This window comes from Lactuca virosa, chromosome 3 (assembly GCF_052849685.1).
Source record: "Lactuca virosa cultivar CGN04683 chromosome 3, Lactuca_virosa_CGN04683_v6, whole genome shotgun sequence".
Taxonomy (NCBI): domain Eukaryota; kingdom Viridiplantae; phylum Streptophyta; class Magnoliopsida; order Asterales; family Asteraceae; genus Lactuca; species Lactuca virosa.
The window spans coordinates 56459708-56531403 of NC_136428.1; the positions used below are offsets into that span (position 1 = coordinate 56459708).

At 40.7% G+C, this 71696-nt stretch overlaps 5 protein-coding genes across 9 annotated transcripts; 3 read left to right on the top strand and 2 right to left on the bottom strand.

Moving 5' to 3' along the window:
• Positions 1–14037: 14037 nt before the first annotated feature.
• Positions 14038–17697, top strand: LOC145165746 (putative methyltransferase PMT20). Of its 4 annotated transcripts, XM_079084580.1 has the most exons (9): positions 14039–14214; positions 14343–14416; positions 15044–15357; positions 15534–15682; positions 15771–15966; positions 16075–16285; positions 16366–17041; positions 17121–17198; positions 17298–17697. In XM_079084580.1, exons 3-9 carry the CDS (start codon positions 15088–15090, stop codon positions 17512–17514), a joined length of 1797 nt encoding a protein of 598 aa, XP_078940706.1. In that variant the 5' UTR covers positions 14039–14214; positions 14343–14416; positions 15044–15087; the 3' UTR covers positions 17515–17697. The 4 variants fall into 4 exon arrangements, with proteins under 4 accessions (XP_078940705.1, XP_078940706.1, XP_078940707.1 ...); XM_079084579.1 differs by lacking the exon at positions 14343–14416 and having other exon boundaries at positions 14038–14214; XM_079084581.1 differs by lacking the exons at positions 14039–14214; positions 14343–14416 and adding an exon at positions 14453–14944.
• A 127-nt stretch (positions 17698–17824) lies between these two features.
• LOC145165747 (receptor-like cytosolic serine/threonine-protein kinase RBK2) lies at positions 17825–20945 on the bottom strand. Of its 2 annotated transcripts, XM_079084585.1 has the most exons (10): positions 20765–20945; positions 20293–20402; positions 19811–20194; positions 19628–19717; positions 19466–19525; positions 19238–19392; positions 19054–19133; positions 18708–18843; positions 18460–18609; positions 17825–18392 (listed from the first exon to the last, which is right to left on the bottom strand). In XM_079084585.1, exons 2-10 carry the CDS (start codon positions 20384–20386, stop codon positions 18216–18218), a joined length of 1326 nt encoding a protein of 441 aa, XP_078940711.1. In that variant the 5' UTR covers positions 20387–20402; positions 20765–20945; the 3' UTR covers positions 17825–18215. The 2 variants fall into 2 exon arrangements, with proteins under 2 accessions (XP_078940711.1, XP_078940710.1); XM_079084584.1 differs by having other exon boundaries at positions 19466–19717; positions 20765–20943.
• A 41709-nt stretch (positions 20946–62654) lies between these two features.
• Positions 62655–66259, top strand: LOC145162330 (uncharacterized). Its single transcript, XM_079081505.1, has 9 exons — positions 62655–62796; positions 62903–63048; positions 64024–64094; positions 64188–64269; positions 64349–64464; positions 64527–65438; positions 65597–65806; positions 65903–65980; positions 66088–66259. Exons 2-9 carry the CDS (start codon positions 63000–63002, stop codon positions 66175–66177), a joined length of 1608 nt encoding a protein of 535 aa, XP_078937631.1. The 5' UTR covers positions 62655–62796; positions 62903–62999; the 3' UTR covers positions 66178–66259.
• A 1342-nt stretch (positions 66260–67601) lies between these two features.
• On the bottom strand, positions 67602–68530 carry LOC145165749 (chaperone protein dnaJ-like protein). The gene is made up of 3 exons (XM_079084587.1): positions 68347–68530; positions 67995–68135; positions 67602–67908 (listed from the first exon to the last, which is right to left on the bottom strand). The coding sequence occupies exons 1-3, from the start codon at positions 68446–68448 to the stop codon at positions 67831–67833; spliced, it is 321 nt and encodes a 106-aa protein (XP_078940713.1). The 5' UTR covers positions 68449–68530; the 3' UTR covers positions 67602–67830.
• A 9-nt stretch (positions 68531–68539) lies between these two features.
• On the top strand, positions 68540–69818 carry LOC145165748 (Nucleotide-diphospho-sugar transferases superfamily protein). Its single transcript, XM_079084586.1, has one exon. It carries the CDS (start codon positions 68643–68645, stop codon positions 69678–69680), a length of 1038 nt encoding a protein of 345 aa, XP_078940712.1. The 5' UTR covers positions 68540–68642; the 3' UTR covers positions 69681–69818.
• Positions 69819–71696: the final 1878 nt, after the last annotated feature.

A 71696-nucleotide genomic window follows, 5' to 3' on the forward strand; every position in this document is an offset into this window, starting at 1 on the left:
ACAGAGTGAGAGGACGATTCAAACTCTAGAGGATATGCTACATGCATGCATATTAGATTTTGGCGGTAGTTGGGATATGTATCTTCCATTAGCGGAATTTTCGTATAACAACAGTTACCACGCTAGCATAGATCGACCTCCCTTAGAGATGCTCTACGGGAGGAAGTAGAGGACCCCAATTTATTGGGGCGAGGTCGGTCAGAGAGTCATGGGGAGTACTGAGGTGGTACTCAAGACCACTGAGAAGATTCAACAGGTCCGAAGCAGGCTCCAGACTGCTTAGAGCCGGCAGAAAATATATGCCGACAAGCGCCGGTCAGACTTGGAGTTTCAGGTGGGCGACATGGTTCTCCTGAAGGTGTCACCATGGAAAGGTGTCATCCGGTTCAGGAAGCGTGGCAAGTTGGGCCCCAGGTACATCGGTTCGTTCAAGGTTTTGGCTCGGGTGGGCCGGGTTGCTTATTGTTTGGATTTTCCAGCAGAGCTTAGTCAGATCCACAACACTTTTCATGTCTCCCAGCTGCGGAAGTGCTTGGTGGATGACTCCGCAGTTGTGCCTTTAGAGGATATTCAGGCGAAGGAGCTGGCGAACAAAAGGGTGGAGCTGGTAAAGGTACAGTGGCTGCACCGCAAGGGGTCCGAGTGGACTTGGGAGCCCGAAGAGTGGATGAGGGAGCACTATCCGGAATTGTTCAGGGCAGCGGACTTCGAGGACGAATTTTGATTCAAGTGGGGGAGAATTGTAACACACGCGACTTGAGGTAATGATAATTATTCAATTTCCTTTTAATTAATTGTTGGACTATGAGATTAATGTTGGATTATTGAGTTGGGCCTTTAGTCAGTGGGCTGTTATATAATTGGGTTGTCTGAAGACGTACGTTGGGAGTAAGCTTGGCGTACGCGGGGCATAGTGGAAGCATTGGATGCGGGAGGTTGATACGCGTACGCCAATGAAACGACGTAAAATTTAAAAACAATTTTTCGTTTTTCAACATAATAAAAACATATATAATATTCCCAGAATCCCATGATCCAATGTCATCATAATAAAACATATCCCATAATCTCAAAACATAATCCTCTGCCAGTGTGTACAAATCATGCCGACGCCTTCACGCGATCCTCGCTAGTACCTGAAACACATATCACATAACACTGTAATGCTTAGTGAGTTCCCCAATATACCACATACAACACATAAGCCACTCGAGGCTATAACTCGGTATGACCCTCTGGTCAAAGTGTCTCAGCGGGACCCTCCAGTCCCGTAGCTCGTTGGACCCTCCAGTCCGGTCTAGCTCGTTGGACACTCCGGTCCGGTCTAAATCGTTGGACCCTCCGGTCCGGTCTATACAACACATAGCATACATATATCACAATGCATATAAACTTAACATACACATAACACATAAGACCCTCCGGCCTGCACATAGATACCACTCTAGGTAATGTATAGTGAGAGGACTCACCTCGGGAAATCTCGGAAAGTCTCGAACTCGAATATCTGCCCTAGCCTCCGCTTAATCACATAAAGTAATTATCTCTAATTAATACGGCTCTCAAAGGCTAGAATAATCCCTCCCTATATTCTCTCAGAAGGGGAAAATACCATTTTACCCCTCCAATGGTCCAATGTCCAAATGTTGACCAAACCCTAAAAGTCAACCCCAGTCAACGGTCCAACTTTGACCAGACTCGTCGAGTGCACTCGGGTGACTCGGCGAGTCCATACGTGTCCTCTGAATCCTCTAAGGCCTCACTCGACTCGTCGAGTCAACCTTTCTCTCAATGATTACCACTGATCACGAATCGTGGTGCAACACGATCCGACTCGTCGAGTCCGCTCATGGACTCGGCGAGTTTCTTCCATGAAAATGCTCAAACGACCTCCTGGGGTCAGATCTGCTTCTCTAATCTATAGATCTGGCCTTCCAACCCTCAAAAGTCACGTAAAGGTCCAACCTTTATACTCATGCAACACTCATAAGGCTCTTTTTGGTGAAATAGCTCCTAAAATGGCAACCTAGGTTCAAAATTTCATTGGAAATGCATAAAGCTGGATGCTTGGGACTTCTTGGACCCAAAAGGGTCCAGATCTCTAACACAACTCGAAGAAGGGGGTTTGAGGCATCCAAGACCCCCAAAAAGGAATGATTCAAGCCCTAACCCCAAATAATGAAACCCATACAATAGAGATAAAGAGGGGTCCGATTTGGTACCTCAAGGTGAACTCCTTGCTTGGCTAACTCAGAATAGCAATCTCCTTTGATCCTTCTTGCTGGAATTCCTCTCCTTTCTTGCAAAATCACACCAAAAGCTCAAATGGCCTTCTCTCTCTCACTCTACACACTCAAGATCGATGGGGGTTCTCTCTCTGGGATGGTAGCCGCAAATGAAGGCCATAAGTGCCTTTAAATAGGGCTCATGCCCGAAGATTTAGGGTTTCCACTTACAGCGCCTACTCGGCGAGTCTACTCTTGGACTCGTCGAGTAGTTTCATTAAACTCACGTAGCTACCCCGCTTCTACTCGACGAGTTATAGCACCAACTCGTCGAGTAGATCAATGATCCTCAAAAATAAATAATTCAAAATAACATACCTGGAATCCGGATGTTACAATTCTCCCCCACTAGAATCAGACTTCGCCCTCGAAGTCTCGCTCTGCAAACAACTCTGGATGCTGCTCCCGCATCTCCGACTCCGGCTCCCAAGTCAGCTCGGACCCTCTCTGATATTGCCACTAGACCTGAACCAGGGGCACCTCCTTGTTTCTCAGGACCTTGACCTCCCGATCCAAGATCGCGATCAGCCTCTCAATGTAGTTCAGGCTCGCATCCACCTGAATATCCTCTAGAGGCACTACTGTCGTCTCATCGACTAAACACTTCCTCAACTGGGATACGTGGAAGGTATCATGGATCTGGCTCAACTCCTCGGGTAGCTCCAGACGGTATGCTACCTTACCCACCCTCGCGATCACCCTGAATGGACCAATGTATCGGGGCCCCAACTTGCCCCTCTTCCTGAACCGGATCACTCCTTTCCAAGGAGATACCTTCAGGAGTACGAAATCTCCGACCTGGAACTCGAGCTCGGATCGCCGCCTATCCGCATAACTCTTCTGACGGCTCTGGGCTGTCGGTAACCTCTGTCTGACCTGCTGTATCTGCTCAGTCGTCTTAAGCACTATCTCAGTGCTACCCATCACTCGCTGCCCTACCTCTCCCCAACAGATAGGAGTCCGCACCTCCTCCCATATAAAAGCTCAAAGGGAGGCATACCGATACTCGAATGGTGGCTGTTGTTGTAAGACAACTCAACCAAAGGTAGGTAGGTGTCCCAACAATCGAGATCGGCACTCCATGCCGTGACACCACCTCTCTCACATACATCTCCGCTAGCCTCTCCGTAGAAGAGCTCTCACTGATAGCAAGAAAGTGAGCGCTCTTCGTCAGCCGGTCCACAATCACCCAAATTGCATCAACACCCCTCGCGGTCCGCGGCAATTTGGTGATAAAATCCATAGAAATTTGTTCCCACTTCCACTGGGGAACCTCTAACGGCTGCAACTTGCCATGCGGACGCTGGTGCTCGGCCTTAACCCGACGACATGTCAAGCACCTCTCTACTACCCATGCAACATCCCTCTTCATACAGGGCCACCAATAATCTCTCTTCAGGTCCAAATACATCTTCGTGGCCCCGGGATGGATCGAGAATCTCGATCTATACGCCAACTCCATCAAGGTGCTACGTGCCCCGCCTGTATACGGCACCCAAATCCGACCACGAAAGGTCAAGAACCCTCGGCTATCCATCACAAAATCGGACACCTGTCCAATCACCCGCTCCCTTTTACGGTTCTCCGATCTCACAGCCTCTGCCTGGGCCTCTCGAATAGTATCCAACACCAGAGTCATCACCGTCATCCTCATACATATGTCTCGAATCGGGGCACTCTCCGCCCTACGGCTCAGAGCGTCGGCTACTACGTTAGCCTTGCCCGGGTGGTACATGATTTCACAATCATAATCCTTTACCACATCCAACCATCTCCTCTGACGCATGTTCAGGTTGGGATGATCCATCAGATACTTCAAACTCTTGTGGTCTGTGTATATGGTACACCGAACCCCATATAAATAACGGCGCCATATCTTGAGGGCGAACACCACCGCCCCCAACTCCAAATCGTGGGGGGGATAACTCGTCTCATGAGGCTTCAGCTGCCTCGATGCGTATGCTATCACGTGCCCTCTCTGCATAAGCACTGCACCCAACCCCGATATAGACGCATCACAATACACCACGAAATCCTCCATTCCCTCCGGAAGATCTAACACCGGGGCTTCGCATAACCTTTGGCGAAGAGTCTCAAACGAAGTCTGCTGTTCTGGACCCCAAGCAAAAGCAGCACCCTTCCGGGTCAATCTGGTGAGGGGAACGACAATCTTGGAGAAATCCCGAATAAATCTTCGATAGTAGCCGGCCAACCCCAGAAAACTCCTGATCTCGGTGGGGGATCTCGACACCTCCCAACTCATGACTGCCTCAATCTTGGCCGGATCGACCAATATCCCATTCTAATTAACGAGATGTCCCAAGAACTGGACCTCACGTAACCAGAAATCACACTTGGAGAATTTGGCATATAGCCTCTCCGATCTCAATACTCCGAGGATCTCCCTCAGGTGCTCCTCATGCTGCTCTCTGGTCCTGGAATACACTAGAATGTCGTCGATGAACACAATCACCGATCGATCCAACATCGGCATGCATACTCAGTTCATGAGGTCCATGAACGTCGCTGGTGTATTGGTGAGCCCAAAAGGCATCACCACGAACTCGTAATGCCCATAACGAGTCCTAAATGCTGTCTTCTGGATATCCTCATCACGCACCCTCATCTGGTGATATCCAGACCTCAAGTCTATCTTGGAAAACCAAGACGCACCCTGCAACTGATCGAACAGATCGTCGATCCTCGGTAATGGATAACGGTTCTTGACCGTTAATTTGTTCAATTCGCGGTAATCAATGCACATCTGGTGTGAACCATCCTTTTTCTTGACAAAAAGGATTGGCGCTCCCCACGGCGAGCTACTCGGTCGAATAAACCTCTTTCCCAGCAGCTCCTGAAGCTGCGAGGATAACCCCTGCATCTCTGGCGGCGCAAGGCGATAAGGCGCCTTGGCGATAGGCGCTGCCCCCGGAACCAAATCGATGCGGAACTCCACCTGCCTCTCGGGAGGCACACCCGGCAACTCCTTGGGAAAAACATCCGGGAACTCACGCACTATCGGAACATCATCAACCGAACTCGGCCTCTCTACGGCCGCTCGTGTATCCATCACATAGGCTACAAACCCTCTACAGCCCTGCTGTAGGCTCTGTCGCACTCTAGCAGCCGAACAAAATGCTGACCCAATTCGGGTACCCTCGCCATACACTGTCAGCACTCCCCCACTAGGGTCTCGTATCGTCACCATCTGACACTCGCAGTCGATAACAGCTTCCAAATCACCTCAACCAGTCCATGCCCACAATGACACAGACATCACCCATCGCAATCGGTACTAGGTCAATCGGGAACTCAACACCGAAGATCTCGAGTACACACCCTCGAATCACATCAGTAGCATACACCGCTCGCTCGTCGGCTATAGAAACTCGTAGAGGTCGACTCAACGCCTCTCGCTGGACACTGATGTGCTGACTAAATGCTAAAGACACGAAAGATCGACTCGCACCCGAGTCAAATAACACCAACGCAGGTACAGAACTCACAAGAAAAGTACCTATGCATACCACAATATAAGCACAAAATCTCAAACTCAAAATAAGTAAGTAAAAGAATACATATCAGCCACGACATCGGGCGCTGCGCGGACCTCCTCCGCTGTCAACTGGAAGGCTCTCCCGCGAGCCTTCGGTGCCTCGGCCTTCACTGGCCGGACCTCGGTAGCTCTAGCAGCAGGTGCAGATCCCTGTGCTGATCCCTGTAGTAGCTGCGGGCACTCGGCCTTCCGATGGCCTGTTTGGTTGCAATGAAAGCAAACCGAAAATCCCTTGGGGCAATCCCTCGTGAAATGCCCCTCCTTCCCACACTTATAACACACCCCAACTCTGCACACTCCCTCATGGCTCTTGCCGCACTTCCCACAAGTGCGGCCCTTCGGACCTCCAGATCTCGAATCAGCGGGCTTCGCCCGCTTGGCTGTCGGCTGCGACTGTGCCGGTCGCCTGTCCCTCCTCTGAGACTCGGCCTCCTCCCTGGCCTGAGTCTCCAGCTCGATCTCCCTCTTCCGAGCATTTGCCTGGAGCTCGGCAAATTTCTGGTACGTCGAGTTCGCCACGAACTCACGAATGTCTCTCCTCAATATGCTCAGATATCGGCTCATACGTGCCTGCTCAGTCGACACGTGCTCAGGGCAAAACAACCCCCTCTCCTGAAACATCCTCGTAATCACTGTCACCGACTCAGTTCCCTGCTTGAGGTACAAGAACTCCTATGCCAATCGTTCCCTCTCCACCGGGGGAACATACTCATCTCGGAACATGGTGGTGAACCTCTCCCAGGTCACCGCTGTAATCTCTGCAGGAGTGAAGTCTGCCGTAACAAACTTCCACCAGTCCTTCGCTCCCAAGCAAAGCTGGTTCAGCGCGAACCATACCCTCAAATGCTCCAGACAAGAACAGGTGTAGAAGCATCTCTCAATGTCAGAGATCCACCTCATCGCGGCTATCGGATCCTGAGTCCCATCAAACTCTGATGGCTTTGTGTTGCTAAACTCTCGGTACAGCAACGAGTCACCCCCCTGTGGCCTGGCAGCGGCGACGGCTGCGGTGGCTGCAGCAACAACAGCCTCGGTAAGAGAAGCATACCGCTCGTCAAACGTCTCAATCAAAGTGGTCTTGATAGACCCAAACATCTCAGGAATCTCCGCCCGTATGGTTGCGGCCACCTCCTCGTGAATCAACCTACGGATCTCCTCATCACTGGTACCACTGCCTCCTGGGTGGTGGTGCGTTCCAACCATGATGTCTCTGAAATACAACACAAAAGAAATCAGAGATTCGCTCGAGTATACTCGCATTCGATACTCAACCCCACTTGTTCTTTAGCACCCTAAGGATTCTTACTTGGACTGCTCACTGATCCGGTGCTTCCAGTAGTACGGGCCCTATACTACCTTCCACAATGCATCGTTATTCACCCCAAGTCCTCCTCCTAGGATCCCAGATCACAAGTACTCTATATCTCACTAACTCAGGCTACTCTCCGGTAGACCACTCATAAGCTCCTCGCTGCTACCTACTCACTCTCGAAGTATCTCATAGTAGCAGTAACTCCTAGGCTAAGGCATCACAAATCAGGCCCACTCTAGTCCTAACCATGAATACCTAGCCTACTCTAGCATGCATAACATATCACATAATATCTCATAACACATAATGTAAGGGTATTTTGGGAAATCACCTTTCGGGCGCTGGCTGATTGTACACACTGCTCCGTTCTGCTTTTCTCAAAAATCTTTTACTCTTTTAGAAAAATTGTTTCTTTTATGAAAAATTCTCTCAAATCCTCAGTTTGAGTTCAGATACGCCCGGAGGTGCATCCGAATCTCTCAAACCAAGGCTCTGATACCAACTTGAAACGACGTAAAATTTAAAAACAATTTTTCGTTTTTCAACATAATAAAAACATATATAATATTCCCAGAATCCCATGATCCAATGTCATCATAATAAAACATATCCCATAATCTCAAAACATAATCCTCTGCCAGTGTGTACAAATCATGCCGGCGCCTTCCCGCGATCCTCACTGGTACCTGAAACACATATCACATAACACGGTAATGCTTAGTGAGTTCCCCAATATACCACATACAACACATAAGCCACTCGAGGCTATAACTCGGTATGACCCTCTGGTTAAAGTGTCTCAGCGGGACCCTCCAGTCCTGTAGCTCGTTGGACCCTCCAGTCCGGTCTAGCTTGTTGGACCCTCCGGTCCGGTCTAAATCGTTGGACCCTCCGGTCCGGTCTATACAACACATAGCATACATATATCACAATGCACATAAACTTAACATACACATAACACATAAGACCCTCTGGCATGTACATAGATACCACTCTAGGTAATGTATAATGAGAGGACTCACCTCGGGAAATCTCGGAAAGTCTCGAACTCAAATATCTGCCCCAGCCTCCGCCTAATCACATAAAGTAATTATCTCTAATTAATACGGCTTTCAAAGGCTAGAATAATCCTCCCTATATTCTCTCAGAAGGGGAAAATACCATTTTACCCCTCCAATGGTCCAATGTCCAAATGTTGACCAACCCTAAAAGTCAACCCCAGTCAACGGTCCAACTTTGACCAGACTCGTCGAGTGCACTCGGGTGACTCGGCGAGTCCATACGTGTCCTCTGAATCCTCTAAGGCCCCACTCGACTCGTCGAGTCAACCTTTCTCTTAATGGTTACCACTGATCACGAATCGTGGTGCAACACGATCCGACTCGTTGAGTCCGCTCATGGACTCGGCGAGTTTCTTCCATGAAAATGCTCAAACGACCTCCTGGGGTCAGATCTGCTTCTCTAATCTATAGATCTGGCCTTCCAACCCTCAAAATTCACGTAAAGGTCCAACCTTTATACTCATGCAACACTCATAAGGCTCTTTTTGGTGAAATAGCTCCTAAAATGGCAACCTAGGTTCAAAACTCCATTGGAAATGCATAAAGCTGGATGCTTGGGACTTCCTGGACCCAAAAGGGTCCAGATCTCTAACACAACTCGAAGAAGGGGGTTTGAGGCATCCAAGACCCCCAAAAAGGAATGATTCAATCCCTAACCCCAAATAATGAAACCCATACAATAGAGAGAAAGAGGGGTCCGATTTGGTACCTCAAGGTGAACTCCTTGCTTGGCTAACTCAGAATAGCAATCTCCTTTGATCCTTCTTGCTGGAGCTCCTCTCCTTTCTTGCAAAATCACACCAAAAGCTTAAATGGCCTTCTCTCTCTCACTCTACACACTCAAGATCGATGGGGGTTCTCTCTCTGGGATGGTAGCCGCAAATGAAGGCCATAAGTGCCTTTAAATAGGGCTCATGCCCGAAGATTTAGGGTTTCCACTTACAGCGCCTACTCGGCGAGTCTACTCTTGGACTCGTCGAGTAGTTTCATTAAACTCACGTGGCTACCCCGCTTCTACTCGACGAGTTATAGCACAAACTCGTCGAGTAGATCAATGATCCTCAAAAATAAATAATTCAAAATAACATACCTGGAATCCGGATGTTACAGTCAACGTACCAAGGGGTACGCCAGCGTACGCAAGCAGACTCAAAACCCTAATTTTTAGGGTTTAGGCCATATAAATACCTCATTATGTCCCAAACCCTAACCTCCTTACCAGCCACCGTGACTCAGAAACCCTAGAAACCTAACCTTCTTTATCTTTGTGTGATTTTGATCTTGTGAAGTCCATTTTAGTGGCTTGGAGCTTGGAAGGAGAAAGAAGAAGTTGGGGAAGAAGAACTTGTGTAGCTTGAGCTTAAGGATCTGAGACATCATCATCATTTAGCACTCATTTGAGGTAAAAAGCTCAAAACTTGCCTCATGAATGCTTAGATCTCTTGTAATGGAGTTTTGGACATTTTTGGTCCCCACGAATGGAACTTTATGATTCCAAATCCGTTTTTAGGCTTAGGGTTGCCACCCTTAGTGCTATTTGAGTCCCAAAGACAGAAAAATTACCAACATGAAGGTCTTAATGTGGCAATGCATGAGTATTAGTCATTTCTATGGAAGTAGGTTGCCATATTTCAAGTTTGGGGTCCATTTGGGGGTTTGCAAGCCACCAAGTAATCGACTTTATTGGTTAAGACACCTTATTGGACTCAGATTTGTGTTTAGAGCTTAAGGTCTTAAGGGATTAAGCCTGTTTGGAGATTATGGCTTAATAGGGTTGTACGATGGGCGTACAAGCCAGTACACACAGCGTACAAGCCATGCAGCCCGTACGCTTAGCGTACAGAGGAGTATGCCCCGCGTACTCACTGGATTTGGGTTTTTCATCATTTGGGCCTCGGGTTGGGCCATTTCATGGACTTTGCTAGTTTGGGCCATAGTGGGCCATCGAAAATCAGATTGTTGGGCCAAAGTTATGTTTGGGCTTAAGGGAAGACCCATTTGAGGAGTTGGGCCCAATTTAGAAAATTGGGCCATTGGTGGGCCATTAATGGGCTTGGAAGGACTATCTAAAATTGGGCCTGTCATGATATAGATTTGGGCCTAAGTCATGGACCAGATTCGATCAGGGGTAAATTGGTCATTTTACCCTAAGAAGGATTATTGGATTTTGACTAAGTGTTATTTTGCACTGATAGCCCGGGGAGTCGTTAGAGCAGCCGCTAGAGATTTCGTACCGTGAGATTCGACATTCAGATTTTCGAGGTGAGTTTTCCTTCTGTATGAACGAGTCGAAGGCACCAATGCCGGCCCGTATAGTTATGTTAGTATGTTCCGTACTAAGGTCTGATGTCGAGCAGTACCCGACGTAGGTTGATATGTTTCTGGATTTCTATCCGATGTCGGGCGGTGCCCAAGGAATGTTTGTATGCTTGATGTCTTTATGATTCTTGCATGTGTCTGTGTTATATGTTTCCGGATTACGGTCCGATGTCGGGCAACGCCCGATGAATGTTTGTATGCTTCCGGATTTCGGTCCGATGTCGGGCGAGGCCCGATGAATGTTTATATGTTTATGTTATGTGATTATTTATGTGTATTTGTTGATATGTTTATATGTATACCGAGCTTTTCTCGATGCCGGGCGGGGCCCGATGCCGGATTTCGGTCCGATGTCGGGCGGGGCCCGATGAAGGGGGGGGGGGGCTAGATATGTTTATATGTGATTATGTGCTTATGTGTATGGTATGTGGTAATTTGGTGAGACTCACTAAGCTTCGTGCTTACAGTTTTCAGTTTTGGTTTCAGGTACTTCCGGTAGCAAAGGGAAGAGCTCGGGATGACTGCATTGCACAGACCATGATGTTTTAGCCTAGGATGTTTACTCTGATATATTTGACAGATATTTTGATATGAGATACTATTACTTATGTTTTGATGGGATGAGTTTGATAACTATGGTTTTATTTATTAATTAAAAATGAAATTTTTGGTCATGATTTTTGGGATGTTACACATACATGTTGTGCATCGCCTTTATTAATCCAAACGTGACTTCTCATTAATGATGTTGTACACAACATTCTTTGCCAATGATAATCTGACAACGCCAAGGGCATGTCGGTCCAGCAAGTTCCATTCTGCCAGATCCTTCTTATCAGGTTTCTGTTTAGATAACGATAAATGTAATTTCTTATGATATAAGTAATCCTCAATCTGCATATTCCAGAATCCAAAATCATGGCCTTCAAATTTATTGATCTTCACCTTCATGTCTTCAGTCATAGCTCTGATACCAGTTGTTAGGTAAAAAAACAACAATAAACGAAAACATATATGAGAAATACGTGAAATCATAAACGAAATCAAAGCACACATAACACAGGGATTTAAGTGGTTCACACTATCTTACGATAGGCTACATCCACTATAGAACTAGAGAGAGAGAGAGAGAGAAATATTTTATTCCACACACATTTTTTCTAATACAATGTTACAAATACGGTCGTTCATAAGTATATAAACGACAAAATTTGACCTAAACATCTAAAGGACCAAACCCGACTAAAAAACAAAAATAAGCCCTAGAAAAATTGGGCCACCAAAAATTTCAGTCTTTAAAATTCCAGATCAGATGATAAGTCTTCATATCTAACATAAAACACCACATCCTGGATGTGGTTTAGGTGCAGTGGTTCGCCGCTCGAGGTAATATATATTACCAATTTACAACTCTATAAATACCTACCTATTTTAAGTTTTTAATCATCAAACTTACATCATTTTTTTCTCTTTTTTCGATCATTTTTACAACAAAAAAGGAATCCCAACTACCCCACACCAAATTCCGGTCGAAGAAAATCTCGTGTTTCTAGTTCAACCACACCAATTAGAAACATTTTCACTTTCAATCTGTCAATTCCGGTTTATCGTCCCCAACTTGATGCGCCTATTCAATCTCCTTTACAACTTTAATGTCAAAATGTTCAACAATGCTATCTCATGCAATGGCCAAATATTAATTACCCCTAATATGATCAACAACTTCGTAACTTTTTCCCGATCAACTTTCACCAACCTAACTCCAACTTGCGCCACAAAGCCAAACCCCATCCTACGACCTTCCAACCCAAAACCTCGTTGAATGATGACGTAGTTCGGGAAACTCAACACCCTCACCCGAAGACATCTTGGCGGACCAACCCTCTTCAGATGGTTTTGAGGATGAATGAAGAGATCATGAAAAATATTTCCACTAGATTTGATGTTGTAGTTTGTTTTATGCTTTTTTTTTTTTAATTTGTGGTTTTGTTTTATTTCAGTTACATATTTTTCTCTTTTGAAGTAATGAATAATTATGAATTTTATTAGTTTTGTGTTTACTAACTATTTTTTTTTATTTAATTTAAGTTATTAATTAACATTTAGTTTGTAAATTAGAATAATTTTATTGTGGAAAAGAATGAGATGAAGTAAAAAGATGGTCATTTTCTGGGCTTTGAAGAGTCATTTTCTGGATTTTAAAGAGTGAAAACAAAATGATATGATGTTAAGGGTGAAGGTGACCATACCCTCCACCCTAAGTGGTTATAAAGAAAAAAAAAAATGTTTTGTTTTAAGAAACTCAACAAAAGAAAATCTTGATGAAAATGGAAACATGAACACAGTTGGTACGAGTATTTCAACATTTTTCCTTGAATTTTATGTTTTAGTTATTTGGTGGGTCTTGTAATCCAATAAATATAAATTGAAATCGATTTCTTTTATTTTAGATAGATACAAAATAGCCGTATTGGGAAAGAGATTTCAACAAAATATATAAGATTTTTTATGAATTCTTTTTTCCACAAATTACTGTTAATTTCGCAATAAGCCAGTAAGCCTGTTGTGAAATTAATAATTGCTACAACTTTTTGTTAGGTTCCCACCAAAAGTATTTTAGAAAGTAAAAACTTCGTTATGCTCCCACCAAAAGAATATTAAAAAACTAAGTTTTTGTTTTTTATTATACTGCGGAATTTTTTCTTTTCTATGCCATGAAATTGCTCTGTATTAATGCAAAAGCGTTCATATTATGGCGAAAATAATATTCTTTATAAATTGATTTTGATTTTTTTCATGGGGATTTAAAAAAAAAATCATTTTCACAACAACAAAAACAAATGGTGCAAAAATAAAGTGTTAGGTCGAAAAATATTTTCTAGGTTGAAAAATATTTTCTAAAAAGAAGTTTGATGTAAAAATGAGAAAAAGTCTGCCTTAAACATAAGACCAGTTTCATAGCCTCTAAGTGATTTTGCATGGCCATTGTGATATTGTTGGTAATGTTATGAAAATTGAAAAACTTTATGCTATTTTGTGAAAAGTTTTATAAAAAATGGCTATATTTGTTTTGTTTTTTTTAATACTTATTTTCCTATTTGGCACTTATCAACTAAATCTTAGAAGTTTAATAGTAATCGGTTGATTGACCTTTATATCTTTCAAATAAGGAGTTTAAGCTTATCTCAAATATCTAATATTCAAATTTATAAATTTAAAATCATGAGATTAAGCTTATCTCAAATATCAAATATTCAAATTTATAAATTTTAAATTAGGAGATTAAGCTTATCTCAAAGATCAAATATTCAAATTTATGAATTTAATAAACATTTTAGTTTAAAAGCGAAACCACTTTAGATTTTACATATATGTATTTACCATTTTACCACCCAAACAAAAGTGAGAACATACATACAAATACAAAAGACAGGAGTCAGAAAGCGTACAAACAGTGTATGTAGTTCATCACATATATAATATATCTATGTATATCTATGCATGTGGGGTTACATGTATGTGTGTGTGTGAGGTTATAGATATCCCCTCGACTCACCCTTTCATCTCTTCACACACAGAGAGAGACAGTCTCTCTATCTCTCTCTAAGCTCTTCGTTTTGGGTTTCTTTTACAGGATCCGTGTCTTCGTGTGGGTTTCATAAATCTCGGAATAAATTACAGGTAATACGTCAGATTTCATCAACTCCTATGTTCTTCAGTCCTTCGTTATTTGAATGATTGAATCTTTCTTCAGAAACATGAATCTTTTTTGCACCCAAATGGGTTTTCTGTGTGATTTCGTGTTGCAGATCTGATTTGGGGAGATTGGTTCTGGCCATTCTCGTCTTTAATTGCCTCGATTCTTGTGACCTTTCTGAAAATAGTATGAATCGTTCTTTATGAAAAGAAAGAAAAATTCGGAGTGGGTTTTCTTTGGAATTATTCGCCAATTCATCTTTACTCATCAAGTGTTCACAACAACAAAAAAAGCTATTGATTGGGTGTTTGTTATAGTGATAAAAGAATCTTTGTTAACTTTTCGTTGGTTTACTGTAAAAAAAAGTAAAAGAAAAAAAAGAAAACACACGTAGTATTCATTCTCTCTTTCTCTCAGTCAGTAGGCATAATCATAGGCCCCCCAAAACAAAAATCATGAAATTGGACCAAAATTTCGGATGACTTTTTTTAATTAAAGTGAATCCGACATGGAAAGGGGCCAATTAGCGTTGTCGGCAACAACGTATGGAATCCACCGGATCTTGACAAACTTTCTTGTTTTTCCACATCTTGTGCCATCAGATCTGCACTTACTTCCACCTCTGTTTTTTACTCTTTCTTTGACTTTGATTTCTGTTCTTTACCTTCTATTAGTATTTAGTACACGAATCATCTAGATCTGTTTCTGAACCGGGTTTGTCTCAAAACTCTTTTTTGAGTAATTCGTTCCAGTTAAGTTCATTTTTTTTTCTATTACTTGTTTAGTACGATTTACAACTTGATTATTGTACAGATTTTAGGTATAAATTTGTGGTGAAAAAAGAAAAAGAAAAAGAAATGAAGTATAAAGATGATAAACCAGGAAGACAACCTGAAAAAAGTTCAAGAGTGGTATCTATAGCAATATCATTTGTGGTTCTATGTGGGCTTTCATTTTATCTTGGTGGGATCTTTTGTTCCGAAAAGAACAAAATTTCTAGTGTGCAAATTGGTAAAGAAGTCGAATCCATTGATCAAACTGTTTCTAGTCCGATTCAAGTGAAATCAGTTTCATTCCCCGAATGCAGTCCTGAATTACAGGATTATACCCCCTGCACCGATCCTAAGGTAAATGACATTTTTCAATCCTTTTTTTTTTTTTTTTTTTAAGTTTTCTTTGGTATATAAAGACAGTTAAAGACTATGTCTAGCTGATGTGATATTTATCTGATTGCTTTTCTTTGGTATATAAAGACCGTGTTTAGCCTAGAGACACTGATATGATTGTTTTGTTTGATTAACAGAGATGGATGAAATACGGGCGGCACAGGCTGACGTTCATGGAACGTCATTGTCCGCCAGTATTTGATAGGAAAGAATGCTTGATTCCACCACCAGACGGCTACAAGGAGCCGATCAGATGGCCAAAGAGCAAAGACGAATGTTGGTATAGGTAAATTTTGTAACTTTCTTTTATTTACTTTTTTGTCAAATTATGACAAAAATATCGGTTTTTTTAAAAAAAATTTTAAATGTTTTAGGAATGTCCCGTATGACTGGATCAACAAACAGAAGTCGAACCAGCATTGGTTAAGGAAAGAAGGGGAGAAATTCTACTTTCCGGGTGGTGGTACTATGTTTCCCAATGGTGTTAGTGCTTACGTTGATTTGATGCAAGATCTTATTCCGGGGATGAAAGATGGAACTGTCCGTACAGCCATTGATACCGGATGTGGGGTTAGTTTGTTTTTCAATTTGGAAATATGGATTCAAGGATTCTAACCATGGTTAAGTTTTTGTGTTTGTATTTTGTAAAGCTTAAATTTTGAAATAAATGGTTTCCAGGTGGCTAGCTGGGGAGGCGACTTGCTTGATCGTGGCATTTTAACGGTGTCTCTTGCCCCCAGAGATAACCATGAAGCTCAAGTTCAGTTCGCGTTAGAGCGTGGGATTCCGGCAATTCTTGGAATTATATCAACACAACGTCTCCCATTCCCATCAAATTCATTCGACATGGCTCATTGCTCAAGATGCCTCATCCCATGGGCAGAATTCGGTATTGTTCATCCTTTTAGCATAATTTAAATCTGAATCTTTACCCTGGCTGATAATCTGATGTAAACGGTTGATTTTCAGGTGGGATTTACCTTCTTGAAGTACACAGGATCTTGCGTCCGGGAGGATTTTGGGTGCTATCGGGCCCACCCATAAACTACAAGCGTCGATGGAGAGGTTGGAACACGACGATTGAAGATCAAAAGTCCGATTACGACAAGTTGGAAGAACTTCTGACTTCGATGTGCTTTAAATTGTACAACAAAAAAGACGATATTGCTGTTTGGCAGAAAACCACCAATAACGATTGCTACAAACAGCTCGATGCTCCCGATAACTATCCACCAAAATGCGACGACGGGACTGAACCCGATTCCGCCTGGTACACTCCGTTGAGGCCGTGTGTGGTGGTGCCGAACCCTAATTTGAAGAAATTGGGGTTGGGATCGATCTCAAATTGGCCGGAACGATTGCACGAGGCTCCGGATCGGATCGGTGATGTTCGTGGTAGCAGTGCTGGAGACTTCAATCGTGATGATAAAAAATGGAAAAATAGAGTGAAGCATTACAAATCGTTGCTTCCGGTTCTTGGAACTGATAAAATACGGAACGTGATGGACATGAACACGCGATATGGAGGTTTTGCCGCCAGTTTGATTGATGATCCGCTTTGGGTCATGAACGTGGTGTCGTCTTATGCTCCCAATACACTTCCGGTGGTTTACGATCGGGGACTCATCGGAACTTTCCATGACTGGTAAGAACACGCAATAATAATCATATACATGTTTTGATTATCATAATTTTTTCTTACCAAGTGAATTGATTTCCGTTAGGTGTGAGGCATTCTCGACGTATCCTCGAACATACGATCTTCTTCATGTAGACAGCCTATTTACATCTGAAAGCCATAGGTAAAACCCTAAAACCTTAAACCTTGGAGTCGAACAAACATGGTGGTTGAGTTTTGGGAATCTACTAAAATTGATGAGTGATTAATTGAATAATTGCAGGTGTGAGATGAAATACGTGTTGTTGGAAATGGATCGGGTCTTGAGGCCAAACGGGTACGCCATAATTAGGGAATCAAGCTATTTTGTAGAAGCAGTTGCGAAGATAGCAAAGGGGCTGAGATGGAGTTGTCGTGTAGAAGCCACCGAAGATGGTAATGAAAAAGAAAAAGTTTTGATATGTCAGAAGAAACTCTGGTACTCGCAGCAGAACTCATAGCAACAATATCAGAAAAATGTGTCATTTTTTGTTTCAATATTATATATATAAAATTTAAGTGTTCAAGAAAAGGAAAGATTAGTTAACTCAATTAAAATCATGTTACTATATTAGGATAGATGTCTCATGTCTGTTGTAGAAGAAATATATTTTGATTTTTAATTATATACTTTTTCCGTTTTATTTTCTTGGTTTTTTTTTTTTAAAAAATTTTTTAAACCTGTTTATCGTGACTATTGTAAGACCAAATTCTTATCTTATTATATGTAACATGATTTGTGATTCTTCCCTATTTGTATTGCAAATAGTGTTTAAAAAAATTGAAATCGAATATATAACAATGAAAATAAAAGATTTATACTACATGATTTTTAAATATGGAACAATTACATTAAGAGCACCAATAATCAAAATGTACATAATTTGGTGATTCTCTTGTCATTTCTATAGCAAATTCTCTTGTCATTTTGTAAACAGATGAGCAAATTGGTAATCAGTTGAAATAAAATGCAACTTTATGTTACCTTGAGTGAGGTGCGGATTTAAAATCCGCGAGCCAATGCGTGATTGGTTTATGTTGGAGGCTTTGTGCATATATTCTAATTCTATTCCATAAAGGAAGAAATAGAAAAAAAACACAACTCAAGTCAACAACATCTGGATGCATGGATTAAGTAAATATAATCCAAAAAAGACAAATTCTAAAGCTCCAATGCGATTTGGTTTTGTTGATTTAAATCATCTGGTTGTAATAAGTCTTCTGGATCATAATCTTCAGCATATAGCTCCACGGATGACCCCCTTCTGAAGGCAGTCCTCTTTAAAAACCTTCTTTTGCTATTAAGTATGCCTTCATCGCCATTTAGCATCCTATAAACCTGCATCATATTTTGGTTTTAACTTTATAATTTAAATTTTTTTTTTTTACAAAAGGAGGGAAATTACCTGGCTCATTTTAGGACGTTCGGTTGGGATATGATTAATGCATAGGGAAGAAATTGACACAATGCAATTTAACTGGTCCAAGTCACAAGCACCAGAAAGTTGTGGGTCAAGAAGTTCTTGAAAGTTTTTTGAAGCGATTAATGGTTTAGCCTGCAAGTAATTTATTTAATTAAAACTAGTAAATTGTTGTTTTGGTTTTAATAAATGATATTAGTAATTAGTAAGTGAATGAGAAACATGGAACATACCCACATAACGAGACTATGTTGTGACTCATCGACAGCAGGGCGTCCGGTGATAATCTCTAACAAAAGTACACCAAAAGCATACACGTCGGTTTTCTCATCAATTAAACCATTCATGAAAATCTCGGGAGCAAGGTACCTGTAATATGGAAAAGGACGCATAAGTAAATATTACTGTTTAGGTTGGATGGAATGGAATGGACAAGGTAAGATGATGGAACGAGTGATTGCATTCCATGATCATGTTTGTTGGTAGCGGAATCAACCATGCCATTCCAACCCTGATTCCATCATACCAAACACTACCTATAAAATGAAAAAAACCCATGTCATTCCTTTGTTCACATACCCGAATGTCCCTTCAAGTTGTGATACAGTGAGGTGCATCCATTGATCCGGTAGCCATTTTGCCAACCCAAAATCAGAAATCTACAATTCCATTAAAATAAGCAATCATTAAAATTTTTTTAAATCTTCATAAGAACACAACTAACAAAAAGCAAAGTCTAAACCTGCCTACTTTATTTAATTACCTTAGGTTCAAAATCCTCTGAAAGCAAAACATTAGCTGCCTTAATATCCCTATGAATAATCCTCCGTTGACAACCCTCATGAAGATACGAAAGACCTGAAGCAGCGCCTATGGCAATATTAAATCTCACTCCCCATTCCAGTTGATTATTATGACCTGAAATAAACAAACAATATCAGTATTAGTAACAGTTAAAATAAATAAATAAAGTCTTTAATAATTAACTAACCACTAAGAAGAGATGCTAAGCTTCCATGATGTGACAAAGGAAGAACAAGATGCATGCCCCCTTCAATCCCATAGCCAATAATATGAGCAATATTTGGATGATTGACATGAACAAGAATTCCCAATTCAGATAAAAAATCTGACGTCATTTCTTCAGGTGTACCTCTGGTTAGTCTTTTCACTGCTATAAGTTGCCCATCTTCTAAATGACCCTTGTAAACTTCTGAATACCCTCCCTCTCCAATTAAGTATTCTTCACAACATCGTAGAAAGTGATTAATAAATAAACTAAATAATAATAAGATTAAAAGGAAGAAAAGAAAAGGCTTTAATGGAAGCTACAAACCACGGCTAAAATTGTTGGTTGCAGATTCCAGATCTTCAAGTGAGAAATTTTTCCATGATGCTTCAAAACAATGCAATTCAGCATCCATGTTAATTTGAGGTAGGTCTGGTATGCATTCACTCAATTTCCTGCTTTTTTTCCTTGTTAGTCTCTTAATGGAATGCAGGCTAGGATGGAATGAGGTTGACCCTTTTTTAATTTTTTTCAAGAATCCATGCCATTGATTGTCGGAATCGGAATCTAAATGGATGGCTTTGGAAGATGATGAAAAGAAAGAGTTGGAATTGGAATCCGGTAATGTAGTGCTGGCTTTGGCTGAAGGTGGGTCAGATTCGTTTCCATCATCATCATGATGGTCTTCATCTTTATATAAAGACTCTAGTTCTATAAATACAATTACATATAATTACTAGTCAAAAAATTATGTTATAAATACAGAACATTGTACAGAAGAAGGGCTTTTTCTTTTTCGTTTTGTTTACCTTCAGCAAAAGTGGGAAACGCAGAATCAGAGAAGATAATTCTCTTATTCCCAACTGCAAAGATAACCTTTTTCTTTGTTTCATTTTCAGCCATCTTTTTGTCACAATTTCTGAAGATTAAGATAGGCCAAAAAGAATATATTAGAATATCAACGTGAAATTGGAAAATGGAGAATATGTGAAAGCAGAAAGCTAACATGCCTTAACCTTTACTGTTCCCTTCGACATATAATTTCATAAGCCCCGAAAACATTCAAACCTAATCATATACTATATTGCCCAATTGTAATGGCCACACACAAATTACATTATAATATGCTTTGTAATTGCAAAAAGCTATTAAACTGAAATGAATTATCGCTACTGCAATCAAACCCTAGAATTTCTTTGCCGATGTCAATAGTGACGGAGGTTATGCACAATTCATCATGACATAATAAATTAGCGATTGGAATAATGATAACGGAGATACCTTAAGGTATGTGAAGGTTCTGAACCAATGAATTCTTGCGCCACAGAGATTCAGAGAGAAAGAATCATAATCCTCTCTCTGATGATAACGAACGAGCGACATAGAAAGAGAAAGAGAGAGAGAGAGAAGAAGAGTAGCGAGGAAAGAGCGGTTAGCATGGTTTTTGTATTGTCTACGTTTTTCCTTCTTTTATATTTTCCCCGATTTTCATGCAACAAAACGGGATTCCTCTGCTGGGAGTTTTTAACTAAGGGGTGGTGTTTATAAAAAATAGAGTAAATTACACCAATGGTCCTTTGTACATAGGCCAAAAAGCATCTTCAGTCTTTATTTTCAAAATTTAATTCGGATCGTCCCTTATTTGTTTAAAACTTGTAAGTTTCATCCCTGATATGTGGTTTTGTTGCGATTTTAGTCCATTCCAGATTTGAAATGACCATAATGCCCTTTATGTATTTTTTTTCAATTAACTTAATGTTATTATTATTATTTTTAATTTTTTAAGAAAAAAAGAAATATGGTCCCACCCACCCCACCCTCAACCCTGTCTCCTTCACTTCACTGCAATGAAACTGAACCTCTTCCTCACATTTCGTCAGCGATTTCAGAAACCTGCATCTCCGACCGGATGCAATTTTTTGAAAATCATTTGCGCAAATCCAAACACAAATCTCCAAATCCGATGCCAAAAATACTTAGAATCTGAAGATAGAACAAAATCGATTTTGAAATTCGTTTCAGAAATCGTTTGAACAAAATCCACGGAAATCGTTTGGACAAAACCCCCCAACAGTCTCCATCAAAAAACCCACCTGTAAAGGATTGGTAGCATAAGGAATAAGGATTGCAAGGAAGGAAGGAAGAATCAGGGAAAATCAGGAAGGAAGAATCAAAGGGTTACCGAGAAAAAGATTCCCTTAAGGCTCTAAAAGGGACAAAAAAATGGCTTCATGTGCCGTTTTTCTGATTTAGGGAAAGAGGTTAAGGTCTGATTTTGGTTTCGCCGGCATCGAGAGTGGCTGAGAACGAGGAAGACGAAGGGAGAGGAAGTTGGGGAATGGAAGAAACTCCTTAAACATTGCCTTTTGTTGAACTTCTAAAGCTCTGGTAAGACTCCGACATGACGTACCTCAGATTCGCCGGATTTCGAACGAAGATAGAGTAGGAGCTAGAGTTTCGAACGGAGATTGAGGCGGAATAGTATATTTGTTCTTCCTTTTTCTCCTGGCGATAGCGGCTCTGGCGATGTGGATCTTCTTTCTTCTCCGGTGATGGCGACTCCAACGATTAGGCCTGACAATTCTCGACACGACCCGCGACATGACACAAAATAAACGGGTTTGGGTTGAGTTTTCAACCCGTCAACCTGCCAACCCGTCAACCGTTTATTAAACAGGTCATATATGAGTTTCTCAAAAAATATACGGGTTGACCCGCAAACCTGTTTAGAATTTTAATAAAAAAATTATATATTTTTTAAATGTATTAAGTATTATACACTATACAGTTTATACTTTATACTAGGATAGGATACCCTGATGTCATTGACCATTTGACCAGTGGGTGACCATTTGTTGATTTGCATTGCAACACGTTTGGCGTTTTCCCTAAATAATCTTAGTATCTCACAAACAAAATCGAATAAACCCTCTCTCGGTCTCCCCTATGTGATGAACGACAGAACGAACTCACGAAGAACGGCGGCATGAACGATTGAATCATTATCGAACGACGTCGACACCTACGATTGATTTATCTATGTTTGTATTAATGTTTTAGTTTGAACATGTTTCCATGAATGTTTTTAATTTTTATTTGGATGTTGAAGACTTAAGTTTCTAAAATTCGGATATGTTTGCATCAAGAATTTATTCATGTTTAATTATCAATTTTATTTGTGGAATCTGACCCACGAACACACGAACCCAAATCTGACCCACGAACCCGCCAACCCGTGAACCTGTATAAATAAGTGGGTTGACGAGTCATATATAGGTTTATGTTCCAAACCTGCCAACCCATGACTTGCCAACCCGTGACGTGTATAGTTAAATGGGTCGTGTTTGGTTGGTATATTTTGACCCGCCAACCCGCGACCTGCCAACACGAACACGACATGATTGCCAGGCCTACCGACGATGTCGGTCTTCTTTCAGCAACTCCAAAGAAAAAAAGGAGAAAGAAGAAGATGAATGGGTAGAAGCAAGGTTCTAAAAAGCTCGTCATGGCTTCGCCATGGCGCGCCACGGCTCCAAGGTTTGCACTAAACGCCGTCTTAACTCATATATATATATATATATATATATATATATATATATATATATATATATATATATATATATATATAAATGAATAATAGTTGAAAATACATATAAAAATATTAATTATATAGAAGATTGTCGCCTTAAGTCACGCCTTACAAACGCCGTGACTCGCCAAGGCTCGGATTGTGCATCACTTATCTCCTCCCTAATTGTGCTTTCGTTGTTGATCACGGTCTCCTCGTTGATCGTCACTGTTGCCTAACTGGTGACCGGTCATTGTTGTATTGTCTTGCCAATGAACAGTGTTTTCCTCGTCATTTGTTACAGGTCCAAGAAACCCCATTCCCTAAGCATTTTCCCTCATAAGCAAAGTATCTTAAATGTCATCATAGCCATATCTTCATATGACTTAATCAATAATATGAGCTTAATTTTCTCTCCGAGATTTCATCAACATATAAGATATAATGTAGGAAGCTAGGTGAGGGGCTATTCCCGGTTGGCATCGGGAGGTCGTCTTTGGGGGGTGAAACTTCTTGGGGGAGCTGTTAGTAGAGATGCTAGTTTCATTAGCAGCTTAGCCATAAAGAGAGCTGAAAACACTCTGAATTTGATGCGTCTTCTTCCACAATTGTCTCACCCCCAAAGTGAGATCCTCCTGCTTCGGTCTTGTATGGGTATTGCTAAAATTTTCTTTGGGTTGAGGACGTGCCAACCCGTTCACATAGAGGAGGCGACATTATTCTTTGATAATGGGTTGCGCGGGGCGATTGAGAATATTGTGGTTTGTGGTGGCCCTTTCTTTTGCGACATACAGTGGCGAATTGCTTCCTTACCCATTAGGTTTGGTGGTTTGGGTTTATACTCGGCAGTAGAGGCTACCTTATATGCTTTTGTTGCCTCAATGGCCCAATCTTGGGTATTGTAAGACCACATCTTACGGGATAGCGACATATATGGTATGGATTATGATTATGATTGTGTCTTGGCTTCTCTTCGTAACAAGCTTCCGGATATTGACCTTAGCAGTTTTACTACTAAAGACACCCCCCCTAAATCCCAGAATACACTGGCGAGTGTTCTTTTTTGTAAAATTGTCCAAGATATGGAAATGCATTTCGACATGATGGCTCGACATAAAACGGTTTTCCAGTGCTTACGTGCACCACATGCTCAAGATTTTCTTCTAGCTATCCCTATAGATGGGGTTGGCCAACATATGTCTCCTATAGAGTATCGTACTATCCTCAAATATCGACTCATGATTCCAATATTCCCAGCTGACGAGATATGTCCGGTGTGTCGCAAGGCATGTTTGGACTCTTTTGGATAGTATGTAGTTCACTGTAAAGAACTCCTAGGGTTCAAATACAGGCATGATATGGTTAGGGATGTTTTGTTTGACATATTTAAGCGTTCTGTGGTTTCCGCCAAGAAAGACACACCTGTGAATTTCTTGACTGACCCGACAGAATGTCAACCCTTAGACCGACTGACATTTTGATTTTTGGATGGGTTTGAGGGAAACACGGTGTGGACCTTATAGGTGTTTCTCCTCTCGTGGGCTTCAGGGCTGGGGGTTTCACGGCGGGACAGACTGTTTTAAAGCTGCCAGAGGCAAAGTCACCAAACATGAAAAATCGTGCATGGAAAATCAACACGTGTTCATACCATTTGCATTTGATACGTTTGGTTTCCTCGTGTCGGATGCGGTGGAGCTTCTTAATAGAGTACAACGGATCATGCATAGCAATGTTATATCCCCTAGATCGATGGATATAGTGTTCAAAATAATTAGTTTTACCATACAAAAAGGCTTAGTGGCGCAGCTTGTTGCCCGTTTGCCATTTCACTCGTTGTACGATGATAATTAAATATATTCTAAAACCTTTTCGTTTTATGTATATTATGAAACTGTGACAACCCGAAATTTTTTTGCTTTGAAAGCTCAGTCAGTCAACTCAACTCAGTGTCAGACTCAATCCTGCTATCATTTAACACAATTTAGAGTCTGTTTGAGTGTTCTGAGCCTAGTACACTCAAGTAGTGAGTGTTAGGAAATACCTGTTAGCTTCACTGTACAACACTAAAGCCCTAAACTCCAACATGTGGAGTTTACGGCCGTAAAAATGGAGTTTACGGCCGTAAACTCAACCGTGGCCGGAAACTCCCCTATAAGACTCCATCCCTTCATTTTTCTTTCATTATTTCATTTCCAACTGAAGAACACTTCCAAATCCTCTCAAGTATCATCGAGTTCATCATCTTAGATCATCAAAAACGTAAGTGCTCTTTCCTTGATTTGTTGTTACACTTCATCTCCTAGTTACACTCTTTGATTTCATCCATGAAAACATTCATTTCAACTAAATCTTCAAATCTTCAAGTTTCACCAAGAACACCAAGAACACACACTAGTGTTCTTGACCAAAATCGACCCTTTCAAGCCTCTATATCGTAAGTACTCTTCCCTATACTTGTTATCTAGTTAAGACTCATGCTTAGAGCCTTGAAAACATCAAGAATGCAAGACCAAAAGGAGTTTACGGCCAAGCCATCTCCCATGGCCGTAAACCCTTATAAAGGTGCCATTTTGGCCATAAACTCTTCCTAAGGCTTGGATTTGAGGCTAGAACACTCCCTTGTGCTTTGTAAGACCTTGAATCATCACCAAACTCATCATTTAGAGAGTTTACGGCCCAAGAGTAAACACCCTTGGCCGTAAACTCCAATTATGGTCAAGTTTTGGACCTTAAACACTTCTAGACCCTTGCTAAACCTTAGAACACTTGAACCCTTGAGACTCCTTACCTTTAAGACCCTAAATGTGACCATTTAGAGAGTTTACGTCCAGGAGTAAACTCCCTTGGCCGTAAACACCTCAACACTCACCATTGAGTTGGTCTTTCTCATCCTTGTGTAGAGCAAAAGTCCCTCAAGATTCCCTAGCCTTCAAACATCCACTTATGCATGTTTGACCATGAGTTTACGGCCGTAAACTCCCTTGGCCGTAAACACCAAACCATGGCCTTAAATACCCTTTAGATGAATCGCATGTGATTCCAACACTTGGTAAAAGTGTTTCCTAGTCCCGGAAGGTGTTTCCTTTCATATAGTTGCTTATGAACACTATATTCATGCCAATATATGTCATTTAGGACTTGTTGTGTCTCGGGACTTCATTCGTGGAACTTCTCATCCTTACACGCGTATTCGTCGAATCACCCACATCAGGTGAGTTCATACCCCGTAATGAATCTTTTAATTGTTTTAAATGCTTTTAAGGGGGGGGGGAATACAAGTTGAACACAATGATAATTGTGTAAATGTTTGTTATAAACATCTTTCAAAAGAATGCTTATGTCTATTATAAGTGATCAAAACATTTCAAAAACTCTTTTAAAGTTATGTTGCTTTATAGTTTAGCCGAACTCCATTTTTAAAGTACAAGGGAATACAAAGGAACTATTACAGTTAACTCCGTGAGTATCAAGGGAATAAGAGTTTTCTTAAAGAATCTTTTCATCGAATATAAAGGAACTATTACAGTTAACTCCGTGAGTATCAAGGGAATACACCAAGGTTATATACAACAAGGATCTAACAACCAATGGGATGTGTGTCATCCGCCTCATTCCCTGTTCCATGTTTGGTTGTGGGCTTAGGGCAGATACACACAATCGATTGTTTGTTTACTCTGGTTTTTATATAACTTGTATCCATTTAATACTCATAGAAAGGACTGTAGAATCATTTTTACTTATCTTTCATCAAAGCAGGAAATATAGGATTTCCTGGAGGAACATGCGAACTTTTCTAAACACAACTTACAACTTGCTACAACTTTCTACAAACTTTCTTACTTATTACATCACTAAAATCTTATGAACTCACCAGCTTAAATGCTTATCAACTCTTTCAAAATAACTTATATTTTCAGGAGACTAGTAGACAGGTACTCGCGCTGGGAATTCAGAAGATGGAGCATAATAACTTCAAGTCTTGTTTTGTTATTTGCATATGTATTCTATGTTTTGTGAACACACACATTGTAAACACTTTCTTTCTAATGAAATGGCTGTTCATTACTTTGATTACTATGATACATGTCTTGTGATATTAAACATGACGTCCTCCACCCCAGAACGTTTCCGCCGTTCCGGTTTTGGGATGTGACAGAAACCATGTAATCAAGAAAAAAACTAAAGGATTCATTACTGAAATAACAAATTATGTTGCTATTTTTTGTAGGCTGCCCTATAAATCTGTCATTAATGTCCAACTTCCCCAGATCGGAAAACATGATGAAAGATATAGGGTAAGAATGAAAACAAATGATTCAAGGAAGTTGCTAATTGTATCTTGCATGAAGATATTTCTTAGGTGTCGGAGGTTTGATTCATATTTGTAGTTCATGCATTGTTGTTAATGGGCATGACATTTCTGGAGTTGATCCTCGACCCTAGTAACTAAAACACAAAAAACAACACAAAACTTTTGTATCTCTCCAAATGTAGGTCTCGGCATTAGTAGAGAAGAAGAAGTCACCAGTAGAAAGCACAAAATTGTGAAGTGGGAGGTGGCCGGTGATGATGGGCTAATGGGCGGTAGAATGAGATGGGAGAAGAAGGACCTGGTCGATTAATTGTCATTTATTTTTTTATTTTTTATTAAAAAATGAGGCCCGCAATTGTATTACTAGATTTTAGTAATTAAATTCTAAACCATTATTATATGGTAAATAAGTTTTACGGCTACTATACTTTGGTAAAAAAAAACTTTGCCGGTGCAATAAAATATATTTTTGAAATAGGAACCAACTTACTGAATTTGGGCATCTTTACTACTACTATACTTTTGTAAAAAAAACTCTTGTTATGCAATAAAATATACTTCTAAAATAGCAACCAATTTATTGAATTTGGGCATTTTTTGGCAACACTAGTTGGAATCTGGTAGATTGTAGTTCGGAAAATGAAAATTTTGAAATGTCTAAAAGTACATAAAATGACAACTTTTATCAAAAGATAAATATAATAATATATTTAAAAAAGATAAATTTGTTATAATATATAGGGCTTTTTTTTAATCTCTAGTTAAAGTAGCTTTTGAATTATAAGTTTTTTGTTTAAAGTAAAGCTAAATGTTTTTATTGTTGAACGGCATTTTTTTATCTCAATATCTTCCTTAAAAACTAAAAGTAGAATCTTCAAAAAGTTATGTGTCAAACACACCTTTATTATATATTGTTAGATATGGCTACATTTGACATGATAATTGAAAATTTTGATGTTAGTTGAAACTGAAAATATAACATGATAATTGAAAAGTTTGATGTTAGTTGAAACTGAAAATATAGATATTGTCCGATAAAAAGTAACGTTTGATAAAATTTGTTCCAAAAAAATAATATATATATATATATATATATATATATATATATATATATATATATATAAAATTCATTTTTATAAACATAAATGAAATTTCTTGTAAACTTATATTAAATTTGAAAGAAACTTTTTATGGCCTTACCACAATGTTATAAACCAACAAAAAATTATAATCATAAAAATATCATGATATCTATATAAAAGAGAATAAGAGATCAAGTTATATTAAAAAAAAATTAAGTAAAACTTACTAAATGCCTTTGGACTTGGTATTTGTTTTTTTTTAATATTTGTGTACTCCCATTATCAAAGTTGGAACATGAGGTGATGCTCTAATCAAAGTGATACGTGGTTCCTTTTAAAGTAAGTGTTAAATTGAGTATATTTTTTAAAAATAGTTTATAAATTACTTTTTAACTTAAAAAAAAATGCTAGTCGTCAAACAAACCATATGCCACGAAACATATCTAATCATTTTATATTAAAAAATCTTGTTACTCCGATCATTTAATTAAAATACAATTACATTTTTGTCGATTATATTGGTAATAAATGTCGATGATTTTAATGTTACTAGTCATTTAGTGTAATTTGAATTAAGATGTGTGCCAATGAGAATTTAAATATGTATTAAACTATTAATACAAGTTAGATGGTGTATAGTATACATTTGTAACTAGTTACAAAGGGTTCGTGCCCTTGCACCTCTAAAGGGGCAAAACCCTTAGCGGTCGAGAGACAACACCCTTAAACCTCTACAACATTTCATGCATCAGAAAAAAAAAAAACCATGATCATATTAAAAGAAGAAGGGAGAAATAAACATGTTTTAGGTTTGGTCGTTGGTAGCACACGATGATTACCTCAATTGTGACATCCCTTATTTTCTTATGCTTCAACAAATGGGGTATTAATTGGAATACCCTTTACTTGGTTGATGAATTCGTATCCTCTTGCTCTAATGGATGTGCCCTTCCTCGAGAAGGATAAGGTAACAGATACAGTTTGACAAAAGAATTATTTTTGGAATTGTACCTCTAATGACCTAGATCTTAAACCCTAACACCAAATGAGACCAAAATAACCTAAAATACTAATGCATGGTTGAGTTGAGTGTAAGAACTCAACTTTATAGACCAAAAGGTCGAGAAACCAATACCCATTCGAACCAAGGTCTTGGAGTAGCTCAAGACTCCAAGAATTGTAACAGCCCAAAAAACTTAGGTAAAATTTTTCATTTGATACTTAGAAATCACATTCATATTTGTTATCCAAAATTTCAATACATAACATATTGTTCAAAAGACCAGAGTATCCAAAACAACTAGTGCGGAATACTGGAGAGTGCACGTTGCGCCATCAAGCCAAACTCTTGCTCTTAGAACCAGAAGCACCTGAAACACCCAACAAAACTGTAAGCACACGCTTAGTGAGTTTCCCAAAATACACAAATCACATAATCATATAATGTCATGCACATATACGCATAAAACTGCCATGAACTCCCTCCATAGTCTTCAACCGGGATGCCATGGGCTACCCCCATGGTCTTATACCCAAGTGTCATGGGCTCCCCCTCATGGTCTTACCAGGTGCCATGGGCTCCCCCATGGTCTTCATGTAAATCAATACACACCAAATTACAGACCATTGCATAATCATTTATAGAGATTTCACATCAAGTTGTAACATCCCAAATTTCAAGCCCAAAAATTTCATTTTTAATTAAGTAATTCACAACATAGTTTACCAAAACATTTCCCATGCCATGTCATTTGTAAAAAGAAACTTAACAATGTGTCTAAAAATCATATCGTCAAAAGTAAAATAAATCAGAGTACATTCCCAAAAAACTCAATGCGGAAACCATGTGTGTGTGATGCGCTGCTACACCGCCGACTCCTTCCCCTTAGATGAAGAGATACCTGAAACCAAAACTAAAACTGTAAGCACAAAGCTTAGTGAGTTCCCCCATCATACCACATACCATACAATCACATAACATACATACTGTCGGGCAATTCTGGGGCGCCCGTCCTACCCATGTCAAGCCATTCTGGGGTGCTGACCTACCAATGTCAAGCCATTCTGGGGTGCTGACCTACCCATGTCAAGCCATTATGGGGTGCTGACCTACCCATGTCAGGCTATTCTGGGGTGCCGACTTACCCTGCGGTCTCAACCGAACACGAGGACTATTTCACCCCCTACTGTTAACACATAACATCATATCTCACTCATGCTGTCAGACATATCTGGGGTGTCCGACCTACCCGTTGGTCCTAACGACCGATTCGGGGACTAGTCCCCTCCTACTGATACTACCTCACATAACACAGCAAACTAGCTTAGTCACATATCAAGAAAACTAGCATACTCGCATATCAAACAATAGCAGACCAGCCAATTATCACAAAGACAATCGTCTCAGCTAAACCTTGGTGCCTTAGACCCACTTCTACTGGAAGGTAACTCACCTCGATGTCGCGTAGTGTCGGAACTGTCCTCGGCGTGAAGGTCGGCTCTCCTCGACTCCTCAATCCCTACACGACAACCCTCAAGTCATCAAACAGAACATACAACCCTAACCAGGGTCAACTCAAGTCCAGTCAAAGTCAATATTGTACAAAGTCAACACCCAGTTGACTTGACTCGCCGAGTTGGTCTACCAACTCATCGAGTCCATACTTCACTAACCCGATCCAACCCCGACTCTACTCGTCGAGTTTAGCAAGAACTCGACGGGGTCTCCTTCATTCAAACCATCGGGACCATCTTCATCCGACTCGTCGAGTTCCTCCTTGAACTCGGCGAGCTCATCTCCCTCATAAGAATGTGTCCATTCAATGACTCGCCGAGTTGTATGAACAACTCGTCGAGTCCATCTTCAAAGATTGGGAGATTGCCTTGGACTCGCCGAGTCTGTTCATCCACTCGTCGAGTCCCATGATTCCCAGATCCCTTTTTATGACTAAACATCTACGGGACTCTTCCTTCCTAACAACTATTCCATCCGCAGAAAGGATTTGGTGGTCATTACACCGCGACTCGCCGAGTCCCAAGAGCAACTCGTCGAGCCCATCCATGACCATAACTATACAGTCGATTTAAATGGGTCTTAACTCATCAAAACCATAGATCTGGTCCCCTAATGTCCATTTTACACGTAAAGTTTCCAACTTGGTGCACATGCAAGGGGTCTTTGGCTCAAAAGGCCATTAAAAGTGATCCACAAGATGCATGGGGCTCTCATGGCCATAAAGTTGGCACCTTTATGCCATGAGACCCTTCCAATGACTCAAATCTGAAGTCAAGACCTCATATAACACTCCACAAATCCGAATATGGCTTGGAAAGCCCTAAATGTGCCCAAAACCCAAGTCCAAAGATGAATAAACACATAGAAGACCAAGACAGGGGCATTTTACCTTGATTGAGCTGAAAATGGAACTAGATCCCTGAATCTCTAAGCCCCAACTCGAACTCTCAAGCTTCTCTCTTCTTTTCCAAGCTACACAAACCACCAAATATACCAAAATGGCCTTAGAACACACAAAAATGGCTAGGGTTTCGTTACACAGGTTTCTGGGAGTGATAAGGGCGATGGAGGCTGAGATAAAGTGTTTAAATAGGGTGCAAACCCTCAAATTTAGGGTTTCACTCAAACAACACCTACTCGTCGAGTCAGTCTCCGACTCGTCGAGTAGGTCACTTAAACTTCCTGCGGATCCTGCCTCTACTCGACGAGTTGGGCCACCAACTCGTCGAGTCCCAGAGAAAATACACACAATCCTTGAATAAAATACATACCAGGAATCAAGTGTTACAAATCTCCCCCACTTATTTTAGACTTCGTCCTCGAAGTCTGCCACTGAATCCGGAAAAAGCTCGGGGTAATGCTCCCTCATCTCGTCCTCCGGCTCCCATGTCCACTCTGATCCCTTGCGGTGCTGCCACTGCACCTTTACCAACTCCACTCTCTTGTTCCTCAGATCCCTTGACTTCTTGTCAAGGATTGCCACTGGCCGCTCGATGTAATTCAGGCTGTCATCAACCTGAATATTGTAACACCCAAAAATTTCGAACCAATTTAAACTTTTTAAAACATGTCAAGTTCATCAAAGCATTACAACTTGTTCAAAATATTATTTATCAGAGTATTCCCAGAAACATAAATATAATATGAGGAGCTGTACGATCATGCCTTCGCCTTGCCGCGATCCCCTGATGTACCTGAAACAATAAACTGAAACTGTAAGCCCGAAAGCTTAGTGAGTTACCCCCAAAATACCAACGCCATACATATATAACCATATCATATCATATAAACATAATAACAAACAATACATCATGCGTAATGAGCCATCAGTCTGACTGGACCGAATCCCGGTCCTCAGTCTATCTGGACCGCTCTCCGAGCCCTCGACATGTCTGGACCGCCCTCCTCGGGGCCTTCAGCCTATCCGGACCGCTCGCTGGGCCTTCGGCCTGACTAGATTTGCCCGGCCCGGGCCTGCAGTCTACCCGGTCCGCCCAGGGTGTCTTGGCCTACTGCACACAGCAGGACCTGCCTCAACCCTTTCCCCAAACCAACAAACATATGCACATCTATATAAACAGGTAAACATGCAGATCTAACATATCACTAATCATAGCAACCATTCTATAACCAGGATACCGATCTAACCGATCTCTAGCATAGCAACCATCCTAAACCAGGATGAAACCTAACATAGCAACCGTCCTTAACCAGGATGAATTCTAGCATAGCAATGGCCATAGCAACCATCCTAACCCAGGATGTAAATCATAAAGGGCCAGCCTTGGTGCCGTAGACCCTGTTGATATAGTGAGGACGACTCACCTCGCAACAGACGTCTGAAACTACAAAGCTCAACTCCCGGATCACCAACACGAACTTCACCACCTATAGTTACCATAAAACCCTTTCTCATAAATCTCCAAATTACCAGAATACCCTTAGAAGTCAACTGGTCATCCCTTGGTCCAAGTCAAAGTCCACAGTCAAAGTCAACAATCCATGTTGACTTGACTCGTCGAGTGTAGTTCACCGACTCGTCGAGTCCTTCCTGAACTCGAGAAGTCGTGAAATCCTTGATTGGCTCGTCGAGTTCCCCTTTAAATCGCCGAGTTCATATAATGGAGTCAGGCTGAGATGCCAGGCGACCCAAGGCAAGGATGCTAAACCTTGTACGATTGGGCGCAACAACATGCAATCTTTTGTGTCTAGACCGGGTGATCAGTTCGGGTTGAAGTGTAATGACGCATGATGCTTTGCTGCGTCATTAGTTGTAGTGGTGATTGGTGCCTCGCTGTCTTGGCTGTCTGTCGAGGGCTATGCGGCGGTGCTACTTAGTGTTGTATAATATAGCTGTTGTCAAGCGGTGCGTAGTGAGGATACCATCGAGAGCAGGTTAATAGGCTGTTGGGAACTGAGCATCAAGCTGCTAGCGATGGATGAACAACATGACCACTGAGAGCTGGGTAATGAGACTACTGAGGGTTGAAACACGAGGCTGCTCTTTCAATCCAAAATATTAACGTCCCCTCAGAAGCGCACTATCATGCATAGCATCAGCTCCTCATGCACCTCAACTCTGCCTCTTCAGAATAAAAATCACTTTTGCATAAGGCCGAGAAGCCAGACGACTCAAGGCAAGGATGTTGAACCCTGCATGATTGGGCGCAACGGCTGGCAATCTATGTATTTGGCCCAGGTGATCAATCTGGGCTAGAGTGTGATGGTACCTGTTGCTCTGCAACATTATTAGTTGTGGTGATGATTAGTACCCCGTCTTCTAATGATTTTGTCGAGAGCCATGCAGCGGGGCTACTTATCGAGAGCTACGTTGTAAGGAAACTGAGAGCTGGACAGTGGAGCTGATGTCAAGAGGTGTGTAGTGAGAATGTTGTCGAGAGTTGAGAAATAAGGCCACTGAGGGCTGGGAAGCGAGCTGCTAGTGATGGGTGAGCAGCATGACTACTGAGAGCTGGGCGCAAGACTCCCGAGCGTTGAACTACGAGGCTGCTCCTTCAATCCAGAATACCAACGTCACCTTGGGGATGCACTATCATGAAGTATTAGCTCTTCGTATACTTTAACTCTGCCCTTTTGGAATGAAAATCACTTCTGCATAGTGTTATACCAACCCTTCTCTCCCCCCCCCCTTTTTCAAAGGAGGCGAAGGAAGGGAAAAATGGATGCATAGTTGTTGGAAGCTGGGCAACATAGCTGCTGGGAAGTGGGAAGGGCTAAGTGACACAAGTGCTGACAAAAGTAGGGTAGCGCGGCTGGCGCGATTGCTGGGAGTCAGACAACGTAACTGGTGATGACTGGGATTTGCGGCTACTAAGCTGGGTCACATGGCTGCTGAGGGCCGAGCTGTGCTACTGTTGAGATCCAAGTAGTGCAACTGCCAGGAGCTGAGCAGTGAGACTACGAGGGCCGGTCAATGTGAATGGTGAGAGCTGAGTAGCGAGACTGACTGAAGTTGGTCGACACGACTGCTAATATCCATGCAGCGCGGTTACCGAGGGCTAGGAAAAGAGACTACCAAAGGCTAATCATCATGGTTGTTGGGATCCCAGAAGCGCAACCGCCTAGAAGTAAGCTTTACGACTGCTCTTTCATCCATAACACTAATGTCTTCCTGGGAATGCATGACCATATACCATGTCCGCTTGTTATGTAGTTCAACTCCCTGCTTGGAATAACACTTCTGTAGTGTCGTGCTATCCCCTCTACTCCCCCTTTTTGAAAATGTGATGAGTGAGAACGAACGAATATATGACATTGGCTTGTGTATGCACGTTCGAGCCTCATTCGTTTGTACATGCCATTGTAAACAATAATAGTAAGTTATCTAATTCCATAATGCGTGGTAATGGCAATTAAAACATGTAAGCATGTAGTTTTAGGAGTTGTTTACAACATGTGACTTTGTAAGCTTGTAAGGAAAACTTCTTGTTTATGTGAAATAAAATGTTTGTGTGGCCTGCGATTAGTAGTTACAAACCAACAACGACAAAATGGTTTGATTAAATCAAAAACTGTTTGCCAATTCAGTTATGAAAACATGGCATCTTTGCATGTGAAAATAAAATGTTGTAGCAAAAAGTTTTTCTACTATGCATAGTAGATTAATATTTTTTTATAAATACCTTAAGTCTCTGAAGGTAAATGCATGTCATGATTGTCATAACAAAGCTTTAGTAAATATTTTAGTTTTTACTAAATGGAGATAATATATAAATGATATTAATTTACTTGAGAAAGGAGAGAAAGTAGACCTTGAGCCTTTCTATCGCGATCGCATTCTAAAATGCTTCATGGACTAGTAGTTGTAGCATACTACTCTTCTCCCTCCCCCCCCTTTTTTTTTGAAGATGTCGCGAGAGGTAAGGTTGCAACGCATTCTGTTGAGCGGAGCTTGCGATGCGCGAGTATTAAATTGCTAATTCTTGTCTTGTAAAATTGACCCATGTTTTGTTGATGTGGCCCAATATAACAAAATGCTAATTTGATGGAAGCCCAAAAATAGGTTTGTTGGAGCTACTTGGTAGGAGTCCAAGATTAACTATGAGAAGCCCAATTTTAGTGAGGAAAACCAAATCGCATTTTGCTTTTGTTGGGGCCCACATACAACCAGCCCAATTCCATTTCTATATTTATTTATTTATTATTAATTCTTTTGAAATGTTGAGTGGTTTGGACCCAAGGTGCACAGAAATCGGTCCTGAATCGGTCCTAGATCGGTCCTAAGTCGGTCTTTTTTTTTTGGATCGGTCTTTTTTTGGACCGATCCTTTTTAGACCGGTCCCAATCGGTTCTTGGTCGGTCCTTTTTCGGTCCCGTCCTTTTTTGGATTGGTCTTTTTTCGGATTGGTTTCACTCTAAACTAGTCCGATACGGGTCTTTTTTCGGTTCGGTTTCAAATTTTTTCGGGTCCGACTTCAATTTTTCCAAAATATTTCGCTACATTTCATAACATTTTAAATCATCATCCATCAAGTACATATATAATAATTTTAACATTTCATAACTTCATAAATACACATATAACTTCAACATATCATTAATATATAAAACTTAAAAATTGGATTCAAGCTTTTGTAGTGTAAATCCGGAGACATTTTGAGAAGGAGAGAATTTGAGGTGAGAAAAATGGTTGGATATGATGAATATTTATAGGGTATTTAGAAGTATAAAATATCAGCAAAAAAGAAGATTATAGCCGTTTGACAATTCTAGTGGTTGCATTATATTTATTGCCCAAAACAAATCAGCAAAAAACAATTTTGCATTTCTATTTTCTAGCCAGTAGCTAATTTTCATTACTTATTAGTTGGTTGAATAAAAATAAATACTAAAAGCAAAGTTTGAATTTGTCCCGCATCGGTGTATCAAATAAGAATGGGAAAGTGAAAACATTATAAAATGGGAAAGAAGGCCGCTGCTCCAAATCACAAAAGAAAAGTAAAACAAATGAGAGTTAGGTGCCTATGCTTAATTGGGCTACCAAAATCATTTGTTTATGAATCGGTTCATTTTTGGACCAATCTAGGAACTGTGTTGGACTGCCACATATGCAGTCTTTAAGGACCGAGTCAAAGTTTCAGCTAGACTGCTAAAGGACTGATTGGTCCAGGACAGGTTAAGGACATGTTAGGTTCATGTGCATTTTTCCTGGATTGATTTGAACCGGTTCTTTTGCCCACCTCTAGACTTTGGACTACAAGCGCAACTTGTGAAATTGGATTCTGCTGGCGGAACTGTAGTACACAAGCTCTTGGTTTTTTATTTTGGATATTTATCATTGTTGAATTAGCCCAGATCGGAATCGGTAGCCCATTTGTAAATATCAGCCCAAGTGCTCATTCATTTTTTTAAGCGAATTAATCGCACGAGAATGGCTCATTATTTTTTGTATTAGATGTTCAAAGCTTATCATACGTGGGCCTGTCATTCTTTCCTTAATATTGAAAAAAGGAAAATCTCTAACTGTTCGTGCTTAGCGATTCGCGTGCTTCTCTTTTTTTTTTTTTTCTCTTTTTCCTCTTGGAAGTTTTTGTCTTCTGCTTCCTTACAGGCTTACACTTGTGATTTGTTGAGAGAGAACCCCTCAAAAGAAAAACGATGGCGATTAAGTTCTTAGATTTCACAGTAACTTTTTTTTTTTTTGAAAGAGATCCAATAAAATGAGTGGGAGTCCGTTTTGTAGGCCCAAGTCCTTTCCATTTCTCCATTTTTGTTGAACTTATTAGGCTAAAACCAAGGAGAGATACCACATGGGCCCACCCCCTCTTCATCTTTGAAGCAACAACGCCGTTTCAATTTCAGGGATTTGCCACAGCAAGAAGCACCGGCGATTGGCTTTTGGGGGTGGCTAAGTGGCTTCTTTGTTTTATTCCTCACCAGGGAGTGCCGACTATAGAAGGGAAGCGGAGCTGCGAGTTCGTCTGTGAAGAGTGCTCGAAAACTGTATGGATTGACGAGTGACTGACGGTGCACCATGGTGACGAAGCAACAGGTGACGATCGGCGACCGGTGCTCTAAGACACGGTTGACTGGTGGTGCTTCCATTGGTGGTGTCGATTCAACAAGACAAAAGTTGCAATTTGTTGTTCCCACAAAGCTTATCTTCATGTAATCGTCGACAATCGGAGGTACAGAGCTCGACTGTGGGTATCGTGGTGCTGACTGCGACCGACGTTGGGGGTTGTTATCGTTTAGACTCAGCAGGTGGATCAGTGGCGATGATTGTGACGTTGAGGCTGCTGCCAATTGGTATCGCCGACAGACTGCTCGGATGAGGAAGCAGGGTGGCGGCAGGCAGTCGGGATCGACCTGTGACGGTAGCTGTTGGCACAGGGGGTCGGGGTTGCTGCTTTGGTTTCTTTTACCGGCGGTGGCTTTAGGAAGCGAAACTAGCACATCATGGTTGGTAATTTTCCAACTGGTGGTGCTCAGTAGGCTATCTGATGTTTGTGCTTGTGACCGGCGGCGAGGTCGGTAGTAGCTCAGGCCGACAGCGAGGGTTCAAGAAAACAAAGGCTACAATTCGTTGTCAGTGCTGTTGTCGGATGGCCGGAGATGATCGACGGTAGTGATCAGGTTCTACTCATTGGATCCGGAAGTAATCAGTGGTGCTCGGAGGATTATTGCAGGCGGAAACACGAAGAAAACAGGTGTGGATTCGTGGTGTTTCAAAGGAGGTAACCATGAGGGGCCCTCCCTTTGATTATTTTTTTTTTTTTTTTGCCAACCTTCTTGACCGTGTGGGGCCCACACACTTTTTAGAATTAGAAGAGTATCAGCAAATGGTAGGGCAGGATGTAGATTTGACTTTGTTTATGTCGAGAATTGGACCAGGCGGGTCCCACTGCAATTGCTTTTGTGCTTTGGTCCGTGGTGTGCACTGGATACACCAATTACTCTCTTTTTTTCTTCTTTTGTCGATTGTAGATTAGAATTCACAACTCATTAATATTTTGTATAGTCTAATATTTTGTATAGTCTGCTATAAATGTGAACTGTAAAAATATCTCCTCTTCTTTTTTGTTGTACGATCTCTTACTTTTGTATAAATCTCTTTTTACAGAGCTGCTCTTTTAGTAGAACTCCTCTCCACTCTTTTTTTCTTTAAAACCATTAACTAAAATGGTAAATCCATGGATAAAAGTGACTTTTACCAATATTTTGAAATGTATAAGCATTACAGCAAAATTTAAACAAACTCGTATCTGTAAATCATTACTGAAACAAACTTTTCATAATATATGAGCTGACATGGATGGTAAACAATCATAAGAATTTTTTTTTCAAGATTGAGCAAAACCATCAAAATATGGGCACAACTCTTAAAAGCCTCTTTTTTTTTTTTTTTTTTTTAAAAGGTTACTGAGGAACATATTAAGATATGAACAAAGACCTTTAAAATTTTTTTGTGGAGATGTACAACCAACACAGCTGTGCTTACAAACAGCTGTTTCAAGAATGGAAGGTATAAACAGAAAATCTCTAGATAAAAACGATCTACTTGTAATATGGGCTAGAGATGTTTAAAAAATTCATAAAAAATTTCTTTTCTTCTCAGACTTGCTGAGAAACCTCAAGATATAAACAAAAACGAAATCTGATGAGGCTCACTCCTCATAAAACTTTCTTTTCTTTTCAGTTTGCTCAACAAACCATCAAAACATAAGGAAAGGAACATATCTGAAAAGATTTTCGTTTTCCTTCTCTAAATTTTTGGAGATAAACACCAAAAATATGAACAAAAGGAAAAAACTCAGATTTTTTTTTTGAAATGTACAAACATCCCAACTGTGCTTACAAACAGCTGATGCATGTATTGAAATTATCACATAAAATCTTAACCAGAAAACCATTTTTGGAAAATTAATGCACTAAAATGAGGTAGAAACTCATAAAATTTTATTTTCTTCTGAAATTGTTCAACAAACCCCCAAAATGAAAACAAAAACGGATTTAAGAAGGTTTTTGCAAGTTTGGGGAGTATTTGAGTGAAGAAAATCATATAGATCCATAGATCTGAACTAAAAACGAAATGGATCTACAGATTCAAAAATTTGTGAAGCAAACTTGGACAGATCTTGGAAAAACCAAGAAGATCTGATAAATTTTCGTTCTCTTTTCAACTTGTTCAACAAGAACATGAACAAGGAACAAATCTGAAAATTTTTTCGTTTTCTTTCTCTAAATTTTTGAAAAGAAACACCAGGCAAACAACTTCAAAGAAGTCTTGCAAAGAAAATTATAGACTGAAGGTGATTTCTTTGCAACATAAACTGAAAACAAAGTAAATATCTACCAAAAAGTTCTTCAACTCTCAAGTTGGTTCCATAAAACACCAAAATATGAACAAAAATGGAGGAAATCTCGCAAAAATCCTCCTTTATCCCCGAAAATATAAGTGAAAACGGGTCTTAACTGGTGTTTTTTGAACTTGAGAGATGATTAAGTGAACAAAAACATACAGATCTAGAGATCTGAGCTAAAAACGTTGATAGATCTAAAATGTCTTTGCAAACTTCATAACTTTTCAGATGAGTTAAAAACTCAACAGATCTTGGGATCTAAGTTTCAAGACGAAAACAGATCTACAGATCTGAGCTTGAGAACGAAAATAGATCTAGAGTTGATCTGAAAATGAAGTAAATCTTGAGATCTAAACGATGGTTAGCCAGATCTGAAAAGATCTTCCCAAGAACCGAACAGATCTGATCAAATGAGGGGTGAGAATGGACAGATCTGAGAAAACTTGATGTGGAACTCAACAGATCTGAACAGATCTAGAAAGAACAAGGTGATGGCTGCTTGTTCAAGTCCGGGATGGCGCCAAATGATGCGACATAAACCTCCGGCGGCTCTTCTGGTCTTCTGCTGCGGCGGAGATCTGCTAGTCACAATCAGAGAGACGCGTTAGAGCCGACCTAGGGACTGTGCCCCGGGAGCGGGCTCCGACGGTCAAGTTAAATCAGCTAGAAGATCTGAGATGGTCCTCCATAGCTGGAGAGAACCATCTTGGTGCTAGTGGTGGTGTATGGTGGCTGACGGCGGCGGGTGGCGGCTGAGCTACCCGGCCGGAGTATAGGGCGGCGGCTGAGCCAAGGGGAAGGTCCCCCTCCATGGAGGAGATACTATTCATTATATAGGGGGCAATTAGGTCAAGGGAAATTAGGTCAGGCCTTGGGCCAGCCCAATTTAGGCCCAGCTAGCAAGGAGCTGGGCAAGGCCGCCCGGAGGCGCCGGGAGGGGGTGGCGGGCGCGCCCCAGGAAGGGATGGCAAGGGAGTGTCAGGCGAGGGAGCGCCAGGCTAGGCCGGCAGGAGAGTCCCCAGCAGGGCTGGCAAGGGAGAGCCAGGCCAGGCCGGCGGGAGAGTCCCCAGCAAGGCTGGCAAAGGAGCGCCAGGCGGGGCTGGCGCGCCGGAGCTGTCTAGGCCATGCTAGTGGACCATATATCATCAACTGGGAACCAACTCCCGACGAAACCCTAGGGGTTGTGACTTCCTTGCTATGCGTATGGGTCCTGTGCTTTCAGTAGTACGGGCCCATACTACCTTCCAAGCCTACCCATATTTGTCCCAAGTATCATCACAACGCCCTAACAATACACATAATCATAGCGAACACTCAAGCCTCACTCCTAAAGGAAGGCTAATTGCCTCGTAGTCAGCGGACTCATCCCAAACAACCTATCCATTCATGAAACTTCCACCAACCCTGAAGCGCTAGTGTATGCTAGCCACACATAACGTTGGACCCTATAGACTTTCGAATATCCAATCCTACCCTAAGCTCCCAATCAAACAAGAACAGAACATAAGGCCAAATCAAACATTCTCAGGCTATAAGATCTTAATTATGTATAACCGTGATGCATACACTAAGCAACTCCAGTAATGATGTCAATTTCATATAAGGGAAACCCTAGGCTAGCAGGCATCATGTAATCAGGCAATTTTATCATGTAATTCCTTAAGATCCCTAGCCTAGTACTAGCATGATGTTCTAACATATCACATAATCAAATAACTGTATGGTATTTTGGGGTCTACTTACTGGCTCCGGCTGATCGTACACCCTGCATCCTCCTTTACTTATTTTGAAAACCATTTAAAACCATTTTGAAAATCTTTCCTTGATTTGAGACTGGATTCACACGAATGTTCCTCCAATTCACTCAAACCAAGGCTCTGATACCAACTTGTAACACCCAAAAATTTCGAACCAATTTAAACTTTTTAAAACATGTCAAGTTCATCAAAACATTACAACTTGTTCAAAATATTATTTATCAGAGTATTCCTAGAAACATAAATATAATATGAGGAGTTGTACGATCATGCCTTCGCCTTGCCGCGATCCCCTGATGTACCTGAAACAATAAACTGAAACTGTAAGCCCGAAAGCTTAGTGAGTTACCCCCAAAATACCAACGCCATACAGATATAACCATATCATATCATATAAACATAATAGCAAACAATACAACATGCGTAATGAGCCATAAGTCTGACTGGACCGAATCCCGGTCCTTAGTCTATCTGGACCGCTCTCCGAGCCCTCGACACGTCTGGACCGCCCTCCTCGGGGCCTTCAGCCTATCCAGACCGCTCGCTGGGCCTTCGGCTTGACTAGATTTGCCCGGCCCGGGCCTGCAGTCTACCCGGTCCGCCCAGGGTGTCTTGGCCTACTGCACACAGCAGGACCTGCCTCAACCCTTTCCCCAAAACCAACAAACATATGCACATCTATATAAACAAGTAAACATGCAGATCTAACAGATCACTAATCATAGCAACCATTCTATAACCAGGATACCGATCTAACCGATCTCTAGCATAGCAACCATCCTAAACCAGGATGAAACCTAACATAGCAACCATCCTTAACCAGGATGAATTCTAGCATAGCAATGGTCATAGCAACCATCCTAACCCAGGATGTAAATCATAAAGGGCCGGCCTTGGTGCCGTAGACCCTGTTGATATAGTGAGGATGACTCACCTCGCAACTGACGTCTGAAACTAGAAAGCTCAACTCCTGGATCACCAACACGAACTCCACCACCTATAGTTACCATAAAACCCTTTTTCATAAATCTCCAAATTACCATAATACCCTTAGAAGTCAACTGGTCAGCCCTTGGTCCAAGTCAAAGTCCACAGTCAAAGTCAACAATCCATGTTGACTTGACTCGTCGAGTGTAGTTCACCGACTCGTCGAGTCCTTCCTGAACTCGAGAAGTCGTGAAATCCTTGATTGGCTCGTCGAGTTCCCCTTTAACTCGCCGAGTTCATATGCGTCCAAGAAATGGGGAAACCCTAGCCGACTCGCCGAGTCTTCGAACGACTCGCCAACTTCAAGGCAATCTTCAACGGACTCGTCGAGTTGTTCATCCAACTCGTCAAGTTCATGGCCATCTTCAACGGGCTCGCCGAGTTGTTCATCCAACTCGTCGAGTCCTTACAGACCTTCATCCATGCAGACGCTTTTTAAGCCATGGCAAGGTTCCAGATTACAGATCCAAGCTTCTAAGGCATGTTTATTACGTAAAGTTGCAAACTTTACGCACATGCAAGGCTCTAAAGGCCCTAAATGACCAATCTAAGCTTCAAATGGAGCTTTACACATTGGGAGAGTCTCATTCTTGCACAAGTTGGAAACTTTATGGATTAAGAAGCCCTAGGGAGCTCAGTTCTGAAGTTACAACTCCAGATCTTAGCTTGCACACAAGAATAGCTTCCATTCATACCATGAAAACCCTAGAATTTGTCCAAAGAGGGGATCTAGAATGAAATGAGGTCAGGGTAACGATTTATACCTTCCAGAAGATGCCCAATAAGGTAGATTTCAGATCCCATAAGCTCCTTGCTTCTGAATACTTGCTCTCCAAGCTCCCTTCTCCACAAAATCCTCTTCCAAGCTCAAAAATACACAAATGGAACACACACACTCGATTAGGGTTTGAGAGGGACAAGAAGCAGTAAAGGGGAGGCTGGGGGAGGCCAATGATCCTTTAAATAGGGTGCAAAATCCCGAGATTTAGGGTTTCATCTGCCAGCTCCTACTCGTCGAGTCCCTTCTTAGACTCGGCGAGCAGGTCATTAAAATACGTGGACCAACCCGCTGCTGCTCGACGAGTAGGGCAATCAACTCGTCGAGTAGCCCTTGAAATCAAGAAACTCACACATTAAATCAATACCTGAGAATCGGGGCGTTACAAATATCCTCTAAAGGCACCACTGCCGAATCGTCCACCAGACACTTCCGCAGCTGGGAGACGTGAAAAGTGCTATGGATCTGACTGAGTTCGGCTGGCAGATCCAGCCTATATGCGACCTTGCCCACCCGGGCTACAACCCTGAAGGGTCCAATGTACCTGGGGCCCAGCTTGCCCCGCTTCCTGAATCGAATGACGCCCTTCCAAGGCGACACCTTCAAGAGCACCATATCCCCGACCTGGAACTCCAGGTCCGATCGACGCTTGTCGGCATAACTTTTCTGCCGACTCTGAGCAGTCTGAAGCCTGCTCCGAACCTGTTGGATCCTCTCCGTAGTCTTGAGTACCACTTCGGTACTTCCCATGACTCTCTGTCCGACCTCTCCCCAGCATATCGGGGTCCTGCACTTCCTCCCATACAACATCTCAAAAGGAGGATTGTCGATGCTCGCGTGATAACTGTTATTATAAGAGAACTTCGCCAACGGAAGGTAAGTATCCCAACTACCTCCGAAATCTAAAACACATGCCCGCAGCATATCCTCTAGCGTCTGGATGGTCCGCTCGCTAAGGCCATCCGTCTGCGGGTGAAAGGCGGTGCTAAAATGCAGACGAGTACCCATCTCGTCATGAAACTTCTTCCAAAACCTGGAAGTGAACCGCACATCCCTGTCGGAAATCACTGAAACTGGCACCCCGTGCCGCGCCACTACCTCTCTGATGTAGATGTCGGCCAACTTTTCAGCCGAAATACTCTCCTGAATCGGAATAAAATGGGCGCTCTTGGTCAACCGATCAACGATGACCCAAATCGAATTCACTCCACGTGCGGTCCTGGGAAGCTTCGTAATGAAGTCCATCGTAATATCCTCCCACTTCCACAGCGGGATATCTAACGGCTGGACCTTGCCATGAGGTCTCTGGTGCTCAGCCTTGACCTTCCTGCATGTCAGACACCTCTCCACAACCCAGGCTATGTCCCTCTTCATACAGGGCCACCAATAATCGAGACGAAGATCCATGTACATCTTCGTCGCCCCGGGATGGATAGAGAACCTGGATTTGTGTGCCTCTGCCATCAATACCTGACGCACACCCCCATGATAAGGGACCCACACCCTACGGTGAAGAGTCAACAATCCCCGACTACCATAGTCGAAGGAGGAAACCTAACCCACAATTCGCTCACTCTTTCGATGTTCCTCCTTCATGGCCTCCTGCTGGGCCTCCCGAATCTGCTCCAACAGCGGAGTCACAACTATCATCCTCAGACAGATGTCCCTGATCGGCGCTGCCTTGCGGCTAAGCGCATCGGCCACGACATTGGCCTTCCCCGGGTGGGAGAGGATCTCACAATCATTATCCTTCACCACATCAAGCCACCGACGCTGCCTCATATCCAGATTTGGATGGTCCAAGATATACCTCAGGCTCTTGTGGTCCTTGTAAATGGTACAACGAACCCCATAGAGGTAATGACGCCAAATCTTGAGGGCGAAAACAACAGTCCCCAGCTCCACATCGTGCGTCGGATAATTCGCCTCGTGAGGCTTCAGCTGCCTCGAAGCGTATGCAATAACTTGCCCCCTCTGCATCAATACCGCGCCCAAACCTGAGATGGACGCGTCGCAGTATACAACAAGATCCTCCATGCCCTCCGGTAGGGCTAAGATTGGCGCCTCGCACAATCTCTGTCTCAATGTCTCAAACGCAGCCTGCTGCTCAGGCCCCCAGCGAAAGACCACGACTTTCCTCGTCAGCCTGGTTAGGGGCACGACTATCTTGGAGAAGTCCTGAATGAATCTCCGATAGTAGCCTGCCAATCCCAGGAAGCTCCGAATCTCGGATGGAGACCTCGGGACCTCCCACCTCATCACGACCTCAACCTTGGCCGGATCCACCGATATCCCGTCTTGGTTGACAAGGTCCCCAAGAAACTGCACCTCGCGCAACCAGAACTCACACTTGGAGAACTTAGCATACAAGCTCTCCCTCCTCAAAGTTAAGGATGAGCAAAAGGACAAACCGGACAGAACCGGCCCGAACCGGACCCTACCCGGGAACCGGCTTCGGCCAAAATCAAGAACCGAACCGAACCGGCCCGACGGTTCTACCGGTTCCCGGTTCCTACCGGTTCTTGTCGTGTCTTCAAATGTTGGAACCGGTCCTCAAAAAATAGCATCATACGGTTCCGGTTTTTGCCGGTTCTACCGGTTCCGGTTATATCGGTTCCGGTTCCTACCGGTTCCCGGTTCCAAAAATCCACAAAAATAACGTCCCGGTCCCGGCCCGACCGGTTCCATCGGGTTCCGGTTCCGGTACCGGTTCCGGCCGGTTCCCCGGTCCATATGCTCATCCCTACTCAAAGTATCCAAAACCTCTCGCAAGTGCTCCTCATGCTGCTCTCGCGTCTTGGAATAAACCAAGATATCATCGATGAAAACTATCACGGACCGATCCAACATCGGTCTGCACACGCGGTTCATGAGGTCCATGAATGCGGCAGGAGCATTGGTGAGCCCGAAAGGCATCACCACGAACTCATAGTGACCATAACGCGTCCGAAACACAGTCTTCTGCACATCCTCCTCTCTGACCCTCATCTGATGATACCTTGAACGCAAATCAATCTTGGAGAACCAAGATGCTCCCTGTAGCTGGTCAAAGAGGTCATCAATCATCGGGAGTGGGTAACGGCTCTTCACCGTTACCTTATTCAGCTCCCTATAGTCTATACACATCCGATGCGACCCGTCCTTCTTTTTCACGAACAGAATCGGGGCTCCCCAGGGTGAACTGCTTGGTCTAATGAATCCCTTGTCTTACAGCTCCTGCAACTGTGTAGACAACTCCTGCATCTCAGGAGGAGCCAACCGATATGGTGCCTTGGCTATCGGAGTCGCACCAGGGACTAGGTCGATCCTGAACTCTACCTGCCGCACCGGAGGTATCCCAGGAAATTCCTCGGGGAATACATCCACAAACTCTCGTACCACGGGCACATCGCCCACCGTTGCCTTACCCGTCTCCCGGGTATCCATAACATAGGCGACAAATCCTGCGCAACCCTGTTGAAGGTAGAGCCTAGCTCTCGCTGCTGAACATAAAGCTGGTCCTCGTTGTGGCCTCTCGCCCTGAATCACCAGCTCTCCCCCATTTGGGGTCCTGATCCGCACCAACTGTTGCACACAATCAATCACTGCCCCATTGGGGCTTAGCCAATCCATACCAATAATAACCTTGTTCCCCCGCAAAGGTATGGGAACCAGATCTACCAGATAACTGTTGGGTTTTGAGCATTCTAACACTCCTATGGTGTACATGCAACCCTATAAACCTTGGATCTATGTTTTCTCTATTATACATGCAAATATTAACTATTCCAAGGTTTCATCCTAACTAGCATATTATGAAGCACCTATACTACAAAGTTCTAGTTAGATGACATACCTTTTGATGTAGCTTGGTGTCTTCAAGCTTTAAGAGCTTAGCCCCAATAGTGTGGAAGCCTCAAATGGAATCACAAATCACCAAAACACCTTGGAAGAACTTGAGAGAATATTTATGCACACTAAAATCGGCCCACTCTTATTTTCACACACTTGTGCCAATTTTGTGAGCCAAGGACCCCTTTATATATTATGGAGGATTAGGGTTACATCCATGTAAACCCTAATACCCATGACCTTTCATTTACATAGGATCCATGGGTTAAAAGCTCCATGGACCATCCATGAAAGCTTAGCCCAACCTAAATGAACTTGGCCCATTCCATATATATAAGAGTCCATATTTAATTAGTTCTTTTTGATCACTTAATTAATTCTAAATTAATTCTTGACCAATACTAATTAAATAATATGATTCCATATTAATATATTAGAACTTATAATATATTAATATAAATCATAAATATACTATTCTCAAAAGACTATCCATATAAATTGTGCCGGTGAAGTGCAACCCAAATGGACCATGCCGGGTCGGGTCAAGTACATACCAAATATAGTTATGGACTTAGACATTAATCCAACACTCTCCCACTTGGATAAGTCTAAAACTATTATTGAGTATGACTTCAAAACCTAACTGGCAATCGTAGCTCTTAAAGCCGCTGTCGAACTCTGACCTTGTCATTGACTTATCCATTAGATAAGGGATCATATATTCCTCCATTCTACATATCATATGGACTGAGAAATGGATTATAATCATTCTCTCTGTCCATTTGTTGTTTCCCGATTTTCGATTTATGATGACTGACTGATTGAACAAATCAAATCAGTCCTGCCTTGGCCAAGCACTCACATGTGTCATCGCTAAATCATCGAGGGGCCCACAGATATCGCTTTTATCCCAAAGGTAAAAGGAATGGATAAACTTCGACTCATATGGCTTGTTCTACTACTTGTTGAATCATACACAAAGGCACGTTTTATAACATCGAGTTACCAAATGTGTTTTCGTGCAATCAATGTATAACCAACTCATAGTAACAACTCATATCTCTAGGTTTGAAGAATATAAGATATTATCGTCTCATGATCACTCGTGATAAAATCCATGAAGTGATTCAAATGAGCGCGGGTTGAATCCAATACTCAGAACTTATGAGCACTCATGAGTGTTGTAGCACCACTTTGTCCACCAACTTGGACCTCTACAAACCAACCCATGACAGTCTTGATTCATATCTACTTCCAACATATGACCGACTGTGGATGGTTTGAATAACTTAATCATTCAGGAAGAGCGACTTAGTTATTCTGGAAGTCAAAACATGCAAAGTGAAACACAAGAATAAATGAATCAAATATGGTATCAAACCCTATGAATATAAATAAACACTTTTATTTATCACCATACTGATTACTCATTATTCATTGTTTCGGTTTTATCAACTTTATACTTGAATTAAAAACACTAGTTGTCCCATGCTCCAAGCATGTACACTATGTTTTTCTTAAACAATAGCTTTGCCATACACCAAGTATGCACTCTATGTTTGTCTATGATCCTTACTTTGTGAAATAAACCAATTGAACATAATTTCAATGATTCTAATTTCACACTCCCAAATCCTTATCGAAAAATGTGAGAATTTCAAATTCCTATCATTTATCGAAATCTGTTTAGATTTTAAACTTATATGCACTGACCCTCCTGTAATGAATATGTACAAAGTCACAAAGACTTGTCAACAGTCATTATAAGGTATTCCAATGGAGATCAACTCCATGGAAACTAAGTCTCATATTCAAAGTACATTGCTTTGGACATGCTTCTTGCATTAAGTTTTCTAATCTTACACAGATAACTTCCACCTATGGAGACAACTCCATATTCTCATTTTGACTATCACTTCTGAATAAGAGATGCCTCTTTTCAGAATATGTCAATATGGTCCTTCCAAAATTAGCATTATACTTCCAACTGTCCCTGAGCAACCAATCTTTGGTAAACCTCAGATTGTCCTCGACAATTGCTTAATCATTTTAGTCATATCCAATTCTAGACCTTTTCCCTTCTTAATGCCTCTGGGCATTTGGAAAAATTTAGAAATGACAAATATTATAGCACATGCAATCGATCCTGTACCCAAAGCAAATGGTACACGATTCATGATGTCTCACATAAAGACATGATTCTAGACCAGTGTTTTGCTACAATATTTTTATTTGCCATGTTTTCAAAATTTGACTATGAAGAGGGATGCCGTAATCATAATCGAATTTTAAGAACGCAATATATAGAATTTCCTTAAGTTGAACCAATCCAACATGAAATTCATATATATATTCTTGACTAAAGATGATTAAGGTCTCAATCTAAGCCTTTAGAACTGAAATGAAGTATATCCTCTCCCTTAATTATAGCAAAACAACTTTTTCAATCCCTGCAGCCTCACGAATTGAAACTTTTGTTTTCTATAATTAACATTGCTAACTTGCAACACTAACAATAATTATCATGCTCCCACTAACATGATGATTATTAGCATAACACTTATGCTCCTACTAGCTTTGACATGTACTCAGAAATCAGTTGGACTTCTAGAAATCAATACTTTATTGACTTTCTTACCAAAGTTCAGATTTCTGATACGAGATGCTTTGATAAAACTTTATCAAAATCATACACCTTTCCTTAGATAGCATGCATGTGTGTCTAAACAATTTCAGAACTATGAAAAGGGATGTCGTAATCATAGTCTCAATTGTTTAGACCTTTTTCCATCTGCTTCAAATCTACTTGGTGGAAGTGTTTCCTCACCATCATTTTCATGAATCGGAGAGAAACCTTATGACCCTTAGATTTTATAGTGTATGTGTTCTTATCCATGTGAATCGTCAAAACCATAGTCACAAGACAAGGATAATAACAAATCCAAACTCATATGGACTGAACTTATGCAATCTTAACTTCTTGCCACCTGGTAGTATAGGGTCTGCCATTGCTTCCAAGTTGTTATGCAACCAATTGAGAACTTTCAGAACTCCTATGCAAAGCCAACTTTAACTGGAATGGGCACAGAATATGTCAACACGATAGGTTATAAACCTGAAGTCGTGTGCTAGTGAAGAACCTCAGGTTTTATTCTTGATTAGTTCTTGAAATTCTTTTTAGGATCTTTAAGACTCCCACTGTCCTCTTGACATATAAGACTATCTTGCCAAATATTCAAGAGATAGTGCGGATTCTTTATCAAGACAAACACTTCACACAATTGGCCTTAGTTGGTCTTTGTTTTATCCAAAACATCACAACTTACCAATTTCAAATGTACAAGAGTAGGACACTTTTACTCTTACATTTGACAAGTGTTTTAAACCTTTCTTTGAGATATGTCACTCAAGTTACAATCTTGGAGTATGACTCTAAGAATTGTTTTGGAACGAAGTATGACTCATCTTCCTGATCTAACCATTTCAACAATTCATGACTCCTCTTCTTAGTCATAAGAATGCACTAAGATGACCTTTAGAGGACTAATTGTGATATGATTTCTAAATCATTAAGATGATCACAAACATGAAACTAAAGTACTCTCCCATCTTTTCAGATTTGAGAAACTTTTATCTTTCTGCCTAATTTGATTCTTCCCATTCGTTCTGCCATACATTGAGACTTTTCCAATGTTTCAGAATTATACTTAAACTTGTAAGTATAACCATATTTACTAAACTTTAGTAAATCAAATAGTCTTAACGAGCTTTGTGGTGGACATGACCAGTGCACAAGAATGTGTACTCGATCCCTTTAGTCCTTCACTTGACTCACACATCCATGTGAACAAGTAATTAGTCTTGATTTTCCAATGCTTGAAAGTTCTCATTCATCATACTATTCAACTTGCATGATTCCAAGTTTCGGTCTAATTGAAACTTGGGCGATGAGGAACTTTCCTGATTTGGTAAATTTAGACACTACCACAAATGAAAGAATCAAATCCATTTTCCAATATTGCTGTCAGTGGAATCATATAAGCAACAATTTTCCACAAATGTCATTGTAAGGATACTTCAAATAAATAAAATTAAACAATTTTCTTTTATTTTAAAACTTTGCGGAAAAACTTATCCTTACAATCCACATGGAAAATTGTTGTTATCTATTCCTTAGCAATATATCATAACTTCTTAAGCAACTGCTCAAAATTCTGATACGATCGAAATCCACCTTCGCGATCAGAATCAGCATATACTTCCTTTAAGATTTCTCTCTATTCTTTGATTCTTAAAACATCAACATGTGACCCAGTCACATCATGTAATGAGGATCTCAGAATAGAACTTCACAGAGTTAGATAATGGGCTCTACCTGATGTAGAGTCAAACTTATTGACTTTAACATCCTTAGGTAAATTTGGCAGCTTTGCAATCAACGCCCCTTCCTTTGGCAAAATAAACATATGGACCCTTTGGTAATGGGACTATCTCAGACTTAGCCTTTCTCTTTACCATTTGGTCAACCGGGTTGACTATGACCAATCCCTTTCCATTGGGAAGAGAATGCTTTTACTGGATTTCCAGTGTCACCATTGTCACTGTCCATAAAGTTTTTGGGAAGTTGATCTTCTAATCAAATTTGCTTTACTATCGTTCCAAATCATTGCTGATTCAGCAGCACCAAGCGAATAGATATGATCATTAAGGTTCATGTCATAGTCTGTTTCATAGTAGTCCCAAAGGAACTCACTATGTGACTTAGAAAGTGATTGAACATCCAACTTTCTCAAGACTTTGACACACAACTCTCTCGGCTTGTCAATATGTGACTTCATCTCTAAGATGTGATCACACATAGACCTTGCTTGCCATTAGGGCTTGAGTGACCTTGAACTTGTGGGTTAGGGAGAATAATTGGAGGAGGTGGAGGAAGAGAAGTATGACTTCCATGAGCCAAACTCGGGAAGTCATATTCATTAGGAAAGCTTGGTTTGGGAAGATCATTGTTGTCTAAACCAGACATCAACAATGGGAGAAATTCACGTAAAGTTGATTTAAGTCCTTAATATAACACCCAATATGATATATTAAGGCTAGGACCCAACAAACTATTTTATAACTTGGAAGAGGGATGCCGTAATCCAAGCTATAAAATATTTGAAGGTAGGTGAATGACGATTCATCAATTTCCACCAAGATAAATGAAATGTATTATTAGGTTTTAATGGGTTTTGAAACTCCTAGATTCTTTTGAGATTCATTGAACTTTTCAATGGCATGTTTCAATCTCGAGTGTGCCCTTCAGGTTTTGTGATTGGGATGCCGAGGATCACAAAACAAGGTGTGAAGTAACCATGCAAATATACTTGGTATCCTTAATATTTACCCCTCAATCGATGTGCCGGTTAACCACACACGCTCCAACGATACTATGATAAACATTAAGTTACCCTTTGCCTACCTTGTTAAGTCCAGGTTAGTGTGCCGGTTAACCACACACGCTTCACTAACAGCTTAAACAAAGTGCAAAGTGTAATTTCATGGATTAGCACCTTATTCACATTTTCCTAAGTAACTAAGATTGGGAATTTATAAGTGTTTAGTTACTTAGTATTTATCATTATACTTATAATGAAGGGAGAATTATAGTCCTTGTCCTACCTGTTCGGCTAACGACCCTCCACCGGTCAAGGAAGCGGTGAGTGAGAGTGGACACCCATTAAACTGCCATTTTATAGGCAGTAACCTTATACCCCCTTATAGACCGGCTTCGTGAATGAGGCCTACTAATGGTAAGACGACTTGCTCTTATACATATAATATATTAAACTTTTAATATTATAACAGTATAAGGGTGTATTTTAGACATTTAAAATACTTGGTGGTTTAATCTATTAATTAAACTAGACTTTTAATTTAATTAAACTCAAACCATATATTTATGGATTAATAATACTCTTTTAATTAAACGCTTTAATTAACTATTAATAAAGTCCATAAGAGTTAATTTGAACTATTCAACAAAACATCATAATTCCAATTAATAAACTCAAAATTAAAACCATTTAATTAATTGTTTAAGTTATGAACCCAATAGTTTTAGAATTCAATTCTTTTTTTCATAAATTTTTTTTCTCAAATTCCAAAACTTGAGGGCAAGTTTTGTAATTCTTGAAAACCTTTGGATTCCATAACTTATGGAATTAATGGTGTTTTATGATGAAATTTTTCATGTTCCATAACTTAAGAACAAGTTATGGAATTCTTTAAAACATTAACACCAAATTTTGTAACTCCATAAAAACTTTGAATCAATTTTTTTTTTTTTTTTTAAAAAAACTTTCATATCCATAACTTATGGAAGTTTCAAAAACCCTCAAGATCACAACTTAAAAAAAAACTTTTGAGCTCCAAAATTTTATGACAAAATATGTAACTCCTTAAAACATTTAGATCAAACTTTTAAAACTAATAAAGTAATCATATCATTTTATCTTTTACTAAATTTGACCTAATTCAACTCATATAACAAATGATTCAAATTTTACAAATAATTCGTTTTTCACAAAACAAGTAATTATCTTAAAATTTGACAAACGTCATGTTTTTTTTCCTTTTTTTTTCAACTTGAAAATAAAACATTTGCATCAATATAACAGAAAACAACCCATGGCTTTGATACCACTGTTGGGTTTTGAGCATTCTAACACTCCTATGGTGTACATGCAACCCTATAAACCTTGGATCTATGTTTTCTCTATTATACATGCAAATATTAACTATTCCAAGGTTTCATCCTAACTAGCATATTATGAAGCACCTATACTACAAAGTTCTAGTTAGATGACATACCTTTTGATGTAGCTTGGTGTCTTCAAGCTTTAAGAGCTTAGCCCCAATAGTGTGGAAGCCTCAAATGGAATCACAAATCACCAAAACACCTTGGAAGAACTTGAGAGAATATGTATGCACACTAAAATCGGCCCACTCTTATTTTCACACACTTGTGCCAATTTTGTGAGCCAAGGACCCCTTTATATATTATGGAGGATTAGGGTTACATCCATGTAAACCCTAATACCCATGACCTTTCATTTACATAGGATCCATGGGTTAAAAGCTCCATGGACCATCCATGAAAGCTTAGCCCAACCTAAATGAACTTGGCCCATTCCATATATATAAGAGTCCATATTTAATTAGTTCTTTTTGATCACTTAATTAATTCTAAATTAATTCTTGATCAATACTAATTAAATAATATGATTCCATATTAATATATTAGAACTTATAATATATTAATATAAATCATAAATATACTATTCTCAAAAGACTATCCATATAAATTGTGCCGGTGAAGTGCAACCCAAATGGACCATGTCGGGTCGGGTCAAGTACATACCAAATATAGTTATGGACTTAGACATTAATCCAACAATAACGTTCCTCGAACAGCCGCAAAACACAATCTCGGTAGACCTCTGATGCTCGCACTGACCGGTCGTCCGCAATCTCGACCTCTAGAGGGCAATCCAACATGCCCGAAGACTCAGGAAACTTCTTGCTAAGCGCAAGAGAAACAAACGATCGGGTAGCACCCGAATCAAACAACACCTGAACCGGGATACTGTTCACATGGAACGATCCTAAACAGATCATACATATAACATATCAAAATCACAGCGTCATAACATAAAAGCATAAGAAAGAAATCGTACCCGTCACCACATTGGGTGCAACGCGTGCTTCCTCGGCTGTCAACTGAAATGCTCGGCTCCGCACCACCTGAGCCTCTGCCTTGACCTTCCGTCCATCCATAACCCGCGCTGTCGCTGGAGTCAGCGCCACCGCTGGCTCTGCTGCTGATGCTGCTGTCAATCTAGGGCAGTTAGCCTTCTTATGGCCCCTCTGATTGCAATGGAAGCAAATCAGGTCTGACATCTGCACTGTGGGGGCGGGGGCAGTACAATCCCTGCCAAAGTGCCCCGTCTTGCCGCACTTGTAGCAGCCTGACGATTCCGCTCTACAAGCTCCTTCATGCGGCCTGCCGCATTTCTTGCAGCGGCTCTGGCCCCGCTGGCCCTTCGACCTAACGTCAGATCCCTTGGGTTTCTTCCCCGAAACCCCTGTAACCTGCTCAGACTCTGCTTTCCTCTTCCTGACATGCTCCAAATCGATCTCCCTCTCCCGCGCCCTGGCAATCATGGACTCCAGGGTCAGGTAGGCTGAATAGCTGACATGCTCCCGAATATCATCCCTCGACATCTCATGGTAGCGGGTCTTCCGCATCTCCTCAACCCCCACATACTGAGGTACCAACAAGGCCCTCTCCCTGAACTTGGCGGTGATCTCCGCCACTGTCTCAGTCGTCTGCCTCATATCCAAAAACTCCCTGGCCAGCTACTGAAGCTCCACAGCTGGCGCAAACTCAGCCCTGAATCTGGTCACGAAATATGACCAAGTCATAGCCTCGACGGCTGGGGCTCCCAACGAGTCACCAACCGAATCCCACCAGTCTCTGACTCTATCCCTCAAACATCCCGCAGCAAAGCGGACCTTCGACCCTTCCGGGCAGAAGCTCATCAACTGTGCAGACTCAATGTCTGCGATCCATCTCCTGGCAGCAATGAGGTCCTTCACCCCGTGAAATTCCGGCGCACCACTCCCTCGGAAGTCCTTAAAGGACAGTGTGCGCGTACCCGTCTGGCTAGACGCCAGATCACTCTTGAATGGCCGGAGGCGATCCTCCATCAGCTCCACAATCCCCTCCTTGATCGACCCGAAAATAACCGGGGTCGACTCAAGGATGCCTCTCGTGATCTCAGACGCGATGAACTCGCGTAGCCCGTCATCAACCTACTCGGATCCTGCACCCGAGCCTGATCCTGATCCTAAACCTTCTGCTCCATGTCGTGTGATTGCCATACTGCAAATAAACACATAAACGCCAGGATCATACATGCTCTCGATAGGTCTCGCACACTCTCCAAGTTTCCTGGTTCCATCTCGGCTCTCCCTGACTCGAGTACGGATCCTCTGCTTCCAGTAATACGGGCCCATACTACCTTCCACATCTATCCGTACTTTCCTCAAGGATTGCTTCAAACCAAGTCCCTCTACCAATATCCTTTTCCACTAATCTCGTCCTAGGCTCTCCTAGGGCACCCTCCGACCTACTCTCCGCCGTCAGTTGCACTAGGAGTCCCTACCACCTCTCCCTAACTAGCTTGCGGATACTGCTACATATCCACTCACTATTTAGTTAAAGTTTGCCCGGACCCCTATAGCACAAAGCAAGCAGCATTCGTGCATTGAGTAACCAATTCAGGCATAACTTATACAGGCCATCCTACTACAGACTAAACAGTCCTAGCATACAGCTCATACAACAGGCATATAAGGCATCCTTCCTAGATCCTTAGCCCTATTCTAGCATGCAGTTCTCAGAATCATACATCAGGCATACAAGACATCCTCCTAGATCATTAGCCCTAATCTAGCATGCAGTTTCTCAGAATCATATATCATATAACTTATCCTAACAAGTATGGGTATCTTGGGGAAAACTTACTTGAGCTCGGCCGGTCGCACGCATCACACACCTTGTTCTTTCTCAAAACTCTTTGACTCAGATTTTTTTTTTAAAACCATTTTCCTTGTAAAAATCTTTTAATCCCTCAGTTTGAGTCCGAACACCCCCGAGGGTGTGTCTGAATCCCTCAAACTAGGGCTCTGATACCAACTTGTAACATCCCAAATTTCAAGCCCAAAAATTTCATTTTTAATTAAGTAATTCACAACATAGTTTACCAAAACATTTCCCACGCCATGTCATTTGTAAAAAGAAACTTAACAATGTGTCTGAAAATCATATCGTCAAAAGTAAAATAAATCAGAGTACATTCCCAGAAAACTCAATGCGGAAACCATGTGTGTGTGATGCGCTGCTACACCGCCGGCTCCTTCCCCTTACACGAATAGGTACCTGAAACCAAAACTAAAACTGTAAGCACAAAGCTTAGTGAGTTCCCCCATCATACCACATACCATACAATCACATAACATACATACCGCCGGGCAATTTTGGGGCGCCCGTCCTACCCATGTCAAGCCATTCTGGGGTGCTGACCTACCCATGTCAAGCCATTCTGGGGTGCTGACCTACCCATGTCAAGCCATTATGGGGTGCTGACCTACCCATGTCAGGCTATTATGGGGTGCCGACCTACCCTCCGGTCTCTCAACCGAACACGGGGAGTATTTCACCCCCTACTGCTAACACATAACATCATATCTCAACCATGCTGTCAGACATATCTGGGGTGTCCGACCTACCCGTTGGTCCTAACGACCGATTCGGGGACTAGTCCCCTCCTACTGATACTACCTCACATAACACAGCAAACTAGCTTAGTCACATATCAAGAAAACTAGCATACTCGCATATCAAACAATAGCAGACCAACCAATTATCACAAAGACAATCGTCTCAGCTAAACAACTACTAGTGGGCCGGCCTTGGTGCCTTAGACCCACTTCTACTGAAAGGTAACTCACCTCGATGTCGCGTAGTGTCGGAACTGTCCTCGGCGTGAAGGTCGGCTCTCCTCGACTCCTCAATCCCTACCCGACAACCCTCAAGTCATCAAACAGAACATACAACCCTAACCAGGGTCAACTCAAGTCCAGTCAAAGTCAATATTGTACAAAGTCAACACCCAGTTGACTTGACTCGCCGAGTTGGTCTACCAACTCGTCGAGTCCATACTTCACTAACCCGATCCAACCCCGACTCTACTCGTCGAGTCTAGCAAGAACTCGACGGGTTCTCCTTCATTCAAACCATCGGGACCATCTTCATCCGACTCGTCGAGTTCCTCCTTGAACTCGGCGAGCTCATCTCCCTCATAAGAATGTGTCCAGTCTATGACTCGCCGAGTTGTATGAACAACTCGTCGAGTCCATCTTCAAAGATTGGGAGATTGCCTTGGACTCGCCGAGTCTGTTCATCTACTCGTCGAGTCCCATGATTCCCATGTCCCTTTTTATGACTAAACATCTACGGGACTCTTCCTTCCTAACAACTTTTCCATCCGCAAAAAGGATTTGGTGGTCATTACACCGCGACTCGCCGAGTCCCAAGAGCGACTCGTCGAGCCCATCCATGACCATAACTATACAGTCGATTTAAATGGGTCTTAACTCATCAAAACCATAGATCTGATCCCCTAATGTTCATTTTACACGTAAAGTTTCCAACTTGGTGCACATGTAAGGGGTCTTTGGCTCAAAAGGCCATTAAAAGTGATCCACAAGATGCATGGGGCTCTCATGGCCATAAAGTTGGCACCTTTATGCCATGAGACCCTTCCAATGACTCAGATCTGAAGTCAAGACGTCATATAACACTCCACAAATCCGAATATGGCTTGAAAAGCCCTAAATGTGCCCAAAACCCAAGTCCAAAGATGAATAAACACATAGAAGACCAAGACATGGGCATTTTACCTTGATTGAGCTGAAAATGGAACTAGATCCCTGAATCTCTAAGCCCCAACTCGAACTCTCATGCTTCTCTCTTCTTTTCCAAGCTACACAAACCACCAAATGTACCAAAATGGCCTTAGAACACACAAAAACGGCTAGGGTTTCGTTACACAGGTTTCTGGGAGTGATAAGGGCGATGGAGGCTGAGATAAAGTGTTTAAATAGGGTGTAAACCCTCAAATTTAGGGTTTCACTCAAACAGCACCTACTCGTCGAGTCAGTCTCCGACTCGTCGAGTAGGTCACTTAAACTTCTCGTGGATCCCGTCTCTACTCGACGAGTTGGGCCACCAACTCGTCGAGTCCCAGAGAAAATACATACAATCCTTGAATAAAATACATACCAAGAATCAGGTGTTACACAAGTAATGGGCCGGAATTGGTGCTTTCGACCCATTGTTATAGTGAGAAGACTCACCTCAGTCTGTTGAACACAAAGCTGCTCGACTACTCGCCCAAAATCTCACACTGAACAAATATACAAAACACCCTAATTAGAATTGAGTCACAACTTAGACAAAGGCCCAACATCTTAATGTAAGGCCCACCATTAAAACCCAAATGTATAACCTACATTAATGGGCCCAAGATTAAATTCCAAACTACACTGGGCCACATGGCCCGATAAGGCCCAATCATGACATCAATGCCCCAACTAGAACAAAAGCCCAATAACTCTAAATGGGACCATGCCCAAGGCTGAATAGGGCCCAATAAGTCTGCAAGCCTAACTCTTCTGAGGTGTGTACGCCCAACGTACCACATCAGTACGCTTAGCGTACTCGACCCTTTGGCTGTACGCGTTGTGTACGCAACCTTACGCCCAGCGTACAACCAACCCATGCACAAAAGTCTATTAAGTGCTTAATGCTTAATATTTCAACGTCCAACTTCAGATATGAGTCTATTAAGATGTCATAGGGCATAAAGTTGGCAACTTTATGCCCTTGCATGCCACATGGGTCCCCAATACTTCATTTCTCCCATTAAGACCACATTTGAGACCTTAGACTCATGCATGGTCTCAATACAACCTTCAAGATGGCAACTTTATGCATCAAGCATGCTTAAGGAGCTTAGATCTAACAATCCTAGTCTCTGGAGTTGCACAACTCACAAAAGAGGGTCTAAGAACCAAAAATAGACTTCATAACAAAACCCTAACTCAAAGTAGCAAAACCGATGGCAAGATTTGAGCCTTTTACCTCTACAAGCTTCCCAATGAGCTCCAAATGCAGGATCCAAAAGCTTTTCCACGTCCAAGGCTTGCTTCCACTTCCTTCTCCTTGCTAGAACACCAAAAAGGAGGTATTTGAGGCACTCACAAGCTCAAGAGGCACACCCAACAAATTTTAGGGTTTTAGGGACGTTTGAGAGTGATGGAGGCTGGTTAGGGTAAGGTCCAAATGACTTAAGGACGTTTAAATAGGTCACAAGTCCGAATATTAGGGTTTAAGTCCTGAGCCACGTACGCCCTGCGTACTGCTTGGTACGCCCCGCGTACGTGGTGCACACCCGCGACCAACTTCCCCTAGTACGCTAAGCATACGCCTATGTACGCCCAGCGTACATAGAGACCCTTTTGCAAAGAAACTTCATTCCAGGGGAAAAAGAGTAATTACCTGAACCTTGATCGTTACAAGAATCCTTCTCCAAAGACCCAAAGGGGGCATCTAAGCATGCTCAACAACCAAAATCCTGAACCATGTAAATGCTTAGAAGATCAGCTCCCAACAAAATCAAACTCTAGTAACAAGGAATGGCCACATCCTTCATCTTCCAAAGTCTCAAGGCCTTGAAACACCAAGAAACACACACTAAAGCACCAAGAACACACACACACATACACAAGGGTTTCACTCTTGAGGGTGGAGGTTGAGAATGAGACAAAACCCTAGCCATAATGTTGCTTAAATAGGCCCAAATCTTGAGGCTTCCATGGTTTGGCCCATTAGGCCCGCTATGTCGTGGCCAATCCTTGACTGTGCAGCCACTCAAGAGAGAGGGGGAGTGTATCCAAAATTGAGAGGGTTCGACAAAGAAGAAGAAATAGAAAGTTCCTCAGAGTTTCATGGCTTATTCATGATCATTTTAAGTCCTTAATACAATCCTCAATTCATCCCAAATGATACCTTAGAGTTGTAGAAGGTATAACCAAGTATTTGTCAAGAAATTCAATCCTTAAGAGAGAAACACGAGAACCGATTCTACAAGTCGGGGAAAGGGAGAAAAAGTGAGGTTAGAGACAAGGTATGTGGGAGAGACATATACATCCCATTCTTCATAATCATAAAAACATTTTTGGAGCTTTGTGGCTCGTTCCAATAAAGAAAAACACAAAAAGACATTCTGAAAGGATGAGATATTCAGAGAGATAAAAGCAGAAAAGAAGAAAATATAGAAAAAAAAAAGTAAATATAGTTCTTGAATGCAAGCTTCAAACTTTTGTGGTTTTAACATCATAAAGTATGTTTATGATTAAAATAATCTCTTCTTCAATTCTTATTGTTTTGGATACGAGAATCAAATTCATACCGAAAATATGTTTGATTTTCGGTATAGAAATCATCAAGTATTAAATAAACTTCAAAGCTATGTTCTAACTAGATTTTCTTGTCATAGACAAGTACAAGACTTCCTAATATGTTTTGAGTTTAAGTATGGAGGTATAATACATTATAGTAGCTTCGAACTTGCTTAAACACTCACAAATGGTAAAAAAAAAAAAAAAAAAAAAAAAAAAAAAAAAAAAAAAAAAAAAAAAAACGTTTTAGTTAGTTTATGACTATTATACTTTATTTTGAATTAATACAAAGTATATCTTACTAAGTTTCAAATGTATAAAATATGTTATTAGTATTCCATAAAACAATCCGTGCATGGATTCATGCATGTGTCATAAAAAGACTAAAAATAACACTATAATACACGAAAACCGCCGTTAATCCTAAAATGAGAAAAGTGTAAATATAACGTGTGTATACTTGATTTTATGACTTCAAGTCAGTTTATGCACTAGAATACTTGGTTTTGTCGGTTTTTTGGTTTTGGTTTTATTTAACCGTAGCTTTTTTAAACATTTTATATAAGTTTATTGGTTAAAGATGGACAATATGATTTAATGTGTTCAATTAAAAAAGTTAGTTTACTTCACAAATTTATTGACCAATGGAGAAGTCATTTATAAAACTTTTAATTGTTGGTTGTAATGATATTTTAAGAATTTTATATAAATTTATTGGTAAAATATGTACAGAAACAAATAATAACTAAATATATACAATCGAAAACATTATATATATTTCCTTTCAATGTGCTTCGTTAAATTGTAAATCGATAAAATTTGTACATTGAGATGGCGTTTAGGGGTGTAAACTATTAAGTTGAGGATGTGAGGAACTAAGAATGGAGTTACGTTAAAGTTGAGGACCAAATCTACCAACATAAAAAATGAGACCATGCAGCAAGAACAAACCCAGATGGAACCCAAAAATTCTAGAGGTTAAAGACGAATCACCGGATATGATGAATCATATGAAGTCCTGGATGGTCGAATCCTTTTCTGAGGGTCAACTCTACCTCACGATGCCTTTCAATTCTCTTCTAATTTGGTAAAATTAGATCATTTATATTATACATATCGTCGATTCTCGTAGAAATTGTGCGGTTGAATCCCCTTGAAGGGGAATCTAAAATTTCCAAAATAAATTTTCACAGATGTGGATTTATGGATGATTGATTATGCTGCGATTGCGATTAGCGTATACATTCAAAGATTAACTCGACGAACCTCGGTTTTAGCCAAGAAGGAAACATGGGTGGAAAATTATTGGAACTCGATGGATCATCAATCAAGTTCATATGTAAGGAGATTTCGTTTTCAATATGCAATGAAAAAAACGACGTGTTTGTTTACAATTTTGTTCGCAAATGTCTTCATTTAGTGCATCGCTTGTTCCGCAATTAGAGACCACTTAAACAAGGATTTTTTTCCCAAATTAGTTAGGCGTGCTAAGCATTGATCAAGCATAAAGAGGTGAATCACTAGAGTTTTGGGGTATCAATGATTTTCTTCAATGGAATCCTAGGTTAGAAAGGAGATCTTCCTAAATCACCCAAATTGGTTGTGTGAGACTCATGTATATTCTAAATGAAATGCTTAGAACGAGCACAATAACATGTTACTACAAAATGGATTTTTCTTAATTTTGACTACTATAACAAATACCTACATGATACCTTTCAAAGCTTCTAGTAATTCTACCTACACGACATTGAGAATTTGAGATCTCTTCTTGTTTTCATTGACTTTTGCATGTGATTGCTCATTTTTTGTGTAATATCTATCAAACCTCAATGTTTTCAATGTTTAGTGACAAAAAAAAAAGTTTACTTATATACTTAACTGTCATAGTGATTTATCGTGGTTAATTAACATCTTAGAGTGAAGAATGAACTTATTAATCTATACCTTTTTTGAGCAAAAAAAGTTGTTTCCTTGGGGCTTAGTGAGTATGCATTATAGTTAAGTTTGTATTTAATTAATTAGTAGAATTAATAGGGGATTTGGGATTCTAGTATTTGAGGTTAATACTGTAGATTTGTGTATTTATGATCCTGTTCTAAATGTTTGTTTCTTTTGTTTGATTATATACTTTAAGTAAGCCCAGACATATAGATTACTGTCTCTAATTTATAAATTGGTGTAATCTTTTGTCACTATATATAACACAAAGCTATCATCATGATTGCTTTGTTTTATTAACTTCTCCATGAGTCTATATTTTCTATTCACTTATTTGATTTCCCCAAATAAATATTCCTCGTTGTCTTTTCAGGTGAAATCAAGAAACAAAGTACCTCTTCAGTTCACATCTCCAACATATCTGATGAGTATGTTGCTTTTAAGGTAATTCATTCTCGCTTAATGTATCCATAAAATTAAATTAAATTCTCCTTTAATCTATATTTTGGTCACATATAGAACATTTTCATTTGGCAGGTGAAGACCACATCACCAAAAAGATTTTGTGTAAGACCCAATTCAGGCATCATTAGCCCAAAGTCAGAATGCAGTTTCACAGGTATGTGTGGACTCTAAAGTCTAATCCCTTTTGCTTTCAAAAAGTGATAAAATATTATCCTTTTATTGTTGTTATGCAGTTACTATGCAAGGTCTAAGATCACATCCATCTGAAGTGGAGTGCAAGGATAAATTCCTGATTCAAAGCACAGCTGTCGATTCTGGGACAAAAGAAGAAGATATCACTGTTGACTTAGTAAGTATTGTGTCCTTTACTCAAATTTTTATTGTTATTGCTCTCATTGTTGTATTTGGTAGTTCTCCAAAAGCAGTGGTAAGTATGTTGAAGAGAAGAAGCTTAGGGTTGTTCTAGTTAGCAAGCAAGATTTACCAGTAGAAGAACACAAAGATAAAGAGTTGGAGAAAGAACATGCTAATGAAGAAGATTCACTTAAAGAACATAAACACAAAGTGTTGGAGAAAGAACATTCTAATGAAGAAGATTCACATAAAGAACATAAACACAAAGTGTTGGATAAAGAACTACCTCATGAAGCTTCACATACAGAACATAAACACAAAGTGTTGGAGAAAGAACCTTCTAATGAAGCTTCACATAAAGAACAAAAACACAAAGTGTTAGAAAAAGAACCACCAAATGAAGCTTCATCAAAAGAACACAAACATAGAGTGTTGGAGAAAGAACCTTCCAATGAAGAGCACAAACACGAAGTGTTGGAGAAAGAACCATCTAATGAAGCTTCACATAAAAAAGAACACAAACACAAAGTGTTGGAAAAAGAACCTTCTAATGAAGCTTCATTAAAAGAACACAAACATAAAGTGTTGGAGAAAGAACCTTCTAATGAAGAGCACAAACACAAAGTGTTGGAGAAAGAACCTTTTAATGAAGCTTCACATAAAAAAGAACACAAACACAAAGTGTTGGAAAAAGAACCTTCTAATGAAGCTTCATTAAAAGAACACAAACATAAAGTGTTGGAGAAAGAACCTTCTAATGAAGAGCACAAACACAAAGTGTTGGAGAAAGAACCTTTTAATGAAGCTTCACATGAAACACACAAACCCAAATTGTTGGAGAAAGAACCTTCTAATGAAGTTTCACATGAACACAAACACGAAGTGTTGGACAATAAACCTTCTAACGAATCTTCAATTAAAGAAGATATTTTGGTGAAAAGAGACAAAAATGTTTTCTCAGTGGATAAGGTGACTGATACATAGTTTCTCTTCATGGGACTTGAGTATTGTTATTATTTTTCTGTATGATGAATTTACAATTTTCAATAATGCTTTGTGTATTGCCTTCTTTTTAAGTTTTTAGTACCACGCATATGTTTTATAAAATTCAACTTCTCTTCTTGCAGCAAATTAAAGATGCTAAGGAAGTCAAAAGTGGTTTGACCATAGAGGAGTCAAAGTTATCTGATGATCCTAATGGGAATAATGTCCCCAAGAATTCGAAGTTTAAGCCTGTAAAGATTGTGAAGGAGGATCCAGAAACAAGGTTGAGATTGTCTAATCAACTCAAGGAGTTGAAACTGAAGGAAAGTGCATTAGAAAATCAACTCAAAGAGGTTAGTCATGATGTTGTTAATATTTAATTTTTATGTAGGTTTGCAATTAATGGAGGACATTTTAGTAATTTATTCTGATTACGGATATTTTTGTAGGTCAAATCCACCATCTCTAGCCTAACCTATCAGAACAGTATAATCATTGAAGCTAAAGAGACCCTTCAGTTGGAATTGGTAAGGACATTTTAGTCATTTATTATGATTACAAATCTATTAATAACCATTTTTTGTAGGTTTACCAATAATAGATGACATTTTAGTCATTTACTTGTTTTTTGCAGGATAGGAAAAGTAAGAAAGGTTTCTCCTTTGTGTTTGTTTGTGGGGTGTCACTCATTGGTTTGATAGGCGGATACTTCTCGGATCCTTAAATGACACATTCATAAATTTTCTCCATTTTGTTTGGAAAATTGGATGTTTGCATTTCTTAACTTGTACTTTGTAATTCGAAAGGACCGGTAAATATATATACTATTTCTTGTTTGCTTGTGTAAATCTTTGGAACTTTCCATTATTTATAATAGTTGTGCTTGTAAATAAGTGACATTTATTAAAGTAAAAAGTTTTTTTTTTAATCTGAATATGTTCTAGATATGTGGTTATTCATAAACAATTTTTATTTTTCAAAACACATGGAATGGATGCAAAACACGACATTATCTATTGGTTATGTCATCGCCATGAGAAGATCAAAGGCAAATGGAAATGGTTTGTTGTCTTACATCACATTAATTTGTGACCACGACGGTGAATGCAAATTTAAAGAAGCAAAATAGAAAAATTAGCACCAAAAAAGCCAATTTTAAATTTCAATTCATAGATTCATATATAAAACAATATGATGGTTGGAGGTGAGGGTGATATGTGGTCAGCATAATTATCCATGTACACAATGCATCGAGGGCCATGTTGATGCCATGTGGTTGAAAGGAAACGAACACTCAAAAAAAAAAAAAAAAAAAAACGTTTAAGGAATCTGTAAATCACCCAACTTTACCAGAGATATACTGATTCAAGTGGCCATTCATGAAAAAAGAATAGATTCAAACAGTTTAATTCAAACAAAACTGAATACGCAGATTAAGGAACAAATTGAAATTTCAATTCGACAAAATCAAATACACATAGTCAACTGTAAAACAAAAACCGGAAAATACGAAATCATTGATTCCATAGTCAATTGTAATGCGTAATTAACCGATGAAAAATACGAAATCATTGATTCCAAATGCTTTCTCGATGATTCTTCGCATAAAAATTGAGTTTCCTTGCGGTCAAAGTCGAGATGCAACAATAATGAACTAATGGGGTTATTTAAAGGCTCAAATCCGACTTTATGGTCGCACTCAACCAAGTCAAATTATGTAGGAAAATCCACTCAACGAAGTGAAATATTGTGTCAACTTTTCTTGATTTCTTGCACGGCTCGCTCGAGTGGAGGTCAAAGGTCATGCCCAATCAGACATTGTTACATTTTGTTTGGCCATCTTCTTCAGAAATTTTGACATTTTCATCATTGCTATGATCTTCACGTATGAGGGTGTGCTAGACCATAATTGTAGCTAGATTACACTTTATCACTAACCCTTTTGTTAGCCATGAGTTATAGCAGCTCTCGTGTACACTCAATACACATCAACCAAATCAATTAGAAGCACACAAACGATTCATCTCATTATGTCTCATTATAAGGTCGATGGGAAAATGTCAACCAACAAAAAAAAAAAAGTCGGGGTTAGACCATTAATCGACTACAATTTCCCATTTGTCATTGTCAATTTTAACATTATACCACTACCAACAAAATAAGAGTTTCGGTTTTAGAATTGATTGCATTTGGATCCATTTTTTCCTATCATTAATGGGTCAAGTTGTAACATTATAAATGAAGAGTTCTTAACAAGACATGCATCTAACATGCTAAACCAACCAATTGAGTCTTTTTAATCATCTTGATAGGTTACTTATCAAATCTTGTCACCTTTCGCAAGACAATGGAAGAACAACATTGATCCCAAAAGGTTTCAGCTTTCGCCATCACTTTGATCAGGGAAAGTAACACATTTGAAAACTTTGCACTTGGAACACAACACATACCCAACCTGTCAAACAGGTTACACCACTCACTCAGAAACCATTTTATAACTACAAACTGTTTGATCAAAAAAAAAAAAAAAACATTACTTACAGCTCTACAAGATGGACATCTACGATAGATACGATTGTTTTCAGATTTCACATTAGTCTTTTGCCCTTTACAAAAATCACAAATCAACCATCCTCTCCCATCACAAGGTTCACATTCAATGCCCCCATCAATCTTTATACCCTTAAAATATTCAAAAAACGAATCTTGATTCAAGACTCAAGGGTGGATAATCGATCAACCATAGATTATCAAGAACATAACACATCAAAATGTCAAAATTTTGATACTTTAGACAGAAGAAATCATGTGATATGGAGAAAATTGAAATCAAACATGTGGGTATATGAAATACCATCGAAATCCATACATTTATGTATGTAAATATATATACCTGTTGTTGAAGAGAAGTGCAATGGATGGGCTTTGAAAACCTGTTCGAATTCAAAGAAATCAGAGGCATCAATGGCAGCTTGGTTACACCCAAAAACGCCATTTTTGTTGCTTCTTCCTCCTTTGAGGATAAAGATTTTAAAGGGTGAAAATGGAGAACACCCACCACCCACCAAAGCCAAAAATTCAACCTTATAGTTGCGAACAAATTACGCAAGTGCCACCATCCTTTTTCATTGCTTTTTATAAATGTAAATTTACTTCATTACTAGTGTCACTTTCGGAAATAAATGAAGAATGACCACTGGTAAAGTCATATTCATCTTCATCGCCGTCGCTTCGTCACGCCTCTTCATCGTTTTCTCCCTCCGGTTACTTTCCGGTGATCATTACTGTGACCTTACGCGCCTACCGTCCCCACAAGCTCTCCGATCAGATCAATTCACGGTGTTGATTAACGGCTACTCGGAATCACGCATTCCGATCCTGCGGACAGTCACCGGAGTGTATTCAAGTTCTCCGTCTGTAGCTGCCGTGGTTGTGTTATGGGGAAACCCTACAACGCCCGCAAAAACCCTAGTGGAACTCTCACATAACCTCTCGATCTCGTCTCCTGGAGACGCGCCGATCTCAGTTATCCGACAACCGTCGTCTAGTCTCAACGCCCGGTTCCTTCCCCGCCCATGGATTTCAACACGCGCCGTCCTAATCTGCGACGACGACATCGAGGTCGACCCAAAATCGATCCAATTCGCTTTTGAGATCTGGAGGAGTCGCTCGAACAATCCAGAACAACTCGTGGGGCTGTTCGCCAGATCTCACGAGCTAGACCTCACCAGCCGTACATGGATTTACACCGTCCACCCCAATCGCTACTCGATCTTACTCACAAAGTTCATGTTAATGAAAACGGAGTATTTATACGAGTACAGCTGCGAAGGAGGTGAATCAATGGCGCAGGCGAGATCAATCGTGGATGAGATGAGGAATTGCGAAGACATACTGATGAATTTCGTTGCAGCAAACAAGACGGGTATGGGACCGGTTCTTGTCGGGGCTAAAAGGGTGAGGGATTGGGGGGACGCCAGGAACGAAGGTGTAAGGCGGCGGGGGCGGGGATTGAGAGCGGCGGGAGAGGAGGTGGCGGTGGGGTTGAGTAGTAGGAAAAAGGGTCATAGAAGAAGGAGAGGAGATTGTATAAAAGAGTTTCATAGGGTTTTGGGGAAGATGCCATTGACGTACAGCTATGGAAAGATGGTTGATTCGATTGGAGAACAAGGGCTTTGTGAGAAAGGTGGGAAATTGGTGTTTTGTGATCGACAAACAGTTTTCTAAATGCATTAATGGTTATCCTTCATGCTGTTTCTGTAACTTAATTCTTTTCTACAGTAGCATTGATCATCACTGCATCCTTGTATGCAATATGAATGAAAATTGCATAGCATGACACAGTTGCATACTTGCATTACCTCATATGATTTGTCAGGGAGAAAATATAAATTTGGGCTATTCTTCTAAAAAAAATTCAAAAAATTATGAATTATGAAATAACCTATATAACCCTCAAAATTACGATTTTCTGGCCATTTACGATTTTCTTTCATCAAAATGAGATTGTAAAAGTATCTAATACTTAACGTTATATATTCAACACTAGTGCAATTTTATTTGTCTAAAAGTGATGATAATTTTTTTACACCTTAAATACTATGGGTTCATGGATTCAGCCTACGATAAAATAACATTCAGCCTATGATAAAATAGCAGTCCATAAGTGAAATTGCATCCCAATAGATGCGATTTCAATGACCTTTTTACCACATAAGACCGGAAGGTGTTGGTGAGAAATTTCTCTTATTTTTTGTGGGCAACAATACTATTTCCCTTGTTTTCCTTTCTCTCGTCTAAACCCAAGGATTCAGTGGGAAGCTTCCCTCATTATTTGTTTTTTTATTTTTTTAAATAAAATTAATTCTTTTTATGATTTATAATTTTTAAATTAATAATAAACATAAAATTTAATTAAAAATAGAAAGCATTTCATTAATTAAAATAAAAATTACATTAAACCTAATATTTAAATGAGCATAAAGTAAAAAAAAAAAAAAAAATACAAACACAAACAAAAAATAAACAAACCACAACATAGAAAACATAATTAATATCCTAATTTAAAAAAAACCAAAACACGTCACTCGGAATCATCGTCTTCATCATTCTCCTGAACGTCACTCTCGTCATCGGAATCTTCGCTATCGACGAACATATAAGAATCCTCGTCTGATTCGTCAAACAAATCATCGTGACAATACTCTATCGGCGGCTGAATATGAGCTCTATAAAAGTGTTCCACCAAATCAACATGAAGGGCGTGATAAATGTCGCGAATGTGTACTTCTCTTCTATTTGCCCTATACTCTTGTGTATGTAACATCCGGATGTCCAGGTATGCTATAAAGTTCATTTATCTTGAGTTTTATGGAGGGACTCGGCGAGTAGGCGCTCAGACTCGTCGAGTAGGAGCGCGCATTTCTTGTCTGATTTAATGAAGGACTCGACGAGTCGATGCGTGGACTCGGCGAGTCCGCGCTGTAAAGTGAAACCCTAATTCTCGGGGTCTGTGCCCTATTTAAAGGCCTTTATAGCCTCCATTTGCGGCCGATGCACCCCTGAGAAACCCTAGAGAGCAGAGAGAAAGCTTGTAGTGCAAAAGGAGGGCTAATTCATCATTCTAAGTGTCATTTTGCAAGAAAGAAGGAAGGAGGACAAACAAGGAAGGTTGAGGAGCTCAGATCTATCACCCATTTGATCAGAAGAGGCTGCTAGAGGTACTAATCTGTGCTCAATCTCGTGTATTTGGTGATATACTTGAATCTAGGGTTTTCTTATGCCTTCTTTGGCTTGGATTCGAAGTATGTGAGGTCCCAAGGTGAAGTTCTTCTTAGATATGGACCTTAAGAGGTCCAGAGAGTCCTATCTACCTTGCTTTTTGCTACTCCATTAGAGATATGACCCTAGAATGCCATTCTAGAGGTTATTTCACCCAAAAGAGCTTATTGGACATTGCATGAGTGTAAAGGTCGGACCTTTACGTGATTATAGTGGTTGGGAAGGCCAGATCTATAGGTTAGAGAAATAGATCTGACCTCAGAAGGTCATTTCAGTGTTGACATGGATGCAACTCGCCGAGTCCATAATGGGACTCGACGAGTCGAGTCGGGGTTGCCCCACGATTCGTGACAGGTGTAACTCGTCGAGTGGGTCGATGACTCGACGAGCCAAGAGAGGCTAGAAGGATTCAGAAAACCCGCATGGACTCGCCGAGTCGCCCTTGTGCACTCGACGATTCGG

Coding starts and splice junctions, on each gene's coding strand:
- LOC145165746 (XM_079084579.1), top strand. CDS start 15,088: ATGAAGTATAAAGATGATAAACCAGGAAGACAACCTGAAAAAAGTTCA. Junction 15,358..15,533: donor CCCCCTGCACCGATCCTAAG/GTAAATGACATT, acceptor TTTGATTAACAG/AGATGGATGAAATACGGGCG. Junction 17,199..17,297: donor TTTACATCTGAAAGCCATAG/GTAAAACCCTAA, acceptor GAATAATTGCAG/GTGTGAGATGAAATACGTGT.
- LOC145165747 (XM_079084584.1), bottom strand. CDS start 20,386: ATGGCTGAAAATGAAACAAAGAAAAAGGTTATCTTTGCAGTTGGGAAT. Junction 19,134..19,237: donor CAGAGGATTTTGAACCTAAG/GTAATTAAATAA, acceptor ATGGAATTGTAG/ATTTCTGATTTTGGGTTGGC. Junction 18,393..18,459: donor AACGTCCTAAAATGAGCCAG/GTAATTTCCCTC, acceptor AATATGATGCAG/GTTTATAGGATGCTAAATGG.
- LOC145162330 (XM_079081505.1), top strand. CDS start 63,000: ATGGGTGGAAAATTATTGGAACTCGATGGATCATCAATCAAGTTCATA. Junction 64,465..64,526: donor AAGATATCACTGTTGACTTA/GTAAGTATTGTG, acceptor TGTATTTGGTAG/TTCTCCAAAAGCAGTGGTAA. Junction 65,807..65,902: donor TAGAAAATCAACTCAAAGAG/GTTAGTCATGAT, acceptor ATATTTTTGTAG/GTCAAATCCACCATCTCTAG.
- LOC145165749 (XM_079084587.1), bottom strand. CDS start 68,448: ATGGCGTTTTTGGGTGTAACCAAGCTGCCATTGATGCCTCTGATTTCT. Junction 68,136..68,346: donor GCACTTCTCTTCAACAACAG/GTATATATATTT, acceptor GAATATTTTAAG/GGTATAAAGATTGATGGGGG. Junction 67,909..67,994: donor GATGTCCATCTTGTAGAGCT/GTAAGTAATGTT, acceptor CCTGTTTGACAG/GTTGGGTATGTGTTGTGTTC.
- LOC145165748 (XM_079084586.1), top strand. CDS start 68,643: ATGACCACTGGTAAAGTCATATTCATCTTCATCGCCGTCGCTTCGTCA.